This window comes from Pituophis catenifer, unplaced genomic scaffold, assembly GCF_029215685.1.
Source record: "Pituophis catenifer annectens isolate HBS135680 unplaced genomic scaffold, rPitCat1.0.hap2 SCAF_3, whole genome shotgun sequence".
NCBI classification, from domain to species: domain Eukaryota; kingdom Metazoa; phylum Chordata; class Lepidosauria; order Squamata; family Colubridae; genus Pituophis; species Pituophis catenifer.
The window spans coordinates 62,175,141-62,247,229 of record NW_027256883.1 but is presented as its reverse complement, the minus strand read 5'-3'; positions in this window follow the sequence as shown (position 1 = coordinate 62,247,229).

The following is a 72,089-nucleotide window of genomic DNA, read 5'->3' as shown; positions in this document are numbered from 1 at the left end:
ATTTTCACAGCTAGCATGATCACAAAGTGGGAAGTTGGGGAAGCCAAACTATAAGAAAAGGAGTTTATGATCACATTCTGTTCTGATTTAATCTGCTGTAGGTTTTTCATCTGTGTTATATTTCATTAAGTGTGGAAGCAGTAAAAGCATAAACAAGAAGGGGCTATATATATGAGTTTAAAACATAGCTTTGCATGTAGAAATATCAATGTTCATTTAAAAAGGATCAGATGCAAACATGTAATGTAACATGGTAAATAAATTTGTAGCATCATAGCATGTAATGGGGAAATGTTTTTCTTTTTCTTTTTATTCAAGGCACTGAATTGAGTTATTCAAATCCAATCTTCAATATTACAATTAGTAAGAATACTGGAACATTTTCTGTGTTTGGGGCCCTTGCACAGGGCCCCACAAAGAAACATCCAATTTGACAAATTGTCTGTTATTCTCACTGGAATAAAATAATGCAATGGCTTGAATAAAGAATAAACAGCTGATATCACCTAAAGTGGAAAGGGCAAAAAAGTGAGGAGATAGACAGAAACAATGAATTTCAGTGCCCAGACTACAAGAAGTTAGTCTAATATCTTTCCCTGAAACTCCTCACCTGGATTTACCCCAAATTTGGTGACTCATCTATACATATATAGATATAATAAGAATCTGGTCACTAACCTATTAATTTTAATGCTGAAGTATCTTAATATGGACAGCATATTCATGCAAGAACAGTTATTTTAATTGTGCTGAGGCGATGAACAAAGTTTATATCCTCCTCCTCCTCCTTCTCCTCCTCCTCCTCCTCTGTTCCTTGCCTGTAGAAAAACAGTACCTCATGGTTAACACTAAATTGATTCGTCTCCTTAATATATCCATTTTTAAAGTGCTTCTTTTATAGAGGAATATTTCCCAATGTAATCTATCTTCCCCTTAGGGAAAGCTATTATTTTTCCTGTCTGCACATAAAATGGCCTTAGACCTTGTTTGAGAGATATAAAGGAGCTAAAGAAAACTTGATTATCCCTGGGTTTCTTCATGTACTGCTGTGCTAATTCACTTAGACCTGATTTACATATGTATGTAAATAACTCAATAGCTGATCACTCAATGTTTTATCACACAATGGCTTTCAGCAGTACATATGAACCATCAAAAAGCATTGATTGAGAAGGTATGATATATTATGATGGCTTTGGTTATTTACAGAAGTTGTTTTAATCATGCAAACTCACCTTTAGATCAATTAATTTTTTTTTAAAGACATGGATCTTATTACACCGTTAGAAAGCCTCTAAAGTGGTTATCCCTCATTGTACATTTATTGTATGGAACCGAATGAAACAGAAATACCTGTAAACCAGGGTAATGTCTCAGCTCTGAACATATTTACTCAGAAATAAATCTCTCTTAATTTCAATAGGATTTCCTTTCATAATTCATAATTATGTTTGGAATCACAGTCTGCTTAATCTTAGCAAAATGTTCAGCTTTTATTCAAGTGATACCCCGCTGTCATGTATTTCATTTGATATAGTTAGGTCTCCTTAGGAAGCAATGCATTTTCAATAAATTTGTTCTCATATTCCTCTGCCCCTCATCTCTCCCCACCACCACACACGAATCCCTAAAGTAGCTCAGGAATTCATTTCTGGCATGCCACAGTGTGCTCCTCTGTTTGAAATGCATAGGTTTAGCAACATCATGTCAGATCATTTTTCATAACCCTTGTTTCCTTGTCAGCATGTCATAGTCAGTAAAGAGCTGCTGGATTAGTACAAATGAATAAATCTTTTTTCCCTGGCTTCTATTTTTGTTCTGTTTCATGCTATTTTACCATGCTTTGTAGCTGTGTATCTTCTTTTGGGATGATGGTAATAATGATGATGGTGATGACTGCAAGATTATTCTTATTATAGCTGGACAGTTTGCGTACAGTCTGTCATTTGTACAAAAGATTTGTCAAACTCAGAATCTGTTCATATATATGCAGATTGTATGATTATTATTATTTTTTTTGAGAGAAACAAAATTAACTTGGTGGTTTTCAGTATCTTGGATTTATTTATATATTCCCTCAAATCTCTCCCCCCCCCCATTTCTTTAAATTTGGCTGTGGAAGATACTTAATGTACCAAAAACAATTTGTACAAGCATTATTTTACCAATTGAAAGTGTGTACGCCTTGCTGGGGTCTTCTTTATCTAACTGTTGCTAATACATTTTCATGCTGAGCTCTTATGGCTTCATTTTACAGTTGAGGAGATCACCCACTCCATGCTGTGTTAGAAATGGGACCCTCGTCACTCAAGTCTACAGAGTGCATTTAACATGTGAACAACAAACAACAAAAAGTTACTGCTTTGAAACCTCTGTTGATCCCTTTATATTCTTTGTCAAAAACTTAGTCTCAGTTTCATGGGCCTCTTCATAATATGGCTATAGCTTTGCCAATTGTTATTCTCTCCATAGCATTTTTAATTTAATATGCTAATCTTAATTTTAAATACTGTCTGTCTGTCTGTCTGTCTGTCTGTCTGTCTATCTATCTATCTATCTATCTATCTATCTATCTATCTATCTATCATCTCTTTAAATCTTTTACATAAATTCCTGTCATTTAACAACCAATAAATTCACAGAAATCATGTGAAAAGTCAGGTTTTCAAAATAAAAATGATTTTAAAAAGACCAAGTGAGAATGTACATGCTTACTCACTAGCAAGGGCACCATTGACCAATTAAACTCTGCATCAAAACCAGTGTTATGAAATATGAAAAATATGAGAAAACACAAAGAGTGGGTAAAGTTTCTTGATCGTGATTTAATAAAGTTCGACCCACAGATTAACAAGTATATAGATCTATTATTTCATATGCTTTGCATTTAAGGTATTAGGAAATAAATTTTCAAAATCAGTGAAATCAAAGTATTTGGATTTTGGTAGACTTCATGTCACAATGATATGCATATTTACCTAGAAGGAAGCACTACTGAACTAAGTTGGATTTGTTTCTCTTGAGTTAACTTACATAGGAACTGAATGTTGATTAAATTTGCTTCAAAAGATAAATATTTATTTTAGCTTTTTCTGAATCTGAATTCTCTAAGTCGATGGTCCACATTGGTCTGGTTGCGGTATAATTGATTTACACCTGCAAACACAATTTTTATATCCACAGTATTTCTACTACTTTGATTTCTTGTAGTGTTCTTTGTGACAAGATCAGGCAAGTCTGCAACTTGCAGTTAGTAGAACCAGCTGGAGCAATAATTGCTTTGAAATTATGTTCTGAGCAGCTGAAACGGAAGGCTCAGCATCAGAGACTCTTGTTTTCCACCCTGTCAGTTTTTTGCCCAGCTATGGATTTGTTGTCCTCAGCTCTTGATGATTTCACTGACAGTCCTGTCAGAAAATGAATTTTTTTTACTCCCCACTTGATTGAGTCCATTCATAGGGTCTAACGCTGTTGAAATATGTCACTCTCAAGCTCGCTCATTCAAAGGGATATTTTCCTTTGCATTTTATATATCGGTTCTTCCTGTCTGGTCAGTAATAATTTACCTATCTCTATATATTATTTGTTGATAATGCTTTTCCATAAGGTTCAACGGGAAAGTAAGGAAAACAAGAAAAATCTTACTGTTTTTAATGTGACCTCCTAATTAATTTCAACTTTCTCTTCCATTTCAATATTGGATTTTATGCATTACAATTATGAATTTCAATCTGTATTTAAGACTCACATTCTCTCCCTCTCCCCCCACCCTACGATATTTAAAAACAAGTCTTCCAGGCTGCATGCAAAGGCATGTAGCATTTCATGCTATCTGCAGCTTCATATTCAATTATTTTTATATTTATAGCCCACTTTTTCCTCAAGTAGATCAAACTTCTCTGTATGTTCCTTTGAATTTATCCTCCCAGAACCCTTTGAGGCAGGATAACCTAAGAGACAGTAACTGGCCAACAATCAACAACTGAAATTTTTTTATCCAAACAGGAATTTGAATATGGATCTCTCAAACCTACTTCCTCTAGCCCACAGTTCTCCTTACACTAGCATTCAGCCACTAAAATATCATAGTGGTTTTCAACATCCTATTTTCAGGAAATTTACTGCATGTAAATCAAGAAAGTCCTGTGTATTATTTTTTCCCTGGAACATCCTGGTATCTTCTTATTTCCTCACAGCTGGGAATCTTTTAAGAGTGTTAGTTTTGTCTCTGAGGAAACTTAAATAAATTTGAGCGTAATATTTTAGTGGTGCTTTAAAAAAAAAAATCTGACAGCATTTGGTCAATGATATAGAATCATAAATAGTACTGGTAGCATGTGAATTCATGAGGCAGCTTTTCAGATTTTATGTTTGAAGTCTGCCAAGAAATCACCCCAGTACAGACTACTGAAGTCTTAATCATTCATTCTTTAAAATGTGGATGAACGTTTAATTTGTTAAATGCAAATTTAAAGCAAACTTCTGAAATCTTTGTGTTAAATTTGTGTTGATTGAAAGTCCAAAGATACACAGGGACAATCTTACTCAATTCATAGTTTTTTAAAGTGCATATGAATATTAATTTTTTAAAAAAATCTCAATGTTTTAAATTTGAATTCAGAACCTCTATGATTGAGTGATCGATGACAGGATTTTTGCCTTAACATCATGACTCTGTATTAAGCAAAATAGCTTTATGAGGACTTATGTGAAGTAGGAATCTGAACTGGGGAGAGTAGAACAAGAGAAACCATGAGTGACTGCTCCTTTGAGGATGATATGTTTGATGTAAAAAGCTTTTCGTTTTTTGGCATTGTTAAAACCACAAATGAATATTTGGACTTCAATAAAACCACCCCATCTGAATTACTGATTAATCAAGAAATGTCATCATAGAACATAATTTACCTAGTAAATTATAAACCTGGTATTGTTAACTTAGATTAAAAAAAATCTGCTGCTGTGGAATTTCATTGTATGTTCAGATATATAGGGATATATATGACTAAGTGTGTATTCTCTTTCTGCCATGCCACCATATGTCACATCTTTCTGTCATTGGCTAATGTCACATGTGCTTTATTTTATAGTTTGTATAGATCAAACTGGAGCCACCACAGGGAGGCAGTGAATGCAAACTTTTAAATTGATTGGTTCCTATACAAAAAAAGTATAAAAGTGTGTGTGTGTGTGTATAAAATTGGAACTAAATCCCTTTATTTTATTTTGGGGAATAAATATGGACTTTATTCCAAATGAACAGGTTTAGGAATGCAGTCTAGAAATGTCACTTCTTAATTATTTTAGGAAACAAAAAAGTAACAGCAAAAAAGCATGAACAAAGATGGCAGAGTCTGACTAGGTGCTATCTAGCAAGGCTGTACAGTCACAGAAAATATAAATTAACTTGCAAACAACCCCATCTAAATTATGAAAAATTGCAGGCAATTAGATTGAAATCAAGGCTTGTTATACATTCAAGAATCACATATATGCTAGATTTAGCTTTCAAAATGAAATTTAAATTTCAATACTGTCATTAATGAGAATACAAGTGTCATTCTACTGCATTGCGTAGACTGAAATCAATAACCATTATATACATGACATAAATATTAAATGCTGCTATTGTAATTTCAGTTGTTGTTTTTTTTTTTAAAAAACTTGCATAATATGCTTTTACTAGTGATGTCTTTTATATCTGATGCCTTCCAGATGTAACAAGATTACAATTTACCTGACTTCTGGCTAATATGACCTATATAAGTTACCATGCAATGTTTCTGGAGGAAAAGTCAGAGTATTTTTTTTTTACCAGAGTTGCTTAATGAATGCTAACTTTTTAATTTTTATTCATTTGATATCTATATTTTATTTTCTTATTTTACTACCTGATTTAGATTCTGAAAATGATAATGTGGTGACAGATTCATTAGATCTTGAGTGGCGGAATCTATCTAATAACAATATGTAGGTATGAGTTAAGTGATTGCCTTTAGAGCCAGCATATTCTGAGAGATTTATGTAATAATTTGTACCACTAAAGTGTGTATTGTGTTATGGAAACAGTTCTGCTATCTTTATAATAAAGACTAGAAGTTTGTTTTTCATACAATGTCGAGTTGGCCTTCATTCAGACATAGCTGATTGCTGGTGGAATGAAGTTCATTATATATATCAAACATTTGTCAGCTACTGGACAGAAGAAGAAGCTAAGTAAGTAACATAAATATTTTCTCTTTTGGAGTACACTGAAAGCAAATTAGTAGCCTGTTACATAACAACATTCAATAATTTGCTATTAGATATGTTTATTAACTGTGTTGAACTTGATATACTGAAATAATAATTATACACTCATAGAGACCCAAAAGCTGTAAATAACTTTGGTCTAACCACTTTTCCCAAAACATTTAAAAAATTCATTAACAAGAATAATCATAACACAACTAGCACATAATATCCTGGTCCAAAAGAGGAATACAAAAATACATTTAAGAGAACTATCTTTTCTTTAAAAACGATTAAATGGGAATAAGTTCCATTTCTCACATAATTTTTTTTAAAATCGGAGACACTAATTAATATATTTATGATATATCCTTTTCTTTACATATTCAGTTAATTTACATGAGGGTAATTTATTCTCACAATCATATCAGATGAGATAGGCTGGACTGAGAGATTGTGATTCATCTGAATTCAAACAGTAAACTGCCTGGCTAAATAGGGATTTCAACGTGAACCTCCTTGATTCCATTGAATTACCTCCACTAGACTCGGAATACAGAAAGCCCATTATATACATTTAACAGAGCTTGATAGAAAAAGCTAGTAAATAGGTATATGTGGTTTACCCTAAATATAGAATTTTTTTTAAAATAGTTACATATATTGATTCAAGGTTGTCTTATATTCTGCAAATGTTCCGATATCTACTTCAAAACAAAAGCCTGTTAAAATTTTAGTGGCATTAAATAAGTCAATATGATAACAGCATTGCTCTGTTTTACCTTTATTTTTCCTGCTTCCTCGATCAACATTTGTCATTTTGGTTCTTCTTGATTAATATGCACCTATCCTGAAATTAAAATATTTTCTGACCATATTTAAAATGCAGAAATCTCTCTTTTTAAAGACAGTGTCACTTAGGTGAGAATTCTTTTTCTATGAACACGCTTCAGGTGTGATAAATTCTGTTCTATCATGTATGTATCGTGCCTTCCTCCTTATAATCTTAAAACAGTAAAATTACATACATGGATGTGTGTTGTTTTGCTAAAAGGTGACATGATCTTTCAGAGAATTCCCAAACAATGCTTTGGTTAAGAGAAAGATGGAGACAGAATGAGAGAGATGGCAGAAATGCAGAGAAATATATCAACACAAAGCAATAGGAGAGGTGCTGATTATATTGAATCGTAAAAGAAAGCAAAACACTTCTAACAAATCATTGCATTTTACCTTCACTTTTCTTATGGAAAAAGGCTCTGCTGCCAAAGGCTTCATATAACGCTTTGCTACAGTCTTAATTAGAAAAAATGAAATGGTTGCAAATCATTCTACTTCAGCAGCTAACCAAAGGAACTTTATAGTGAAGCAGCACAATGAAGAAACTGTAGTTAAATTCTTAACTGCATAGGAACAACACCATGACAAGGGAATAAGATGATGGGAAAGAATTTCTCAAAGCCTGGCAGCATCTTGACTCATTTGGCTAAATTTAAGTATCTAAGTTAAAAGATATTCCATGGTTCTGCCTTCCAATGGGGGAAAAAATTATTGCAGTTAAATGAACTCCAAAGGCCATTTTTCCTGGTCAGAAACCATCACCCTGAGATAATATTGCAAATTGCCAATGAATGCTCTTACTATGTATGTCCTGTCTGGAAATATGTGATTGTGAATATTACTTCAATAATATTTTACATTGCAAAAGACTCATTTTCTATATCTGTCTGAAACAGATGTGATGTTATTGCCTAAAAGCGTCTCCTGGAGTTCAGAAAGAAGGTTATCAATAAATAGTTCTTAGTTATTTCTTGTTCTGTATATGTTCAACTCACATTTGTAATCCAGGATTTCTTGATTTCTCTGGTCAATTGATATCATCATGTACAGCAATGGTAGGTTTCAAATTTTTTTTACTACCGGTTCTATGGGTGTGGCTTGGTGGGCATGGCTTGGTGGGCATGGCAGAGGAAGGATACTGTAAAATCTCCATTCCCACCCCACTCCAGGGGAAGGTTACTGCAAAATCCCCATTTCCTCCCGATCATCTGGGACTTGGGAGGCAGAGAATAGATGGGGGTGGGGCCAGTCAGAATTTTTACTACCAGTTCTCCAAACTACTCAGAATTTCCGCTACCGGTTCTCCAGAACTGGACAGAACCTGTTGAAACCCACCTCTGATATACAGAGATAAAGAGTGAGCTCTTTTCTGACCTATTAAACTCTATGACATAAAATCTGCTTAAGTCCATAAGAATTAATTGGTCATGGATGTTATTGGTATCCAGCATATTGTTTATATCTCCAGTTTTATATATACATATATTTTCATGAGCCCAAAGTGGAGAGCAGTTCACCATATATACAAACTAAGTAGTCACTTAGGGAATCAGGTTAAATATTGCAACAGTAATAGCACTTAGACTTACATACCGCTTTACAGTGCTTTACAGCCCTCTCTAAGTGGTTTACAGAGCCAGCATATTGCCTCCAACAACTGGGTCCTCATTTTACCCACCTTGGAAGGATGGAAAGCTGAGTCAACCTTGAGCCTAGTGATATTTTAACTGCCAAATTGCAGGCAGCCAGCAGGCAGCAGAAGTAGACTGCATTACTGCACTCTAACCGCTGTGCCACCACGGCTCATATAGTACCACATTTTCTTTTTTTAAAAAAAAAGTAAGGGGAGGTGTAAAAAATCTGCATTCCCCTTTGTTTAGATACCAGTTCCTCACAGAGGAGGACAGTGGTTTTCAAACTTGGCAATTTTAAGATGTGTGGAGTTCATCTCCCAGAATTCCTCATTTAGTAAATGTTCTCTATAGTATATACCAGGGGTGTCAAACATGCGGCCCGTGGGCCAGATCTGACCTGCGATAGGCCTACAGTTGTCCCACAGGGCCGTCTTGAAGATGGTGAGGGACTAGCCTGTGCTGTCCTGCCCCACCATGGCCCCACCCACTCAGTTGGCTGTGATGACCAAGCCATGTCCACCCTGGTCCCCCAAGCACAAACAAAATCCTGATATGGCCCACGATGGGATCGAGTTTGACATCCATGATATATACAGTTCCTGATGTATTTTGGACCAATTACAAAATGTAGCATGCACTGCAAACTCTGAAGCAAATAAGGTTATGGTCCTGATGGTTTGGGAATGAATATTGATGATATCTATGATAAAAGGCAGTTTTGTGCAGTGATTAAGATGCTGATTTAGAAACCAGGAGACAGTGAATTCTAACATCACCTTAGGCATAAAAGCTGGTTGGGTGACCTTTGGCTACTCTCAGTCCAACCCATATCAAAGGGTTATTGTGGGGAAAAATAGAAGAAGGAAGAAGTATTAGGTATATTGGTCACCTTGAGTTATTTATAAAAGTTATAAACAAACAAACAAACAAACAAATAATAGGTTTCTCATAGCAAGATAATGCTACAGTATATATTAAAAATAAGGTAGCTTAATATTGTGATTCAAATATCAGAGTATTGCCAGAGAGAACAGAGATTCAGATCCATTCTTAGCTATGGGAACTGTCAGTCCTCCAAGATAGACCAGATTAGGAAACCAAAGTCATGAATGCTAATACTACCTTTATTATAGGGTTAGAGTAACAGAATCTTGCAGAACTGAATGTGCTTCTCTTTTATCTCCCTTCATCTTCATGGGAAAATCTTGTCTGAGACTTCTCCTCATTACCGTGCCTGTAATGAGCTCAGATTTTTTTTATTAGACTATTAGTAGTGATTCGTCCTCCTAGTCCTCAAGTTTATTCCTTTAGCCATTACAGGGGGGACTTTGGGCCAGTCACATATGCAGCCAGTCCAGCTTACCTCACATGGGTTCAAAGTGATAAAAGCCACATGCCTTTTGCTTTTGAAGGAAAGTGAGATATAAATTAGTAAATTAGATTACACTTCTACATGGAGAGTTGGACTTTAGGAAGAAGAATGGGAGTGTGAGGTATATTCCTGAATAAGTGCTCTTTCAAGGCAACAGCTTCCTTTCACTGACAAAATAAGATGGCTCTCCTGCTTTCATTGCTGCTACTGCTTTGGTAGGAGGTCCCTCCACTCAAATAAGCAAATACTTCAGGGGGAGGGGGGAGAGACTCAAACCTTGGAGGAAGAGTCTGGAAAGTGAAGAAGAACCAAATCCGAAGTTGGTCTTTCTGAAATGGAAAGTACTTTTGTCAGTCAGCACAAGCAATATATGGACCACTTGATGAGTATATGGGGATGGGAAGGTGTCCAAATGATTGGTCCTTGTCAAAATCTTTTTGCTTTTTTGGATTTTGGTCTTTATGTAAAGCTCTGTATTTAAATTCAGATGTGTGTATTTTGGGACACAGCTTTTTTCATGCATAAGCTTAGATTAATATTTGAACAAGGATTTTTTTTCCCCCAGCACAACTACAAAAGGCTATGTGGGAATTGATGCCCACGCAGAGGGGAACTGGGGCTTGTGTGATTCTACAAATCACTGTGTCCACCAACTGTTTCATATGGAAAGAAGAAAATGATTCTAGTAATGCATGACCCTGAGTCTAGAGGAATTGTTGCTATTTACATCAGTAGTCAGCAACCTGCTGCTTGTTTGCAGTGCTGCTGCATGGATATAGATAACCTCTTTGAAACATTAGCTGAGACAAAGCAAGTAATTCTTTGTTGACACATTGTCAGATTCTAATTTGTTCTCAAACTGTGAGGTAAATTCTCCATCTCTGGTGGAAAAAAAAAGTGGGACTGCTCTATCTGGCATCGGGCTTGCTGCCCTTTTCATTTTCTAGCCTGAACTGGAAATGAAGCCAAAAAGTAGCTTCTTGCACAGTGACAATAACAAAAAATCATCTGGTGAATTTAACCCAGTTACACAACATAAGAACAGAGAGCGCAAATACATGAAAGGGATTGACCAGACTCTTTAATAGAGTCAACGGTCCGGGTTAAAAGAGGTCGGAACCAACTGGTTGCTGAGCTACCTAAACTTGGCATTAGTTTTAAACTGTGCATTGGGAAAAAAAAAAAGACTTAAAAACATAATCAAATGGATTATCCTTCCAGAAACACTGGATGCTGATAAGAAAATAGCACATGCTGGACAGCATCCTCAGTTTCCCTGTATGGTCTCTAGGTTACATCAAGGAACCGGTGGTGTTAAAAATTACAGGAAAATGTGACATGTTAGAAATTTTCCCACACTGCTGAGATTGACCTGATTACATTTCACGAGGTTGTAGGAACCCATTCTTCTTTTTGACTGCAGCTCAGATAGAAGACTGACAGTTGGACTCCATCACATGGATTAATGGGTTAAAACCTGACATCTTTTTAGTATTTGGGACTTTATTTTCTTTTATCAGCTTGACTTTTCATGCTCAGAGTGTTCTTGCCACAATATTCTTTCAAAAGTACACTTGTCAGTGTCCATTTGCTACTAGCTACCTTGATGGTGACATCAGCGATGCCTGTGGTTTACCTTTTGACCTTAAGAGAGGCAGCAGATGGGCCCAGTAATAAATCCCGATTATTAGTGAAGAAGCCAATTGCTTGGAAAGACAGAAATAAAAGTCAGGCAGTTTTACACTACAATTCTTGTTATCTCCTTTGATATGGAATTGTGGGGCATGTCAGGGTGCAGGGTTTCTTTTGGGGGTGGGTGGGTAGGAAGAGATGATGAGCAACTTCTCCCTGTCTGTGAATTTCATCCTGTAGGTTTCTTTTCTCTTTATTTATTTATTTGCTTTCATGTCTATTTATGGGAGTGGAAGTGATCACAAATAACCCAGGTCTCCTGAAGCATTTTTTTTTTAAATCCTATTTTCAAATGGCAATTTCACAAAGGAAACCTAAGATGTCTAAGCCTGGAAAAGCAGAGTGGAGCACAGTAACCAATGGATTGTATGACAGGTTCTCATTTAGTGACCCATAGCCATTTGGAAATGCGAAGGATCTGCAAGTTCTGGTAAATGAAAGTCATAGAATGGGACTAAGATTAAATGTAAAGAAGACCAAGCTAAAAGAAATAGGAATAGCAACCATCCTTGGAAGCAACAAAAGAAAAATGATATTGAAGTAGTAGATAGCTTCTGCCTTTTAGAATCAATTATCAATATTAAAGAATCCACATTAAGATATATGCCACAGAACAGCACATGAAGAAAGCAAGAAAGCAAGCTTTGGAAAAGATATTCAGATGCCACATTTACAAACATCAGAAATGCACAGGCAATGGTTCTCCTTGTGATACTCCATGGAAGAAAAAAGGAAGCAGGAAAGAAACAGTAATGATACTTTTGCTGGAGAAGACACTTGCGAAATCCAGGTAGCAAATGGATCATCAAATATATCAACCCAGATCTCTAAGACATAAGTAACCATGCTTTAGACATCTTATGGAAGATGTCTAGCTAGATGTCTCCATTAGCTCAATGGAGAAATCAGCTATTCTGGGAAAGATGAATGATAGAGAAGAAAACAATGACCAAATAGGAAGATGGATGGGACTTAATTGCGGTGGTGATGTGTGAACTCTTGGCGGATCTGAAGGAGCAGGTTGGGAATAGCTATCCTGAAGAAAATACATCTGTAGGGTTGGCAAGAGTCAACAGCAACTTCATGGTACATAATTAATCCATAAACTCAACCAGGGTGAAATGCTACCGGTTTGGGCCAATTTGCCTGAACCAGTAATAAAAATGCTACTGGTTCACCTGAACCGGTAGTAAAAAAAAATGCTTTAAAAAGTAAAAAAAAAGTTCCAAGGATTGCGCGGCACAGCTGATCATTGGAACTTTTTAAAAAACTTTTTAAAGAATTTTTTTACTACCAGTTCGGGTGAATAGGTAGTAAAAAAATGCTAAAAAAAAAGTTTAAAAAAAGGTTCCGACAATCAGCTGTGACAATCAGCTCTGCTGCAGGATCCTCAGAACATTTTTTTTTTTTACTTTTTAAAGCATTTTTTTACTACCTATTGCCGGAACCGGTATTTTTGTGTAAAGTGTGATAGTTTGTTTTTGAGCTCTCTGCAACTCTGTGAGGTTCCTGCTTGTTGCAGGGGCCATTTTGTGTGAAATCCAGCTGCTTTTGCATTGTGTGTGAGTCAGTTGTGTAGCTTTTGTGTTATTTTTGTGTAAAGTGTGATAGTTGGTTTTCCTGGTCACATGACCACCAAGCCATGCCCACCCAGTCACATGACCACCAAACCATGCCCACCCAGTCACATTCCCATCAAGCCATGCCCACCAAACCATGCCCACAGAACCGGTAGGGAATTTTTTTGAATTTCACTACTGAACTCAACCCATAACAATTTCAATCTCTTCAAGAGTTCCACTTATAGATCTTTATCTATGGCTCACATCAGGGCTTACAGAACATAGCTGTATAGAATATGGTATAATGTCATTTAGATTTACTCCCAAATAGAATTATAGGTATGCATGCATCCATATTAGCCAAGTGAAATAAAGTTGATATATTATTCTTCATGAATATATAAATGTAGCTTTACAATACATATATGTATTGTAGGATTGTAGTCTTATGAAACAATTCTGCTCAGCTTCATCCCTGAGCAAGGAGTCCTACGTTAAAGAGATCCATCTTGGATTTCTTTCTTGCAAATTTCTAGTAGATACTGCAGAAGGATTTGATTATTTTTGAACAAATAAAAAATCAAGAGGGGGAAAACAGAATGCATGCTACAGCATTAGCATGGATCAGATGCCCATTGATTTGCATGTACCTACTTTCTAATGATGGTTGTGGACAACTATTATATTGTCTACTTTACAAATGGTATGTACCAAAGTATGGAGATGAGCTTTCAGAAAGAAAGAAAGCGTTTGTTTTATTATTTATTTATTTATTTATTTGTCATATTTCTATGCCGCCCACTCTCTGAGATAGCATATATTGCCCCCAACAATCTGGGTCCTCATTTTACCCACCTCGGAAGGATGGAAGGCTGAGTCAACCTTGAGCCGGTGAGATTTGATCTGCTGATCTGCTGATCTAGCAGTCAGCTGAAGTAGCTGCAGTACTGCACTCTAACCACTGTGCCACCTCGGCTCTTTATTTTATTTTATTTTATTTTATTTTATTTTATTTTATTTTATTTTATTTTATTTTATTTTATTTTATTTTATTTTATTTTATTTTATTTTATTTTATTTTATTTTATTTTATTTTATTTTATTTTATTTTATTTTATTTTATTTATTTTTATCCCACCTTTATTTTTTTTGGTCAACTCAAGGTAATTTACAAAACTAATGCTTTTAATTAACAAAACATGAGTTAAGCCCAGAAAAGGAAGAAACTACTAGAAATAAACTCCACCTCAACTGCCTTTCGTATTAGAGGAAGGGAAGAGAAAACACTATCTGTCTTTCAAGATTTTGTTACTAAAGCCAATATCAATAAACGAGAGGGCCAGTACTTCATGGCAAGCCCATTTTTTCTGACCTAGCCTTCATTGGAGGGCTGATCCTGGACTACTGTACCTATTTCATTTTATCCACAGTTTTGATTTTGCCAAATCACATCTAAGGCAATATAAAGATAAATCCCATTAGGACTGTCTGTAGAATTCAGTCTTCAATAAATTCCAGTACAAAATAGACACATCCACACTTCCTGGAGCATGTATTGGAGTATGTTGTAAAATGCACACTTATGCTGAAATTATTACTTTGAAATATTAAAAAGTAATTGATGAGTTGATGAGCGATAAGTAGTTTATATACTTCTCCCATGAATCATGTGTATACTAGGCAGAGTAAACTAAACACTGGCCTGGAAAATGAATCTGTGTGTGAGATGTTCATGTTCTACATAAATTATACAGGTGTTTTAGTGAAACAGGTGGTTTCGTCCCCTTTGGAGAAGCTGAAAAGGAAATAAGGCAGGGGATAATGTGCTAATTATCAGTGGCTGAGCAGTCCTCCGGAAAGGATATATTCCATAATCTCTGGAAAAATTCTGACATGTTATAAAGTCTCTGAATTAGCTTAAATCAGTAAACAACTAATGGGTGCCAGCACAACTGCATAATAGTGTGATGCATCCTAAGTGGCTTATTTGTCTAATTCCAAAATAAGTTTTAACACACAAATAACAGATATAATTTTATTCTGTGTGGTACTTACAGACACAGAGGTCAAAAGCAACCATCTGACAAACAAAGCCATTCCTTCTCCAAATAACAGTGCCACCATGTTTGGAATTAACATGGGAAGAAAATGATTGTGAAGATTAAAAGTACTCGCGTTTTTCAAGTAAGCCTTACTAGCCTGCTCAAATTTGGATTGTAAATTGTAAATGTCTAACAATACCCAAATTTCCAGCAGAATTCACCATTGCAACATTGAAGGCAAATGAGGTCCAGGCAGAAGAAGAACATCATGGCTTCAAAACCTAAGGGACTGGTTTGGACAAAACTCAGCAGCACTTTTTCATACGGCTGTTGACAAAAATAGGATTGCCAACATGATCGCCAACATCCAATGACGGATATGGCACAAGAAGAAGAAGAACATCTTCCTCTTAGCTGGTGAGATACAGATTGGGCTATTTCAGTGATGGGTTTCTACCAGTTCGCCTCAGTTCAGGCAAACTGGCAGTGGCAGTGGCGGGAGGCTCTGCCCACCCACCCGGACGTCATCACAGAAGCTCTGTGCATGCACAGAAGCCCCGCCACTTGCTTCAGTAGTGCACGCACGCGCGCACTCCCGATTCCAAACCAGTAGTGAAGGTAAGTGGAACCCACTACTGGGCTATTTGGCTTTCAAGGTAGGCCTTAATGAGAAATGCTAACTTACATAGTGTATTGTAAGCATACTTGAGATAAATCAAGGAGATTAACTGACCAAAACAGGTTCATATAGTTCTTACCATTAGCCAGGAATGTGACTGAATGGGGCATGGGTATGACTATAGTTAATATCTTCTGCATCCCTTTTCTGTCTTACTAAAACATTACCTCAAAAGCTTTCAATTAAATGGTAAACAGCATGAATGAACATGTGAAATTAAATAACGAAAACTAGATATATCTCTGTGAAACGAAGACAAAGGTAGAGGGCTAAAAGAGCTGAGTGAGGATTGTCTGTTCTTGTGGTTTAATTATGAACAAAAGTGCTATGTTATAAAGCATAAATCAGTATCACTTAGATTGCTGTGGGTGCAAATGAAGATGGTACAGTAGCTAAAAACTACTTTTTTCACCAAAGATTCAAAATTAGATATTGTCATGGAGTTGGAGTAAATAAACATGTTATATGATAAAGTGAACCTGTACATTCACTGCAGAAGTCTAACCAAATTCAACAGAAGGTATTCAACCATAGGCACAACCATAGGCCTTCATTAAAGAAGGCATGTTGAGAAACTTAGAATATGCTTTTAGAAGAACAAGAGAAACTATTTAAAAAACAATAATTAACTGAAGATAGTGTAAAAATATTTAAGAAGCAATAGCAGTTTAAAAAAGGGGATGGAGAAAGAGCGGGAGACTATTAGAATGACTTTCTCTGTGTATCTTTTTGATTTGCCATTTCATTTTTTAAATAATATTTAATAATAGTTTCATTTTAAACCTGTAAGTTTTATTTTACGTATGTGTATTTTCCTGTCCTTTTTCTTCATCTTTGCTTTTCTTGTTTATTTTACCTAACTGATAAAAAATAAAACAAGGGAACAAACAATGGAAAGAGTTATGAGATAATTAAAAACAACAGATAGCAAACTTCAAAAGATACTAGCAATATTCTTGTCTTACAACCAGTTATTGAATAACCGTTCAAAATTACAATGGGCCCAGAGCAGATGCTTTCCGGATGTCATGGATATCATGCCCCCACCCCCCACCCCCACACACACAATCACAGGACCATATTTTGGATGCTTAACCCTACCACTACCCCTACCCTTACCCCTAACCCAGTGGTTCTCAACCTTCCTAATGCCGCGACCCTTTAATACAGTTCCTCATGTTGTGGTGACCTCCAATGATAAAATTATTCCTAAAACCATTGAAAATATGTTTTCCAATGGTCTTATGTGACCCCTATAAAAGGGTCATTCGACCCCCCCAAAGGGGTCATGACCCACAGGTTGAGAACCATTGCCCTAACCCTAACCCTAACCTGCCCACTCAGAAGAAAAAGTTTGCACTTCTGACTGCAATGCTCACATAATAACTCCAGTGATTCACTTAATAACCAGTGCAAAAAAAGTCATAAACTTAGGTCTGGTCAACATGGATGCCTTGGCATACAACCATAATAACTTACAACCAGAAATCTGGTCTCAACTGCAGTCATAAGTTGTGATGTACAATTGTTAGTGTTCAATGTCCAATGTGAAGTACGAATATTTATGGTGTGATTAGAGATTGGAAATACAAATGGAAGGGAAGTGAAGAATGCCTCCCTAAGAAAGTTTTTTTCATAATCCTTTTTACTCATCCTTTCTACTTAACTGCTTTGTTTAGCAATGTAGTGACTGTTCTTAGTAATGATGGTGATGAAAAAATAACTTTTATAATCAATCCTTGCATTTATGATCTTTGTGGGTCTATAAAGCCAAGGAAAGCTGAACTAAGATCATAAGTACAGTTGTAATTTCATTTAGCAACCACTTTGCTTAACACAGTGTTTCTCAACCTTGGAAGCTTGAAGATGGGTGGACTTCAACTCCCAGAATCCCCCAGCCAGCACTGCTGGCTGGGGGATTCTGGGAGTTGAAGTCCACCCATCTTCAAGCTACCAAGGTTGAGAAACACTGGCTTAACAATTGAATTGCCAATCCATTGTGATTGTTAAACAAGAATTTCTTCTAGTTGTTTTTTTTTAATTTATTTTATTTTTGCATCTTTATTTTGGTATAACTTTCTTTAAAATGTGTTAAAAGCTTAAGTAAAAAGATAGTTACATATCTCCCAGTGAATAGGGAAAATGAAAGAACTAGATATACTGTAGGTCTTCGAAGAAATTCTGCAATATTCTAAATGAATGTGATCCATGGGGAAAAATTATTCTACCAGGTGACAAAAATAGATACAAGGCAACAGAATACATAAAACATAACTGGGCAATTTGGAGACTCAGAAATGAATGAGGATTGTGACTGGTGACCATTTGCTTAGGAACATGTCTAAGGAAAATTGAAGCTTAAAGCTATTCAAATGTACACATCACAAACAAATTATAACTCTGAAAGCATGATTGGTTTAACTGATTATGAAGAAGAGTTCACTTCTACTTTTTCTGTCTGCAATCATTCTATTTCTCCCGACTTCCACTCTTGACACTACTAAAATTGTCTGTTTAAATTGTCTATTTAAAAGTGTACTGTCCAGTACTTCTCATTATCCTTGCAACCTTCACTAATTTCCTCAATATGTAAAATAAATATTTGATTTGCAGCAGGTCTTTGAATGCATGGAAGTAGAGATATTTAGTGTACATTTAATGTACAATGTATGATAAAGTGAATAAATGTGAGTTATGGAATGTTTTACAGACAGTCCCTATCTTATAACCATATTGAATCCAGTGGTGGGTTTCAAAATTTTTTACTACCAGTTCTGTGGGCGTGGCTTGGTGGATGTGGCATAGCTTGCTGGGCGTGGCTTGGTGGGCATGGAAGGGGAAGGATACTGTAAAATCTCCATTCCCACCCCACTCCAGGGGAACGATACTGTAAAATCTCCATTCCCTCCCCAATCCAGGGGAAGGTTACTGCAAAATCCCCATTTTTTCCTGATCAGCTGGGACTCAGGAGGCAGAGAATAGATGGGAGCGGGACCAATCAGAGGTGATATTTACCGGTTCTCTGAACTACTCAAAATTTCCGCTACTGGTTCTCCAGAACTAGTCAGAACCTGCTGAAACCCACCTCTGATTGAATGTAACCAGCATTTGAAGTCTCCAGTTCATGGGTCCAAAGAAGCGGAATATTTTGGTTGTGATACTTTGCAGGCAACACCATACATTAATGTTTTTTGATATCTGTAAATACACCAATCAATTGTATGTATGTTGAAATTTCAAATATGGTCATCAAACAGTTTTCAAAATTTATGGAATCAGATACCAAATCCATATACCATAAACAGCATATACAGAGAAAAAGAAAAGGCAATAACCTTAGTTTTATTTGCCAAGAAACTTAATATTTAGTTAAACCACTCTAGAGAAAGAAAAGCTTCATTTAGAAGGCTTTGATAAATATTAATATATGTAGTTATGTTGTGATTCATTTGTACTCTGGAATCTAAGAGTTCAGTACATCTGTAAGGACTTATAGTACTTAAGAGATGATTGTAGAAGACATATGGTTTAATCATGATGTTTTTAAGCCTTTTTTATCTTCTTACAAATTTAATTTTTTTCTTTTTCTAATTTAAGAAATAGTGCATTATTGATTGCAGCAATGGACCATTATTAATACAACAAATATAATTTATAGTGCAAATATAAACAGGAAAAAAAATCAGAATAGTACATATGTAATATATCTATTAAAATCTAACCATAATGGTTTAATAATGCAAGTGTTAATCCCTGGATTCTTTTATTATTGTTAAATATCTTATCTATGTGTGGATTTTCTATAGAAACTCATTTTATAGCAGAGTAAATCCTCAGCATAAGATAATGAAAATTGCAGAAGGGCCCCACAATTTATACTGCAGCATTAATATGTTGATGTGGCTAAATCTATCTTCTCACAGCAATTTATTTCACTAAAACTATGTTGCTAATTTATTTCATTGAAATGAGCAGAACTGTTGTTTAATTTTTGAAATGGCTTTTTTTGAATTTTGTGAAATCTGATCAAAAAGCCTTTATTTTCTATTTAGTTTTGAATGTTTTTTCACCACTTCCTTCTGTTGGCCAGCATATTGTCCAAACCTGCAAAATTACTATAACTCTTACTATTACAAAGTCATATTCCAAAATATGCTCTCTCTATTTTCCTGACTTTCTACTTGGTTGTCCTATTGGTGTAGAACACATATATAGTATCAGTGAGTTTTGTGCAAATTCCCTCCCATTGATGTGAAGAATTCTAGACATAAAAGACTTGCTGTGTTCATTGGAAAAACATGTTTGCTGAATATGAATTTCATCAAATTCAAATTATGTCAATTGAGGCAAAATTACTGAATGTGCTTGTATATGCAGAAACAGAACAAGTCTTGGAATCATTGTGGCTATTTCCATCTTTTGTTGCATTCATAGTCCATTCATCATCTTCAAGTGCTTTTCATCACCCTACAGTCCAATGATTTTATAAGTAAGGTTCTTGTTAATACTGTTTCCAATGAGTGTTAAGTGTTAACCATAGTGGTAAATGCATAATGAATTGCAAAGATTACTATTTGCAGAGACTATTGCTCAAAGAAAATATCTTTATATACTTACAAAGAGAGAGAGAGAAAGAAAGAAAGAGAGAGAGAGGTCGAACGAGAAAGGAAGCAAAATTAGGTAATATATAGTGGTGTGTGTGTATAAATAGTGTAACTGTTGCAGACAAAACAGCAGGTGCATAATAACCTGATAGTCCCAGAACCCTCCAGAAATGGCACACTGGGGCGGGGGGGGGGGGGGGGCATTGATTTCTCTCTTCTGACAAAAAGCTGACTTTGCTGCCAAAGCTGGCTCTTTGACAATATGCTACCCAATTTTGAACTGGAGTAACTTGGAATAGTCCATGATGATCCTTAAATAACTGTGTTTCCCTGAAAATAAGACCCAGTCTTATTTTCCTTTGGCCCCAAAATAAGCACTTGGGCTTATTTTCGAGAAGGTCTTATTTTTTTTTCATGACAAGGCCCGGTGACTGAGCTTGCTATTGTAGAAAAGGGAGGCTTGAGACCTTTCCGATAAAATAATACTCAACTCAAATGATAGCTGCGCACTTTAAATCCCATCGTTCCCATAATATCATTTTTTGGAGTTCCTTCTTGTGAATTCTTGATCAACTCATTCTGTCACGATGTTGCATATTGAAATACCAATGCAGCAGAGTGCTTTCTGTGTCTTTAATGAAACATGCATAATGCATTTTATCTTCCCCTTAATTTCTGGTGGGCTAAAGATAGAAAATGAGATGTGGGCTGCATCATGGAACCCTTCTCTAAATCTATTTTTTTGTGGCCTGCCCACAGGCATATTTATTATTATTATTATCAACCTGGATCTATTTGTTGACAGTTTGAAGATTTACAGGACGTAAATCTGTTTTCTGTTATTAATGTGGAGATGAGAAGCATTATGCATTATAATACAAAATTACTTCTAGAATAATGGAGCTTCATGCATTAGCAATGGCTAATTAAGTTCTGAAGCTCCTTTCAAAGACTTCAAAGTAGCCTTTGACAAAAATAAGTGATGTAGTTTTCTGGTAGCTTTATACACAGCTTTATATAATAAATACAGACTTTGTTTGCCACCTTGAATTATTTTTTAAAAAATAATAAAGGTGGGAAATAAATAAGTAAAATATAATAGATTTAACAATGCTACAATATCCAGAGTGTAGCATCTGTAGTTACTCATGAACTTAAAGCCACGTTACTACTTTGTACTATTATTACCTCTATCTTGGCAGTTATCCAGATTATTCTTCCTTCTTTCACAATAATGTCTCCGCATATTCAAATGCATAAAAGCGTTTGACTATTGAACTGATCTCAAGCTCCAAGGTAGTCAAGTTGATCCGAATAGATATATGGCTGAGACAAAACAAATTTGACATTTTGATTTAAAGAGAACTCTCTATGATGTGCTGATAGCTTTATCTAAATCATGTTTTATCATGCTTACATTTTCTTAAGTGGTTTCAGTATTGACCAACTGCATTGAAACACGTTTTATTGGAATCTTGCTTTTTAATTAGATTGCATGCTGGTTCCAATGAGTTATGCCTTTCATTAATAACAAATGATGTCATGGTCATAGGACAACCTTTTTTGCCCTTTAATCTACAAAGAAATACTCATTTTATGTACATTCCACCAGCTACCAAATGCTGTTTACTTTCTGTGACTGCTGAATGTTTATGTATGTCCACCTCATCAATTAGGAGCAAATAGCTCAGAAAGGATGTGTTCTTAGCATCTGAGTAAATAATGGAGATTGATAAATGAAATTTACTAAATCAAGATGAAATACATTTCTAAGGCTGCATTAGCTCTGCTTTCAGTCAGAGAGAGAAAATAAAATTGATTATCTGATCACAATTCAAGGTCAAAGGTCTTTAACAGAGGTGGCTGACACTTAGGTTAATGACAAGCCTCAAAAATGACAGGATGAGAGAAATTTTCATCTAAAAATCATGAAGGCCTTTCACATCTATGTGTGTCAGAGTATCCTGTCAGTAAAATCACCTATTTTCCTTGGTTCAAATCTACTCCAAGAAACTAAACATGGATATATATTTTCTTGCATGTAAAAAAACTACTTCCACTTTCCTAGCAGCCATACTAAAAAGGCTTCTTTGAATTAGATGAACATTTCTGAAGAAAAGAAAATGCCTCACTGTTCTTTCTGTCTACTTCAGTTGATCTTCCTGATCAAAATTTACAGTTTACCCAGGCCACAAGAAAGGGATAATAGAAGAAACCTGGATATTGCTGTTGTAATGGATGCTATGGGCTCAAAGTAATTTTTCAAGTGCTAAGGCTGATTATTTCCTTTGGATAATGTTTTATCTGAAGATGTTCAGACTACCTTCTCAGTTATATCCCTGCCATTATAATTAGCATGCCAGAGGCCAGACACTTTTCCATTTTTTTTCCTTTTTCTGCAGAGACAAATTGCTGAAAGTTTCAGCTGCCAAATGAGAAATGTGGACAGCCATAGGCATCTGTTACAAAGCAAGATGATGGAAAAAATGATGGCACGTGCACTGCAGAGTCATACCACAAAGCCTTGTCTTTTGTATTTGTACCCCAATATTGGTCATAACTACATAAGTAGCAGGGTTTGTTTCTTGACACTTGTTCCATTTGCCTCTTTCCAGTGCCTTTTCTTAGCAGCAAAAGAAGAATCATAAAAGACCCAGAGTATTCAAATGATGAGATATTTGAAAACTGATTCATTTCATTAACTGTTATAGTGAAATCTCTGCTGTGAACTGTTCTCCAGTGCCTCAAAAGTGTTTTTGGTCACCACACTATTAAAAAAGATGCCGAGACTCTAGAAAGAGTGCAGAGAAGAGCAACTAAGATGATTTGGGGACTGGAGGCTAAAACATACGATGAACGGTTACAGGAACTGGGCATGACTAGTCTAATGAAGAGAAGGACCACGGGATACATGATAGCAGTCTTCCAATATTTGAGGGCTGCCACAGAGAGAAGGGGGTCAAGTTATTTTCCAAAGCACCTGAAGACCAGACAAGGAATAATGGATGGAAACTGATCAAGGAGAGATACAACCTGGAAATAAGGAGAAATTTTCTGACAGTGAGAACAATCAATCAATGGAACAGCTTGCCTTCGGAGGTTGTGGGAGCTTTATCACTGGAAGCTTTCAAGAAGAGACTGGACTGCCATCTGTCAGAAATGGTGTAAGGTCCCCTGCTTGGGCAGGGGGTTGGACTAGATGACCTACAAGATCCCTTCTGCTCTGTTAATCTGTTAATCTGTTTTTCCCTATGTAAAGAAAGGATGAATTTCTACCTCAGTGTGGCTTTTGAGCCTACCTTATTGTTAGCAGCGGCCTTGACGCTGTTATTCTACTGAAATCTTCATGACTGACAACCCCTCTCAATGTGAAATTTGAATAACAACAGCAACATTATCAAAAACTTCCCATATAATGTGGATCCTTTGAATTACATTTGTGATAAGCCACTGGAGAGACAATTAAGCAACTTAAAGGAGGACATTCATATACTCCTCATTCACTTCATCAGTAAACACAAGACCACCTCATAAGTATTTCACCAATTGGTTTTTATTTCGATAGCAAATCTTTCATCAAATGGAAGGAGAATTGGTTGAAAGAAAGAGGAGAAACTTGATTGCACAACTGTGACGACGGTGATAAGGGATTCTTACACTCTGGTCATGATATTTGGGAAAAGTGGAACAGCAAATATGCAGTGAACTACTGAACAACAAGTGAAAATGAAAGGAAAGGAGAGAGGAATTGAAAAATAACAGTTGCTTTTCTAAGAATCCCTCATAATTTATGGATGCTTCCCACTAGATGGAACATTCAGTAAAGAACAGAACTCTAGTTGAAATTATGAGCTGCTCAACAGATAGATTATTTTTAAAATCAAAGAAGCAATCTTGTATCCAAGGAATAACTGCATTTTTGTGGTGGTGGTCGTGATTGTTCTACAAGCTACTTCATCCTTCACGAGCTTTGATTACAGTACATTCCTTCAATAGTGCAAGTTTAGGGTGAAAAGGTTGATGGAAGTAGGTCTGACAACAGTTTTGTAGTGGTGATTGATCCTTCTCACTCTCTTGATGTATATAACTAAAATGCTACTTTATTTTATTTGCCTTCCTTCAAGTACATCATCTTAACAGCAGCGGTGGCGGTTGCTTCATTTTAAGTTGCAGAGTTCCAAAATGCCTCTCCACCATGTGCTGTACTATCAATCACTTCTCTGGCATAACATAGATTCATTACCAATAGAATAGATTCATTAGACAAGCTGAATCAAAATCGTGACTAATTCTGGGTATCAGTCTGCCTTATGAGGCAAACCTCATCACCAGGTTGCCCTAATATTTATTAAATATTTTCACTGGAAAGACCCATTAAAGGGCCCTACAGACTAGGAGTGCAATTGAAACCCCCCTAGAATGGAAATATCTTATTAATTCATTAAGTCAAACTGCTTGTATCTACACTTGTATGACTAGAATTATGGTTCATTAACTTCATTTCTTTATATGAGTTAATTAGCTCAGAGGAGGCCAGAAATTAATTACCAGCATATATAGTTTGTGCAGAATGGCATTCTATTTATTTAGTTTCTCCTATTAACTTTTAATCTCTTCAAACAATAAAAGAGGTAATTAGTATTTTATAAACAAAAAAAAATTAAATGCAACAAAGGCAAATAATCGGCCAAATAGGGAAACTCCTGTGTGAAACCTGGTGCTTGTATAGTTCAAATAGCAGACCTTTTCATAGTTAACTATGAGCAAAGGGGGGCTCCAAGAGGTAAGGCAGTTGACAAAAATCTATCACTAAAGAAAAACTAGTGAGTAGAATCTTACATGGGAAGAGCTTGGAAGTTTCCAGCTGCTTGAAAATAATTGCCCATATACTCAACTACAGTAACAATTTGGAAAAATAAAATCCCTGGAAACTAAAATATATACATACGGAGGCACACAGTCACAGAATTTAGGGTACAGTAATAATAACAATGAGTGTGTCTGTGTCTGTGTGCGTGTTTGTGTATATATCTATATATTCACACAGACTTGTGCACGCATACGCATATACAGATGAATGCATATATATATATAAAATGCCATTTATGTAACAGTGGAATTTATTCAAGGGGTACTTTCAAATTTGAAGAGAAAACAGTTTATAGTTGCTTTACTTTATTGTTTCAAGGAATGAACAAATGAAGCTTTACATTATGTGATACATATCCTATGTATTTATAATATATGATTACTTGCTGTGACCAACTGCATAGACTTCTCTTGTTTGGGTTGATTATTTTAAAAATACATCTTGCTATGTAAAGTTTTGCTAAGGAGATTTTTACATGTCCCATTCATGCTCATATCCAATGTAGGACATCAAGCCCAAGACTATCTTATACAATTTAGACAACTTAGAACTACACCGACTAAACGTAGTACATAAAATTATCTGCCACAATGTCCTATCTGTCAATGACTACTTCAGCTTCAACCACAACAATACACAAGCAAACAATAGATACAAACTCAAGGTAAACCGCTCCAAACTCGATTGCAGAAAATACGACTTCAGCAACAGAGTGGTCAATGCCTGGAATGCACTACCTGACTCTGTGGTTTCTTCCCCAAACCCCCAAAACTTTAACCTTAGACTGTCTACTGTTGACCTCAACCCATTCCTAAGAGATTTTTAAGGGGTTTGCTTAAGCGCACAGGCGTGCCTACTGTCCCTGTCCTAATGTTCCCTTTTATATGTATCCGTTTCATGTATTCATAATTATGTCTATACTTATATCTGTTATCTTATATATGCTTGACAAATAAAATAAATAAAATAAAATCTTATCTTATATAGCCTGCTCCACGTCCATAGATCATTAAGCTGCTCAGAGTTACTTGATAGTGAGATGGGCATCATATGAATGAATGAATGAATGAATGAATGAATGAATGAATGAATGAACAAACAAACAAACAAATAAATAAACAAACAAACAAACAAACCAACAAACAAACCAACAAACCAACAAACTGGTATCCAGACACCTTCCCATGAAGGCATTTAACAGCCACACTAATTTCTGATTCTTCAGTGTTGGGGCTCATGTTATGGAAGAAACGTAACAGAACTGAAGGAGGCAAAAAACCTATATATTAGGTCTTTTCATGGCCTATACGATATAATTCCAAAACATAATACAGTGGTGGAATTCAAATTTTTTTACTACCGGTTCTGTGAGCATGGCTTGGTGGGCAAGGCTTAGTTTAGTTTAGTTTAGTTTATTTGATTTGTATACCGCCCTACTCCCAAAGGACTCAGGACTCAAGGCTTGGTGGATGAGGCTTGGTGGGCATGGCAGGGGAAGGATGCTGCAAAAATCTCCATTCCTTCTCTACTCCTGGAGGAAGGATATTGCAAAATCTCCATTCCCACCCCACTCTGGGGCCAGCCACAGGTGGTATTTGCTGGTTCTCTGAACTACTCAAAATTTCCGCTACTGGTTCTCCAGGACCTGCTGAATTTTACCCCTGATATAATAGTATACTACTACGGAAAATAATTTTTAAAAATGAAGTAATATAATGGGATTAAGAAATACTGCATGATTAGCGTAGTTGAGGAAAAGTTAAGAAGAGGTAGTCATCAAAGGTAAACCAGGAGATATTGCCAGATTAATTCTGTTTTTCACCTGCTTTGAACTGAAATGGCTTTTGTCAGTAAGCAGTGGGTGCTTGACAACACAATCCATGTATTGTGTCTTTGTCCGTTTTATAAAAATGCATAGGTACATTTTGTACTCCCCTTATTAACTAAATTTCTAGTTAATTTGTATTCATTTTATGTATAAGTCTCATTGTAAGACCTTTTGAACCCCCACCAAATATTGTCCGTAAAACATATTGCAGCCAATCATGTTGATTATTCAGTTATTATTTTTATTTTTAATCTTCAACCCAGTATGTGAAAGTAATATTCATATGGAATCAGACAAAAACATAATCCAGCCAATAGTGAATATTTTTCAATAGCATGCTTGTAGGAGCATATATTAATTTCTATTCTGGATCACATTTATAGCTTGATATCCTTCAGCATATGGCATTTATTCTAAATACAATGTTTCAAGTTGTTGATCAGGAATACTGTATTTCAGCTTTAATTGGCTTATCAAAAATATCTAAAGAAAAGATCCTCTGACTTTTTGGTGATCTCCTTTGCACTCTTTGGTGACATCTATGATAGATAATTTGAATGTTTTATGTTTGAAGATAGGTTGAAGATAAGCTGATAAACTTCCCTTGGTTCAAAATACTGTTCTGTTCTGTTCTGTTCTGTTCTGTTCTGTTCTGTTCTGTTCTGTTCTGTTTGTTTGTTTATTTGTTTGTTAAATTGAAAGGCTGCCCGATTCCATAAGACTATGTATATAAAAGCAAATTTATTAGACTTATAGTACCTATCTATGATATACTAAGGTTGCTAGTTCCTGATTCAGCTTGATGTCCTAATAATGATCTTTAATCACACTAGTAGGTAACAGTTCTTAGTCTGAATGTATGCCTCTATCTAGGACTTTGTAGCACCATGCATCCCATTTATCAATAAAAAAAATTGTGACTGGATTTGCCAGCAAATTCTGGTGACAAATGACCATGAAGTAGTTTCTCTATAACGTATGAGTTGGTTTTGGTTAAGAAGACATTGTGAATAAAATATTCAAACTGATATAAAGGTAAGATTTCTGGATAAACTTTATATTAAATTAACCTTTCATCATATTTTCATCTGCTCTATCTAACCTAATGATATATTTTTTATATCTAGTTGAAGTTCAAATAAACTTTCCCTTAAAGCATTCAAAATGCATGTGTTATTCATAATATTAATTGCAGCCCATCAGTGGACACTACAATATGTTCAGCATTTTAATGGAACATTTCTACCAAGGACAACTTTATAAATCTGTGTAGTTTAACAACATGATTCTCCATTGGAGCAAGCAACAAAGTACTGTACATTATGTAATTTCATACTGTAGCATTGTGAAAGTAAAGGAATTATATAATTGTTCAAGGCACACTGAATCCTGAAGCAATAATTCACAGTCACTATTGGAAAATTGTATTCAGGGTTTCATTAAAGTCTTCATTACATTTGTTTGCATCATCAGAATTGATTTTAATCTTTGATAAAAGAAAGTATTTTCCTTTTCTAACCTGTCAGCTCCACACTTTATTCTGCCTTTATCTTAAAATCTCTTGATGTGGAACAGCTGCCATCCTTAACCCGATTAACATATAGGCATGGGTTCTTTATTGCCAGCAAGTTTTATGGCACAAATCATAGAAATTCAGAGAGCCAGGGAAGTGATCCAGCTGCCTACTCAGTTACAGTGACTTATGGTTGAAACTGTTCTTTACTTGCAAAAGGATATCTTTTTAATCTACCTTCCATGTAACTTTGTGACTGTACCAGTAGAGTACTTTCATTATTAACTGAGCATTCACCAACACTTGGCACTTTTCAAAAGAGGAGGATGAGGAGAATTTGGAACACTACAAAGCATCTTTTCCAGGATGCTGATTTCTATTTTATGGCCTTGGAAGTCATTTGGATTCAACATCTAGTCAAAAGATAGAAACAGATCCCAGGAATTTAGGAACATATGAGAGAGCTTGTGATACCTCTGACAATGACTAGAGAAAAAACAAAATGGATCATATAGCAAAAGTAACAATGTGACTTTACTTTAATCCTTAAAAAAACCTGGCATTCTGAACATAAATAGAAAAATAGCAATAGCAATAGCACTTAGACTTATATACCACTTTATAGTGTTTACAGCCCTCTCTAAGCAGTTTACAGAGTCAGCATATTGCCCCCAATAATTTGGGTCCTCATTTTGCCGACCTTGGAAGGATGGAAGGCTGAGTTAACCTTGAGCTGATCAAGATTGAACTGCTCACAGTTGGCAGAATTAGCTTGCAATACTGCATCCTAACCACTGTGTCACCATGGCTCAAATCAGATGGATGACTGACTGAACAATTGGAAGTGCTTAATGAAAAATGTTGCTCATATTTTCAGGTTCCCAAATCAATTATACTACCATATCTGGCAGTCCGGGATTTTTTTTTAACTGAATTTCCCTAAAAGAGTATCCCTTGTCATACAAGAAGCTAATATCTTTCAGTCTCTTATTCAAAAAATAAAGCTCAGGCATGATCAAATTTCAGCTTTTAGGCAGATCACTACAGGAGATGGATCATGGGACTAGACAAGGATAACAATTTTTCCCTAGTTCACTTATTATAAGAATTGTATTTGTATATAGGATTTTTTTTTTAAAAAAAGAAATATTTTATTTTGAATGTTTAATTATACATGTAAATGTTAACACGTACAAATAAATGTAATAAAAAGGATCTTTCCCTCCAAACAACTTAAAACACAATATGTTAATCACACACAATCATGAGATTGGTTCATGAAATTGAGGTTTAAAATTTAAAAGTGAATTTCTTCACTTATGACTCTGGAGATGAATTAAGATGAATTCCTATTTTTCTGTCAGGTGGTTTATTTTTACCAGCGACATGGGAGTCAAATGCTCTACCATATATTCTGGGAATAGTTAGCAGCTGAATGAGAAGCTTATTTCATTTTAGACTCTGAAAATAATGTCATGAAATTAGAGATTTTTCCATAAAAATGGGAGACTCTGAAACTATCTATTCAGTTAATCTATCCTTACCAAACTCTACACTTTGCCTGTTGTTTGGAGCTATCCAAGGTGCTGATATCGTCACACTGCAGCCCTGAGCCATTATCATTCATAGATAACACAAAGCTGTTGAAGTTGGTGACTCTTAGACCCCAACCTACTCCTGGCTTAACCTCAACACTGAAATCAAAATTATATGTCTGTGGTGTCCCAGGGTGTACCTATTATAAATAAATAATATGGTCTATGATCTATGAGACTGTTTGTGGCTACTTGTAATTGACCCAGTGGGTTTCAAGCATAAAAGGGAACTTGACCTGAATATTCCTAATCTTATATTAATTTAGTACTATTAGTTTATAGTAGTAATAGTTGTTGTAGTAGTACTATCAGTAGTAGCAGCAGCAGCAGTGATATCAGTACTATTAAGCTTGGGACTCTGATAGCACAAGTCACCCCTTTTCCTGATCATAGTTATACATATCAGAAGGATCTTCAGATGCTGTTTTATGTTATTTATTTTGGTTGTTTTTCTTTTTTTTTAAATCTGATTTTATTCTATTTTAACTGTTAGCCACTTATAGTCAGGTATATGAGATGGGCAGCCAATGAATGAATGATGAATAATGACCATTAGTAAATAATCTAATAGGGAGGAGGTTATTTTTCTGGAAAATCATTAAATCTTTTAGTTTTAAAAAACTAAAAGATATTAACGAAAAAGTTTGGGTGTACGTGAGACAGAGATGAATGGCAAGTGAATATGTTTGTTATCTACAGAATGTTAGATGTATAAAGAGGGATGGTGTGAAAAAAATATGTAGACTAGTGAAAATACTTGTGCCTTTCTCCTTCTCTTTACTTTTTAAGGACTCTAATTTGAAGGATTGGAAAACTTGGTTCAACATCATTGATGAAAAACTGGAAGAATGAAGAAGACTCAGAAGAAAAAGAAAAAGGAAAAGAAAAAAGAACTGAAGTCCCAAGAAAATTCTGAGAATGTCAATCTCATAGATCAGGGGTGTCAAACTGAAGATCTGTGGGCTGGGCCGGCTCATGGGATGCTTAGATTTGGCCTACAGGGCTGCCCTGGAAACAGCAAAGGACTGGTACACGATGCCTCTGCCAGTGAAAACGGAGCTCGAGTGAGCTCCATTTCTGCTGGCAAAGGGCTAGCAAAATAAACTAAAATCAAAACAAAAGGAGAGATGTTTCCCATTTTGCATTTGAGCAAGAAGGGACAGAAAGGAGAAAGAGGAAAGACAAAGAAAAAGAAGGAAAGATGGAAAGAGAGCAAGGAAGGAAAAATAAGGAAAGGGGAAGGAAGAAGAAAGGAGAATGGAGAGGGAAGGAAAAGGAAGGGAGGAAGGAGATTATAATGAGAGTGTGTGAGGGTCTGAGGGAAGTCCTTCCTTATCACTTGGTCACCATAAGTGCCTCCAACATGAGTGATGTGAGCTGGCCACGCCCACCCCAGTTCCCTGAAGTCAAACACAACCCTGATGCAGCCCTCAATGAAATTGAGTTTGACACCCCTGTCATAGATGGTGGAGAATATCCTTGGCAGAGAATTTCTGAATTTCTGAGTAACTGTATTACACCAAAGCCCAAAAGCTGGCAATAGGGCAAAAGCCAGGACTATAGCAAGAAAAGGGGCCAAAGGATACAACTTTTCTTGCCACATTTGTTAAGTGAATCACTGCAGTTGTTAAGTTAGTAGCACGGCTTTTAAGTGAATCTGGCTTCCCCATTGACTTTGCTTGTCAGAAGGTTGCAAAAGGGGATCATGTGATCCCGGGACTCTGCAACCATCATAAATGTGATTCAGTTGTCAAGCATCTAAATGTAAATCAGGTGACCATGGGGATGCTGCAAAGGTCATAAGTGTGAAAAATGGTCATAACTCACTTTTTTCAGTGCCGTTGTAACTTTGAATGGTCACTAAGTGAACTGTTGTAAGTTGGGAACTACCTGTATACACATCCAAGGACCCAGCACACTGATGATTAGCCTAAACAAATAAATATTAAAAATTAAACCATCCTTCATAGCAGCAGAAGGTGAATTGACAATTTTTAAATGTGCCATTCTGTTCCAGTCCCATGGCAAATGTTTCAACACAATACTACCCTGTTTCCCCTAAAATAAGACATCCCCTGATAATAAGCCCAATCGGGCTTTTGAGCACATGTGATAAAATAAGCCCCCCCCCATGAAAATAAGCTCCCCTGAAAATAAGCCCTCCCCAAAAATATTTAAACACATGCGCAGCCGGTTCCCAGCATTTCCTCTGGTTAGGGTTAGGGAGATATAGCAGGAAATTAGGTAAGATGGCAAGAGGAGACCCGTCTTGCTCCACATGCCCCAAAATAATAAGACATCCCTGAAAATAAGGCCAAGCACTTATTTCGGGGTTCAAAAAATATAAGACAGTGTCTTATTTTAGGGAAAACACAGTAGCTGTACATGCAAGTGACTTTGGGCCAGGGCTAGCTGTAGAGGGTAGAAGTAGCATTGAAGTTGTGAAAATATAAGAGAAAATAGAACTCAGATAAAGTAGAATATTGTATAAAAAAATGTAGTTTAGGTGTAGGACAAAGGATAAATGTTAAGATACAGTATAAGGTAAAGCTACAAGAGAGAAAGTGAAATGATAGACAAAACAAGGCAAAATATTATAGGCATAATGTGATAAAAGACAAGCAAAGTAAAACCTATTTCTGAACCAAGAGTCCAGCATGTCAAATGTCTGTTAACCACCATATTTATTTGGGCCGTTTGCAATAAAACCCCAAACAGAACTTGTCTTACTTCCTGCCTGAATTTGCTAGCATTCCTAAATACAACCTACAGCAAGGGGAATGGTATGTTGAATGTAATAAACAAATAAATATCTTCCAATAAATTATATGCCGAAGCCCACCACTATGAGAGCCAAAAAAAAAGTGATGAGGGTGTTGCATTCTTTAAAATGGTAGGAAGTATTGGTCAATAGTGTCAAAACATTCGGCTAACAACATTTGTTTGGTAATTCTCTACCAGGTAGTACTTGTACTTTAAATAGTATCGGCAATTATTTCTGAATATGAACCATATAAACCCATGATGGCGAAGACCATCACGTGATGGAGCCCTCTCTGTGGGCACCGGCTGTACTTCTGGGTTGCGTTGCGTGCATGCGCACCAGCCAGCTGCTCTCTTCCGGTTTCCGTCTCACGCATGCACACCAGCCAGCTGGCCTTTGCGCAAAGACCACTGGTCGGCATGCATGTGCGCACCAGAACCCAGAAGAGAACAGCTGGCTGGTGCGCATGTGCGTGACGGAACCCAGAAGTGTAGCTGGCTGCCACGTGCATGCCACGTGCATTCTGGGTTCCGATGCTCCAGTGCGCATGCACGCACATGCGCTCCAGTTCGGCACTTGGTGCCAAAAAGGTTAACCATCACTGATATAAACCATATATGGTATTGAACATGTGTAGCCTAGCAGCAAACTGTTACTATAATGTTGCAGTAAAATAGAGATTCCAAAACCTCTCTCTGTATTTTGAGCATATCTGAACATCCATTCTATGGCCCGGATAATTTAGGAAACTTGGATAGGAATAATGTGTTAGGGTCCTTCACAGACTTGCTCCTATGACTAGAGAAAATGATCGCTCCCCCTCCCACTTCCACTATTGACCAAGGTTATTCTCTTTATCATGCAGAGATTTTATTGAGTGATGCCAAGAGAGATGAATAGAAGCAAATAATGACAGCGCTGTAGTGATGAAAAGGGAGACCGGGGTCGTCTGGGTTTTTATACTGAACAAATTGAGTCACATCCACTTCTCATCCATTATTTAGGGGTGATTGGGCAGGCTTGGCTTCTATAGATTTGATAATCATTCAGATGTCCATATTAAATATGTAACGTAAATTTCTCATTTGGACGTCAATGGCCTGTCACGACAGAAAAACAACGCATAAAAAAGAGCGGTTAATGTATGGATTCTCAGAAATATTTCACATCAATAAATATGTAAAAGGCAGATAATAAAACCTGTTTCTGTCTGCCTGCCAGCCAGCCTTCATGTCAGACTGGACAGTCCCATCTAATACTGAGATTTTATGCAGCTGTATACTATGAATATTGGCCTGCACACTAGAGATTAAAGCACAGCAGATGTTTCTCTGCAGGCTAACAAATATATCACCCCTGATAACGAATGACAAATGTTGTTCCATATTGTGTCAGACAAAACCAGGGCTCTTGTAAAACAAGTGTTACAGCTGGAATAGGATATTTTAACACAGTTACCTTAGGAGGAGACAGACAGCTGCCTACTCCAGAGGTAGCTGAATTCCAATCTGTAGCCATGTAGGTATATTTAGATACCAGAGAAGCTCTGGGGCTCTGTGCCATTAAAAACAAAATAAGGAACTCTTTCAAAAGAACATAAAGGACTCTTCAAGGACGTCTTCGTCTTCTCCTTTCACCACCTTTTTGAAGAGTTGGCTTATATTTTATTAGCGGTTTTGTCACTGATGCATTTATTGATGTATTCGTTTATTAGATTTATTATTATTTCCTGCTCTAGTTTTTCTCCTAAACATCACCTAGTGACGTAAGATGGTTTGGATCTTTTGTATTAAAGGTTACCTGCAAATCCTTCTGGAGAGAAGCATGAAAACTTACACACAGTATTAGTCCCCCCCCCATATCATATCTAATTGAATTCCCTATTCATATATATTTCTCTCAGCCAGGTTTTTATACACATAAAGGCCTACAAAAAGAGAATATATATTATATATATATCACTATTCTCTCTCTCTCTCTCTCTCACACACACACACACACATATACATATACACACAAAAATATACATACACACACATTTATATACACACACATATACACAGTACACACACACACTATTCCCTATTCTCTCTCTCACACACATGTACATACATATATATATATATGTATATATACATATACATATTCCTATACATACACACACACACACACACACAGATATATACACACACACACACTATTCCCTATTCTGTCACACACATACACACACACACAAAGATATAAAACACACAAACACACACACACACACAAACAAACAAACAAACAAACAAACATCTCACTCCAGAAGGCCAGCCTGTATTAGAAGCATCTATCCAGAGTGGCTATAATATGGGCAGCTATATACATGTTTTAAATAAATATTATAATGAGTTGAAAATAATGTTGTGGAGCCATGAACAACAAAGCAAGGATAAATATAAATAACTTAACATCTTTTTTTAAAAAAAAATCTTCCTGTCCTAGGCTTACATTGGGATGGCTTATAAATCTAATTAAAGAAACATGCGAGTGTCAAAAGTGTACGCAGAAAGCAAAAGTCCTGCTTATATCTTTATCTATTTAGAATTAAAATTTATATCTCCATGTGACTTTCTATTGGAAGCAAATGCAGAGACAACAGCAAAGCGGCATCAATATGATCAGTGAGACCAGTCTCAAAATTAAGTGCCTTACGATAATTCCAACATTTGTATAATAAAAAGTATTTAATAGCTCAACATTGGAGCTACAAATGCATGTTATTACACTGAAATTACAGGCCATTATGAGCTTTGGTATAGTTCACTGACTACAATAGAAAACTAAACATGCTTATACTGCTAACAGAGATGCTTAGGGGAATAAAGGCAATATAGCCACATGGCAAGTTTCAATCTCTTCCTGGCTCGTTAACAAACTTTTCCCTCCCGCCTTTCCTAACAGACACCAGCTACGGTGTTTTCCCCAAGCAATTTTATAGAATGAGACGGTAACAGTTGTTTGTCTGATAAAGCACGTACTATTTAGAACACAGATGTTTGATTATTATTTATTTGCCTCTAAAGCTCACTGACTTGCTCCCCAATGATCCTTTTTCCTCTTTTCTTAAATTTAATTTGGAAAGTATGTTGTTGGTTAGTGACAGATAGTTTAATTATTAATAGAATCCTGCTATGTGATGCTCCACTATTTTTCAGGTCATTTGGGTCCAAACAGCTTTTGCTGCCTTTATTCCCGATGCTTAGGGGATTCCATGAACAATATATAGGTAATTACTAACTGCGTGGAAAATCTGCATATGTTCTTGATTTGCCCATGCTTTTGCAAAGTATCATCTCACAATGAAACAGTCAATGGATCATGGAAGATCCAGTGGAGAGCAGCCAGGGGAGGGGGCAACCTTGTAGAGCAGGCATCTCCAAACTTGGAAACTTTAAGACTTGTGGACTTCAACTCCCAGAATTCTGACTCCTGTCTGATCTAATCCAGCTGCCCTCACAACCAACCTGGTAGGATGTTATAGAATAATTTCAAAAGAATTGCACCAAAATACTTCAATATAATTTTCTAGTAGGGCATAGAGATAGAGTAAATCTTGCATAGAAACTATCAATGGCATACTATGGTCAACAGTATTTAAAACTACTAAGAGATCTGGGTCTGTCTGTCTATCTATCTATCTATCTATCTATCTTGATGATGATGATGATGATGAAGAAGAAGATGATGGTGATGATATTTTATCCCACCTTTTATAGACAGAATAGCTATTCTACAATGCTATTTTATAGAGCAGCTCTGTTTTGGCATTAATAAATTTGGGTTTACTTAAAAATATATACATGAATTAAACCATTCCATGTGAGCAGGACACCTGATAGTGCCTTTGCAGTACTTACTTTTCTTGGTTGATGACCAGAATAAAGAGACTTGACTTTTGCATGATAGGGGTAGACATTTAGAAGGGAATGGTATCAGTCTAAGATCATGGACAGGATTAAACAATACAATTCCTGTCCACATATGTAAGCAACCTACTTTCATATGAAGGATTAGGGCTAAAGTGAATGTAGCAGAATTTATCCTTCTGATGGGGGAACTATAGTGAAAATATTAGCCCTTCTATCAGGCTTCAAAAGCAAGCATAATCTAGGTTGAAATTTCCCAGAGATTTGAATAGCATGGACAGGAACTAAATATTGATTATAATTCTGGAATATCAGCCATTGTAAAATGGTTAATGGTCACTGAGCAGCACAAAACTGATTCACAACATATCTTCACCTAATTCACACCTAACAATCTTTTTTTAAACATCTCCCCATCTAAACAGTTCTTGCTTCGGTTTTTGACACTCGACCTTAGTGACTTCTACATGTTTTCATTTTCTGCCTTCTCTTGCCACTGATATTTACAACTGAAGCTGTAAAAAGGGAAATGCAATAGGGAGAAGGCATAGGATGAATTTAATAAAATATTATAAAAACAAGATGGATATGTGTGTGAGTGAAGAGCATAGGAAGACTTTTATCAGGTTAGAAAACACATACAGGCTTTTGCAATTCCTTCCTCAAGCAAATTGCTAAAATACAGATCAATGACTATTTTTGCTTTCAAAATAATGACTTCTGTTGATCTTATTTTATCATCACCCTAGAAGAAGTATTGTCATAATAATGATTTTGAAATTCTTCTTACACAAATATGTCAAAAATAGAAAAAGAAACATGTTTAGTTAACAAAAAAAAAATTGAATAAAAAATGGAAACCTCAGGCTCACTTGCTGTTTTGCTGCATCGGGAAAAAAACAGTGTTTATTATTTTTTTTATTATTCCTTCTGAGTTAACTCTGATAATGTTTCCCACTGAATTGCTAGGCAGCATAATGAAAGGTAATTAAAGGAAGGCCCTCCTCCATCTTGGATGGAAAAGAAAGCTTTATTATTACCAAAGTGCAACTTATTGGATATAAATTTAGTGCAGTTTTCTGATTAAAAAGACTATTTGCTATTAGACTATTCAGACTATTAGGAAAGATTCTAAACCATTATCATTGCCTTGCTGGGTCAGATCAAACATCCAAGTTGTTTCATGTTCTGTCTAGTGAAAAAAAAACCCAGTCAGATACTTCTAGGTAGTAAACAGAAAAGCTATAATCAGAAATAATATATGGTAGATTGTGCGCAGCTTGTTACACTCAGTTGTTTGCATTTTTTAATATTAAGATTCCACTGTTGGTCATCTGGATATGAATGGTGAACGCACTCATTCACATTCGTGATGATTTTGTTAGCTGAGAGTAGAGAAAGCAGGTTATGAAAGAAATGGATGTCTGGAAAGATCAGCAAGAAATCCCCAAGCTCTTACACCTTTATCTAAGAAAAGCCGGTGTTAAGCAAAGGTCAAGATGACAAAGACAGAAGGTTGTAACCAGCACTCATCATCCCTAGAGAAGGACTTTTTTTTCTCTTTGCAAGTTTCATTCGCTCCTTTTCACAACGTTCGTGGTGACTCAAATGGCAAATGACAAGGGACTAAAATAAATGCCCAGATTTGACTTCTTCCACCTGGAAAGTAATTTGCTCATTTGTTCTACTGTCAAAATGTAGCAGATGCAAATGTAAACAAAATTAAATTCATGCAAAGGTAAAACAAGTTCAGTGGCACATTTGAAAATGTTTACGTTTATTCTTGCGTGATGCTCAGTAACAAGAATCTGCCTTGCCCTGCCCCCCCCTCAGGTGGATGGTCCTGTTAATCTACCTAGACCCTTCCCTTCTGCTTTCTCCTCCTCCTCTTCTTCCTTCTCCTTTCCTTTTTGGACAAAGATTCTTGGCATTGCTCACCCAAACAAACAAACTTTGCTAACAGCTTTCAACTTGGAAAGCCCGCTTTTTAAATATTTGCCGCTACATAATTGAAACAGCTGTTTTAATGAGATACCTACTGTCATCATTTTACCCTGGCTGAGCTGGGTGACAACAAAGCAGTAATAACGAATTCAATAATAATTAACTCGGGTCATCTGCTCATCTGTCATGGCTCATCAGCTTTAGGGAGAAAAATCCCAGTGAACTTCTCTCTTTTGTGAGCTTTCCAAAAACTCTGCAATAAAATGCTTAGAGAGGACTCTAGGTAGCCCTTCAAAAGTTCTAAGCAAACTGGTAAGTAGGTTAATTAAATTTTATGCATGTTTAAATGCTAATGATTACATTCCTAACATTACAGTGTAATCTGTTATGGAATGATGTCATGCAAGCAGTGGTTTTTAGTGCCTAACACATTTCCATCCTGATGTGGGGAAGCTCTGGATCATTTATTGGAGGGCAGGAGTTGACAGTAGGTTTTCGGAGCCAGGTTTTACAGTCAGATCCTCTTGCTGTGTATTGAATATTAAGTAGAGAAGTTAAGGAAAAGAGCGGCTTGGCATTGCAAGTCCTATGTGCTGCGATCTCAGTTCTCTATAATGTGCTTTTCTCCACATCAGAACGGGAGTCTAGCAGAGATCTCACCCTTTTCAACAATTGGTCATTATGTTATTGTACTACTAAGATATTCTTCCTATCTGGACCAATGGCTAAGTTAAATGGTCTTTAGTAAGTCCTTCCTCATGTATTAATTGATTTTGTAAATAAATAATTGTACTGCAAGTCTGCCGGCAACTCAGAGTGATTGATAGTCGTAAAACCAGAATTAAAATATCTATGTTTGATAGTTATAATAAACAGATGGAATAGTAAGCGAAATTTGGGGGCAATGTTCTAACTACTAAATGTTCTCTGTAGGAGCTCTGTGTTCAGTGGTTCTTGAAAAGTTGTAACAGATGGGGCCAGCCTCTATTCTAAGGGAAGAATATTCCATAAAGCAGTAATTGAAAATATTTTCTGGTCTTGGGTCCCCTTGCTTTATAAAAATTGGATACATCACAGCCTTCTCTATGGATGATCAGATGGACAAGCTGATTTTGGTTGGAGAAGGCAAGTCCAGCAGGTACCAAGACATAAAAGGGTATACTGTTCAAAACCAGCACTTTGAATGGTAGTGCAGAGGCAATAGCATAGGTGTGATATAACAGAGTGAAATTTCAAAAGGGAGGCTGCGTTTGGTGCAAATTACAGTCTTCTAGCGGACTTCAAAGGCAGTCTACTGCAGAGTCCACTGAAAGGACTAGGGAAAGAAAATGTGAAAGTTTCCTCTTTTCATTTTTATTATGGCTTCTGAGCTATTTGCACTCATCACACAGCATTATTTCCAAAAGGTATTACCAGAAAATTCTGTTATCACTGCCACAGTTTAATGCATTGGAGGGCATCCACATATATTCCATTCCACATCTGTAATTTACCTTCTGTCCCTGAAGAATATGCCACTGAAATTCAAAATCAATTTTGTGTGTGTGTATGTATGTGTGTATGTGTGTTTCTCAAATACTTAGAAAATATATAGCCATGCAGTTGCAATAGGGTTGTCCTAATTTAATTTATGCAAATCAAATGAATATTAAAAGCATAAAAGGAGCATCAAATTTAAAAAAAGTAAAAAGAAAAATTTACAACTCAGCCCAGAAACTAGTTAAGATAACCAACTGACAAATGTACTTTTAAGTGAAGGTAATTCTGTACAGATTTTCAAAAAAACAAAAACAAAACAAAACTGCAAGATTTAATGGGTTAGTCATCGATAAATTTCAATTCTATGCCACGTACTATGACAAATTCCTACTAAGTTAGGACTTTTGCTCTATTGAGCATTTATAACTTTGCATCTTTGTTCTATGCTTCTATTGCAATATGGAATTATACTGTATATATTAGGCCAGTAGTTAGTTTCACTACATTAAACAGCGCTTGAGGTTTCAGTCTATAATTAAATTACTGTAAATCAGTAATTCCAATCATGCAAACTTAAATATTTTTATTTAAATTTTCAAAAAGGAAGGCACTCAAATTCTCTTTAACCTTTTGAAGAAGTGATTTTTCTTTTAAGGAGTAATAAAAAAAGATGAACTGGTTCAAAAATCATGTTATGGGAGCGGGGAATGGTTCATACTATTATGCACCCTATTTTAATGAGTCTCATAAAGAGTCTGTCATTCTAATTTTGAAGGCGAAACAGGAGAAAAGATAACACTGTATCCATCATTCTTTATCCAGGTTATTACTTGAAATGAATCAACATTATGAAATTTGTTAACTGTTTTGCTATAAATATAAAGATGGATAAGCTTTGTTTTCAAATTCCACACAGGTATAATTAAAAGGAAGCCAAATAGAATGTTCAATTGACATTTGACAAAAACAAACTTTGTCACAGAGGTTTGGATGAAATCTCCAAGCCCAACAGTGGTCTATATTTGATATTTCAGGTTTAGAGTTGATTGTATTTTTAAAGATAAGATTTAGAAGATCTTCACATGGGATTATTCTGACACAAGTGAACAAATGTGTGTCTACAAATATTTTGGAGGTTGACTCCTGCAGCCTCTTGCTAGGTTTCTAGGCATAGAAATTTAATACATACATAAATAAATTATTAACCTAGAGCCTGAAGTCCAAAGCATATATAGCTTGCTCATTACTCTATAGGCATGCAAAGGACAAAATGCAAGACATCAACAAGAGGGGAAAAGTAAGTAGATGCATAGTTGGATCTCTTATAAGAACAACAATCATCATATTCTTCTATTATCAGACTCGAAACTCAGTGGCCTTCTTATAGTGATAGTGAAAACAATGGACTTCCTTTCAATTATGAGTGAAGATGGGATATTTATATTCAGGATGCTTCAGAATTGGGAGTTGGTTGGTGATCACCCAGAAAAATTGCATGAGGAATTTTGCCTCTCGGTAATTGAAACAAAAATTGTTCATTTTCCCTTTATTAAAGTCTATCCTGAGAACACCATCCCATTATTGCAAGTAAATATAATTTAAGTCCATGACCTTGATCCAAGGAACTGTGTAAAACTACTGCCATAGTTCAATCCTTTGCACTTTAAATTTAACTAGATATACATCCAAGTACGTATACATAAAATGGCAGGATCTTACCTTTGACTTGAAATTTAGTGAAGGCAAAGTCTTTCCATTTGGGGGATAGCCTCAACTGAATTTAAATTTATGTTTGTATGTTTTATTTCTTATTGACTACCTTAAACTGTTGAGATGGAACAAAGTATAACATTTAACACCTTAACTATTTGGTAACTGAGTAGTTTATTGTGTTCCCAGGTTACCTAATAAAGTAGGAAAATAAAAAAATGCATAAACACACATGTCCACACACAGATACACATATGTTCACATGTGGCACACGCACATACATACATGGCATGTTTCCCATTCGTAGTAAATCTTGCCTGAACTTCTGTTATGAACCATAATAATACAGTAATAAAAAGGTGGGGAAAAAGATAATATAGTAACTTAAGCTATATTTCTAACAATTAACAGGCACATTAGTGTGTTTAGTTAGAAGATGATGAAATTCTGTCTGGTAATAGCATAAATTAAAAATGAATTAAGTGTTTATACCGATTTATAAAAATATACAAATTTAGCCGCACACACGACATCAGAAAGACAGCAGTTTTTCAAATATATTAGCAGTGTACCTGACCTTGTAACTCTGAATCCTTCAAAAAGACTAATGACTACGTTTCTCACTCCTGGAAAGTTCTGTGTTGTCAGTGTACAAGATCATTAGTGGTTTCATATTCTAATAATTCTACTGAACTGAACCTGTATTACAAAAAAAATTCACACACACACACACACATTCAATTATATCAGTCTGACATCACTCTTGCTCAGGTGTAGTAAGATTCTTTGGAAAACTAAGAAATCATAAATGATTTGATGGTCTCACTATCTTTCAGTCTATATCTGTATGCCTTTTGCCCATAAAACAGAAGACAGATAAATATCAATGATTCACCCCAAAACAGTTTGGTGTAGTGCTGAAGTTGTCAGCCTAAAAAAATGGAAGACTTTGTGTTTCACTCCCACCTTAGGCCCAAAGCCAGATGGGTGACTTTGGGCAGTTTAACCTCTTTTAACCCTAGGAAGATGACAATGGTAGGTAATCATTGCTGAAAATGTTGTCAAAAACATCAGGGACCTGTCTAGGCAGTCACCGGGCATCAAGACTGATCTGAAGTAAATAAATAAATAAAAAAAAAGAATAAGAGGTCTTTTGAGAACTATAAAGCATTATGGAATTTGAGCATTTTTCATCTAGGATTCAGGAAAATCCCCGGCAAATGTTTACTAGAGATGAAAGGATGAAATTGAAACACTGAAAAATATGGACTTCCAAATGTATTGTTTTCACTTTGGAAACAAGACCAGAGTCCTCTTCTGGCATGCTATAATTTAGTTGAAATAACATATGAGGAAAGAAGATAAATAACATTTTACTAATTCTACCTTTCTCTTCTTAACTTTTATCATCGTTTTCTTTCTAGGATAGCTTTCTATATTCTGAGGGGGATCCCCATGGCAATCAGACATTCTTCCAGAACATGAGAAAAATGATTGGCCTATTTTTACTCAGGTTCCTAGCTTATTTTAACTAGGTTGTAAAATACCCAGGGAGAGTTTGGTAATCTGAATTTCAGAACCTGGAAACTCAGCTTGTTTCTATATTTATACTTTCTCAACTTCAGATAAAGGCATTCTTATTCTTCTAATTTTTAAAAAACGTTTTAAACCTTAATGTTTGTAACATTTTAGTTCAGTTGATAGTACTGAAAATAATATTTTTATTATTTTCAGATTGGATTCTGCAATATTTTATATATGTATCATTTATATAAAATGATATCATTTTATACCATTTATTTTAGCAATATATTACTACTCTTAGATTTGTTTATTTTGGATATTTGATACCATAGTTGCTGTTTGTGCTACCTTCTAGGCGTTAATTTTAATATCTAATATTATGCTATGTTGTAATATTTTATTTATTTCTTCTCATTCAGAGAATAATTTTTCATGATTCTTAATAATAATACTCAAGTTTCCAATCCATTTCCTTTATTTTATTGCAGCATGGTTCATTAAGGGATGGGGAATACATCATAATTTTAATTAGAAACCATGTCTTTTGATGCTATTATTTCATATTAAGAAAATGTCCATAGTCATATTACATAATATAGTTTTATACTGAAAATAAAATACTGGAAATAATGCCCAAGAATTGGAAGCCATATTTCTGATGATCATACTCCATTGACAGATTTTAACTTTCTAACAGAACGTTTAAAAATTTATTAGATATTATTAGATGTTATCAATAATTTTCCACTCCATGAGATGAGACTAGATCAAACTTTAGTTTTCTAAAATATCTTGGAAGCAACCAATTTTTTTTCTAGTTTGTACATTTGAATTCTGGAAAAAGAAATATTGGTTACTGCCCCAAAATGTTTCACAAGCAAGGTGTCCATTAAGGAAAATCTAGGTGAATATGAAAGGGAAAGGTGTATTTTCTGCTCTGATAGGGCATCACATAAGCCCTTTAATGTTGTCTCCATCTATTTCATGTTATCAATTTCTCCAATTTAACAGGAACCGCAAACCAAATTCACATGTACTATCAATGCAAAAAATCACATTTTTGCAAGAATTTTGATACTTTTAATATCAAACGCCAACATTATTTTTAAGAGAATTATGCAAGATTTTTTTATTTTTTTCTTAAACATAAAATAAGCCTTAAAAAGGACACTGCTATATGTCAAGGAACCAGTGGATTAGATTGGGTAATCTTTCTTTAGTTTAAACATTTGTAAATTATTTTTCATTTCTCAGAAAAATTAAACCTGCTTAGTATGTATGTATGTATGTATGTATGTATGTATGTATGTATGTATATATGTATATATACACCGTGTTTTCCCAAAAATAAGGCCCTGTCTTATATTTTTTTTGAACCCTGAAATAAGCGCTTGGCCTTATTGCCATGCGCTCAAAAGCCTGATTGGGCTTATTATCAGGGGATGTCTTATTTTGGGGGTAAGTGTGTGTGTGTGTGTGTGTGTGTGTGTGTGTATCTCACACAATATTGGAATACAATAAAATGATGCAACACTTTCAAAATATGAAAGAATGCAATTTTTATAATTTATTATTTATGGAATATGTTCCTTTTTTGTTTCAAAATATTTTTAATATATACTAGCATTTCTGCTCTTCATCACTGATATGACCATAGTGAGTGAAGATATAGTGAGAGATGTAGGCACTTTTTGTTTGAAATTCTCACACAGCCCTCCTAAATGTATATATAGTTTGAAACCTTGCTATTTGGGGTTGTAGTCGTGCTAAAATACTCATTGTTAATGTATACACTAAACTGATGGTTGGGCAGGTTTGTTGCTGCTGTACAAATTCCTCGGCACTCTAATTTACTATAATTTGATTGGATATCTCCACAGGAAGCTGGACTGACTCTTCTGTTTAATTTTTTGGCCACTGTTCATATTTTTCTTTTACCCACAGAAATTTGGATTGTTTGCTCTATTTATGGAATTGTACTTTAACTGACCTGTTCTTATTTGCTCTATTTTATTGCTTTCATTATGTATGCATTTCCTCTATTTTATTGTTTTCATTATGTATGCATTGATGATGTGAGCTGCCTTGGGAAATTCATTGGAGGCCAAAAAGAGAATAATTTCTTAAAAAATAACACACACACACACACACACACACACACACACACACACACACACACACAAATACAGAAAATTCATAAGAGAAGACCAAATTCAGGTGTTCAAATCTGTTTATCTGTTTATATTTTAGGCAATAGGGACAAGCTGTCAGGCCCTCTAGATAGAATACACTAAGAAATCAACACTACAGGAAAGCTAAAACTTAGAATCATATATTATAACAGAATCTCACAAGTCTGATTATGCTATTCCTTCTCTTCCTTCTCTTCCTCTTTCTCCTTCTCCTTCTCCTCCCTCTTGTCTTCCCTGAATTAAGGAACTGTCTACCTAAGGTACTCCCAAATGTCATCTCACTGTGGATTTTATAAAATGTTTCAGCCTCTTTTGATTAGTCAATGGTTCCTGAATAACTCTAAAAGGTAATCTGCCTTACTCTCACTACACAATCAACTATTCCCTCAAGAATTCCTTTGGAACTAATATGTCACACCATAGATCCTTCCTACGGGAATTTCTTCTTAAAACTGAAGAGATATTGTTAGGCTGGTGGGTTAAAGTAAATATTTTCATTAAAGAAAAGCATAGAAAAAGAAAAACAATATAGCAAGGCTTTCCTTTTTATTAAACCACAAAAATCCACTTTATTTTCATAGTGAATTAATATTTGGTATTGCTTAAACCTATTTATATTACGTACTCTTTCTCTAACTAATAATTGCCTTAATTTAAAAATTGTTAATAACTTAGAATATAATTTTGATTCCTTCCTTCCTTCCTTCCTTCCTTCCTTCCTTCCTTCCTTCCTTCCTTCCTTCCTTCCTTCCTTCCTTCCTGTTTTATTCCCCTAAAACAATTCTGGAGTGAGATTATTTCTGTTTAGGAGAGGGTGAGATGGTATTCACAACTTGATTTAACAGAGACACAAACAATTCCTTTCATCAGTGCTGACTTTTGATGACTAACCCACAAACCTAACTTCACCTGGTTTAATTAAAATATGAGGACCAAAAATAGGGCAGTAAATGCATCTTGCTGGAAGTATACACATAGATTTTTTTGATATTAGCTTTTTCCATTTTCATGACATTCTAAAAATAAGTAGCTTTAAGCTCAAATGCATTGCAAGGTTTAAAACTTAAATGTTTTCCGCTTGTGATTATTCAGTTATTATTCAGTAATTTAGCAGACTATTGCTTACAAACACAGAAACAGAAAAACATCTATGTCCAATACTTGCTTTTTGGATTGTCTGTACCTTTAAATTCAGTGGGCCATATGTTTAATAGAAACCTAGGATTGCATTTTAATAGGGGATAAATATCACTCAACAAAATGATTTTTTTTCTTGTCATTATTGGTAACCATGAATATAAGTAATATAACTAAACTTTAATAGTATAAATGTGTGTGTGCTATGCATAGTACATTACCCTATAGTGATAATATAAATGATAAGATACAAAGGTTGATTTAAAAGAAAGTGCAGAATAATGCACTTTTTAATATTCCATATATTTTATTAATTATATCAAAAAATAAACATGTATTGATAATTATATATAATTAATTGCATTGTTTAATTATTTGTACAATTTAGAATTAGAATTAGAATTTTTTATTGGCCAAGTGTGATTGGACACACAAGGTATTTGTCTGGGTGCATATGCTCTCAGTATACATAAAAGAAAAGATATGTTCATCAAGAATCATAAGGTACAACACTTAATGATAGTCATAGGGTACAAATAAGCAATCCGGAAACAATATCAATATAAATCGTAAAGATACAAGCAACAAAATTACAGTCATACAGTCATAAGTGGAATTAATTATAAATGTACAAATAATTATCTTAATATGCACATAACTTGGTCCATTATCATCAAAATAATGTTATGGTTGAATCTAGAATTGGGGAACAAATTAATAAACACTGACTTGACCTGTTGCACCTTGATGGGATCCTGAAGCTATACTGTTGATATCAAAAGGATAAACTAAATGAAACATATGTAATTTGTTTCATAAAAAAAGAAAGCCGATGTGATCACTCCTTCTGTCTCTCTGTCTCCTCCTCCCTCCCATATCAATTTCTTATTGGATCAAAATGTATACATAACATTTTTCTGGTATACCAGCAATTATTCAAAATTCAAAACAACCTGCTGAAAAATAAAAAATCCTGCCAACCTAGCAGTTCGAAAGCATGTAAAAGATACAAGTAGAAAAACAGGGACCACCTTTGATGGGAAGGTAACAGCGGTCCATGTGCCTTTGGCATTTAGTCATGCCAGCCACATGACCATGGAGATGTCTTCGGACAGCGCTGGCCCTTCAGCTTTGAAACGGAGATGATCACTGCCCCCTAGAGTCAGTAACGACTAGCACATATGTGCGAGGGGAACCTTTACCTTATAAATTATGCAATACAATGCTTATCATTCCCCTAATATTTAGCTTTCTTTAGTTCTTTAGTTCTTTATGCCTATAAGGAAATAAGAAAAGACAATATGAACCTCATGTACACTTGCCTAGAAACATCACACACATATAGGGTGAGATTGGAAAAGTATGGTGCTCTTGGAAATGGATTAAACGCACATATATTTTGTAATGAGTGACTGCAATGAAACTTGTACAAATGAATTATAATAAAATACAAAGTTAAAAAAAAATAAAGGGAAAAAACAGACATTATACCCACAGCATTATGTTATTGGGAAAACATTTAACAGCTTTTTCATTGCATACTCTTGTCAAAGTAAATAACTCCCTAAAACAAACTTCCAGAATGGCTTTCATTCTAATGTGACACAAAAAGTCGGTCATTTAATTTGGTAATTAGTATTATGCCAGAAACTATCTATTCAGTATGAAACAAATATGTTTACAATCTTATTTGCCATCTGTTTAATAGAGAGAAGAATATATAGTTCTGGGTTCCCAGCTTTTTAAAGAGTAGGGAGATAAGATATATTTAGTATTTAGGTAGAAAGATTTTTTTTCCTTTATAAACATAGATACATTTTAAGAAGATGGTATATCCTGGTTATTGTTGAAAATCAGAGATTATATAACAGCTGATTATAGATTCTTTTAAATTTTAGGGGTTAAATTTATATGGGCAGACGGGAACCCTATAAAAATAGGGGGGAAAGCCTGAATTTCTGGTTAATATTTTTTTCTGTCTGTTTCTATCCCATTTATAATTGAAATTTTAAAAAATATTGTTACTAGCAAATCCTGCACTTATGCCATACATTTATTATTAAAATGATTTTAAAGAATATTTTTATAATTATAATTGTGATAATAACATTATAATTTATATAATGTAGATAAAAGATATGTGTGTCATCTCAGCATTGTTGCTTTAGGTTCTCATTTATTCACCAAACTACTTGGGAAAGCTGTTACTTATATTGAGTTGGATTTTGCAGACAAGAAATGAAACATTAAACAAGTACCTATGCAGATAGGATTTTGGCTTGAGGTAGGGGGAAATCTCGGTAAAATGGTGGAAAGAAGTGCCATTATTATAGATTCATCATATTCCTTACATATATATTTATGCAATGCATGCAGCAAGCATATACATGTATGTGTGAATTAGAATATTATATTTTAGTGGGCAATTCTAAAAGTCAAGTATCCCAATTTGAGGAGTCTGCATCTTTGCAAACTAATAAGCTTGGACTTATTAGCTGTTAGCTGTTATTCTAATATTAGTCAAATGGACCATACATAAGCACCTTACATTTGTGTTACTTGAGCAAAAATATTGTTCATTAGTGATGGACTTCCATTCTCCTTTACTTTTTGTGAGAAGGCAAAGCTTTCACAAGAACAGGTGGGATCATGCAGGAAGGACTGAAAAATCATAGGGTTGTCTCTCCATTTTTCAGAAGCCTAGAGTTTAAGATTGATGGGAACAGCTTTTTGTATCTGTATTTGTTTTTTGTATCTGTATTTAAATGCTCACCTATGCAAGGCCCTTTTGCAAGAATACAGAAGAGCAAAATGCGTAGTTAGAAAATATTCTTCTGTGTCATTGCAAAGGATGGTTCAATTAGCCCAAAGTATGCATGTTTGGCTGATATCACTGAGAGAGAGAGAGATTTCATGGGGGCGAATTAGGTTGTTGTGTCAGTGCACTTTGTTTGAAGATGGTTTTCAGTTTTTAATTTCATTTGCTTTGCCGTGTGGATTTGACCTCATGAGCTTTCATATCCTTAGGGGAAAGCACTTTGAAGCTAGCCACATCTGTGTGTAAACAATGTGTCTTTGTGACATGAATGCTTCTCCCAAGTTCTCTCTCTCTCTCTCTCTCTCTCTCTCTCTCTCTCTCTCTCTCTCCTTCCCTCCCTCCCTCCCTCTCTCCCCCCCCTCTCCAAACTGAGAATTTGCTCCTGAGTTTGATATAATGGGATTCCAACTGCTTTCTAATGTTCACAATAATGGTTGAGGCTTAACCCCTTAAAATATTTACCAAGTTTGTAAAAGAAAAAAAAAATCCACAATTGCTAAGGTCAAGAACTCAACATCTGTGCTCTGGCTGCACTGGGGATTTGTATGTTCAAACCTATAAAAGAAGAGGGAAATTATATTTGTAAGATAACAAGGGTTGCTTTCAGAGGCACCTGTTTCTTTCAAACTTTCTGTGCACAATATAATTGTCCTAGAGATCTTACAGAATTAAATCTATTGTAATATTATCAAAATCAGTTCGTCTATCCCTAGTGATGTTTTAGTAGTAGCCTAGTAACCTTTTTTGAGGAGAAGAAGGAGAAGGAGGAAGAAGGAGGAAGGAGGAGGAGAAGGAGAAGAAGAAGAAGAAGAAGAAGAAGAAGAAGAAGAAGAAGAAGAAGAAGAAGAAGAAGAAGAAGAAGAAGAAGAAGAAGAAGAAGAAGAAGAAGAAGAAGAAGAAAGTTCTGCTCAGTCCCTTCCCAGAGATTGAACTGCTGGAAGAGGAGCAGGCTCCAGTGTGGGCAAGTGTATTTGCCAACATGCCATATGGGACCCATGGTTGGGACTTTTTTTTTTCCTAGAATAATTAAATGTTGATGGCAGAGTTCAAATGGATCATTAAAATTCAAAAGTGTAAGAAACAGATTTTTTCTTATGTTGCTGAACGCTCCAGAGGGCTGAATAGCTAGCAGAAGTGAGGCAGGCTGCAGCAGTGATCAGCGTGTGCTGTGATAGTACTAATTTGATCATAATATAGTCATCTCTGAAGATTACAGCTATTCAATTAAATATTCTAATTAACCTGAAGTATTAGGCAAATGATACTAATTACAAATATTCTCCTGAGATTCACAGCAATGAAAATCCCACTTGCAACTGATACTTCTAGCCAATGTTTCGTAACACAATGTCCTATATCATAGGCTTTCAGAATATTAAAATGCAGTTAATTTGCCTAAACCTCATTTGTTTAATGGCATTAGCATTTTGTTTGAAATTGTAATAAACGTACATCCCGCTTTCAAGTAAAATTTAAAATGAGTGTACTCTTGGGGTAACTTAAGATTCCTGTTTACAGACCTAGCACTTTAACCAGTCAGCGGAACAGTTTGAGCTTAACTTTCAGCCATTAAACATATTGAAATTGTTTAAAAATGCTAATAATTTGTCTTTTCAAATAAGAAAAAAAGGGATATTTTGCAGTAAAATTTCATTATGTTACCCATGTGACCAGTTTCCTACTGTGAGGGCCCTAATGCTTGAACTTTCCCTGTAGATATTCTTTTTTTTTTCTTTTTCTTTCTCTGCACAATGCATTTTTCTTTGCACTCTTTTGTTGATGAGTATGCATGTATATATGTATATATAACTCCAATTTTGGTATTGCACAATGAGGTTGTCTTGACCCTTTAGGTACTTCCTACTTATTTTTTTTCTTTTTAATGCATCAACCTAAACACTTAAAAAAAGAAAAATTAAATATTTGAATATTATTATTATTTATATGTGGAATCTTAAATCATTAATCAGTCTGGATTGATTCCCACTCACCCTCTTCCATTTTATGAAATGTCTTGAGGATATAACTTATAAAATCAATGAATCAAATGACACGCAACTGCTCTGATGAACATGGTAAAGATGGCCAGTTTTAACAACTCAAATGATTTATGGCTTTTCCACACAAAAATGACTTACTTATAGGCAACCATTATTTTAAGGAAAGTGTTAGACTAGTATCTGATTTCCAGCCTCATGCTCACATTGGAAGGTCTTTTGATAGAAGGAACAGGCAAACATTCATGCTTCCATTTATTATTTGAAGTGAAATATTCAAGGCCAAGCTGAGTGGGAATTTAGCTTTAATGGCTGCACAAATGAAATAAAATAAAATTTTGGTTATACCCCTCCCCTTAAAAAAAAGTAAGTTGTTGTTGTTATTATTATTATTACCTCTATTATTCATTAAATATGAAACTCAGTCAACTGAACATTCAAAAGTGCATCACAAATACCATTGACTGGTGCTAATGGCTGATACGGGTTGCTGCCAGTGTCCTAGGTATCAACCAAGTACCTTTTAAAGATGTACGATGTTCCGAATAGCGCAGTTTTTTGCAGTTCCGCTGGTGTTATTACAGGAAGCTGCAATTTCTTGATGTGCTGTGTAAAATTCTTGGACATGGTGCCCAGTGCCCCGATGACAATGGGTATCACTGTCACATGTTTCATTCATAATCAGGTAGTTTTGATGCCCAGATCGCGATATTTCATGATTTTTTTCTAGTTCTTTTTCTTCAACTCTGGCGTCTCCTGGTTCAGTGATATCAATAAATTGTATGCTTTGGTTTTTGATGACTGTGATATCTGGCGTGTTGTGTTCTAAATGACGATCCGTCTGTATTCAAAAGTCCCACAAGATCTTCACCTTCTCATTTTCAACAATTTTTTCCACTTTGTGTTCCCATGACTTTTTGGATACAGGTAAGTTGTATTTTTTACGTAATGACCAGTGGATTATTATTATTATTATTATTATTATTATTATTATTATTATTATTCACACAATCAGCCAGATGTTCAGACTGGTTTTGTCTATCTATCGAGTTCTTACTAAGGACCTGGGATAGGCAGATGTGGATGTTTGATGGTGTTACAGATATCGTCACAGGATGAAAGCTGTTCCCAGTAAAGCCGCTTTTTGCAATTGAATTATTATTATTGTTGTTATTGTTATTATTATTGATTTAATCTTCAGTTCGATTCACAATCTGTGACTGGTAAAAACTTAACAGTCCTAACAAAGAACCTAACAGCGGTTAAGGTAACGTTTGAGTATATAGGCAGTTCCAATTAAGGTGTTTTTTTTGCAAAGTCAGAATATTCAGGTCTGGAAATTTAAAATTTCTATGTATCTAGGCAACCCTTTGGGTAGTGCTCCAAGGATTCCTATTGCTATTGGTACAACCATTGATTTCTTCCTCCATAATCACTCAACTTCAATTTGCAGATTGTGGTATTTCATTATTTTTTTCTAGTTATTTCTCTTCAATTTGTGCATCACCTGGCATCATCATCATCATCATCATCACCATCATCATCTCTTTTATTCATTAAACATGAAACTCAGTCAACTGATCATTTTAAAATGTATCATAAACACCATTGACTGGTGCCAATGGTTGATACAGGTTGCTGCCAGCATAATATTATTATTATTATTATTATTATTATTATTATTATTATTATTATTATTATTATTATTGTTGTTGTTGTTGTTGTTGTTGTTGTTGGTGGTGGTGGTGGTGTTGTTGTTGTTCCTCAGGTACAGGAATTTTAAATTTTCCATTTGTAAAATTAATCACTTTTAAAAAACTACCTGCCCTTCGGTATAGGTTTAAGCATATGTTAGAGAGGGGTTTAAAAACATATCTTTTTGAGGTACAGTATATTTATAGTTCTATTCAGTTATGCAAGATCTGAATGATCATATGGTAGGAGACAGGCCTCAACAATATTGCAACCAACATCTGCTTGTTGAGAAGAAGTGGTAGGTATGTAAATAGCTGCTCATGTGCAGTCCCTATGCATAATTTGATCTTTTATGGTACTAAATTCCTGATCATCTTGTGCACCTAGGGATCTGCAGCTGTTCGCACAGATGCTTTTCCATTTGCACATACATGCTCAAAATGCATTTCTGCAGGTGAACGCAATAATACAGAGACTGTATATTGCAACCTGGCATTGGCTTGTTATGATTGCTCTACCCATAATAAATACACAAGTAAGGCTCTTGTTTATAATGAAAAGGAAGCAATGAAGTCTATAAACAAAAGATGCAGATACAGCCAATACTACAAATAAATCCCTACCGTGAGGGGTTCTTGGTGCTCTCTGAGCTTGCTTGTTTTCTTGCAGATGTTTTAGTGCCCAAACTAGGTAACATCATCAGTGTTAGTAAGGAGTGCGGTTTGCTGTCAGTTTATATTCTAGTGGCTTGCCTGTCAGTGTTGGTGGGGAAGGTCTTAGAGAGTCTTCGATTGGTCTGTTTCAGGGGTGGGATTCTACCAGTTCAGACTAGTTTGGGAGAGCTGGTAGGTCTGACAATCAGCTGGGAGCGAACCGGTTCGCCCTGACATTCAGGTGGGTCCACCCTCCCACCCGCGCTATTTTCTGAGTTTTATCTTCTCAGCTGATTTATGCGGTAGAGCAGATTGCCACGCGAATCAGCTGTGTTACTCCTCCAAAGACATCAGGAAGTGAAGACATTTTGAAATTGTCCATGCGCGCGCAGTGCGCACAAATTGCGCGATCACCGAACCGGTTGTTAAACCGGGAGGATCGCACCACTGCTCTGTTTGCTGTTGGCTTTTTTGGCAGTTTCTTGATTGGGCTATTGTTTACTTGATTGTTGGTCTGAAGTTAACCTTGGGGTTAATCTATGCGAATCTGGGTACTGATTGTTGGTGGAGAGGTGCTTGGATCTTTGTCCCTTTTGGGGCTGGGTGATAGTCCCTTTTGCATGGTCTATAGGTGTTAATGTTTATGTGTCTATTGATGGCTTATTAGTCAGAGTGCCAGGTTTCTAGAAATTCCCTGGCATTTTTGGACTTGGCTTGGTCTAGGATGGTCACATTTTCCCAATTGAAACTAAGGTTAAATGTGAAATTTTATTTCTATATGTTGTGAAATTAAAGAATTTTCATCATGTCTTCTGACTGCTGGTTGGTGTTCGTGGATGTGTTCTGCCAGTCTTCTACCTGTTTATCCTACATTGTTGTTGCAGTCCTTACATTGTGTGTTGTAGATGACTCCTGTTTTTTCTTCTGGGGTTTTTGGGTCTTTAGGTCTGCATAGGATGTTTTAAGGGCTTTAGGTGGCTTGTGTGCTATGCTGATTCCATGTGGTTGTAGTAGTTTGTTGGTGGTTTCTGTGATATTCTTGACATATGACAGTGTAATTCTTTTTAGAGTTTGTGTTAGTTGTGCTCTATTGAGTTGAATGGTCAGGGACCATTGATAAAGTAGACCACCCCCAACAACACTGACAGGCAAGCCAGTTTAAACTGACAGCAAACAGCACTCCTTACTAGCACTGATGATGTTACCTAATTTGGGTAATGAAATCTCTGCAAGAAAACAAGCAGAGTTCAGAGAGCACCAAGGACTCCTCATGTCAGCCCTGAGTTACAAATATTCTCCTTTATGAAATCCCTACCATCTTCACTGAGAACAAAAACTGAGCTTTCATTCTGACCATAAGTGATGATGAACACACAAGGTTTTTCACACATATTTATATGTACAGAGGCTAGAAAGACACAAAACTGCATTGGAGAACTTTTGACAAAGAATGCTTTACCATGCCGGCTGTTGGATTTTTGTTGTTTTGTTTTGTTTTGTTTTTGGATTCAGACATTTTGATTTGGCAATGTGGAATTATACTTGAAGATACTTGAAAGTTGGACCAAGGTAATGGGGCAATTATTTTTAAAGTCAACCTCAGAACACCTGCTTCCTGAGGTGAGGGAAATTTTTGTCTATAAAGGGCACAACAGGGGAACCAGGTGGCAGCAGTGGGTAATCTACTAAATTTCTGGACATTTCTTTGAAATCTATGAACCAATCTTTCCGTAAAGGGGCTTATCTTGTGGCAAGGTACTGTTCATTACATTTTTATATACTAATCAAAGGACATGTCAGAACGCATATAGAAATTCTCAATTTTTTAAAGACCAAATGCAATTTCATTCATTTATACAGACAGCTTCATAAGTAAGTTCTTTATTTTCTTCCTTTTGGCAGAGTCTATCTTGGATTATTTTGTTTCTTGTTAAGCAAATGCCTTGGTACTTGTGGTTATCTGTTCACACATTATTAAAGGCTGTGTTAGGCCATTCATATTTAATGTGTTTTTCCATGCTGTGCAGAACTATCTTTTATTGAGAAAGGCATGAGGATTTAATGTCTGGAAATCAAGTGAATATTTCCAGGGAAAAAAACCTCTAGCTAACAAAAGCATTTCTTGCACTTTGTGGACACTTAATAGTGTAGAAATGTTTTATGATTTTCTTTTGGCCTCTTGAATGGGTTGATAGATATGGAAAAGGTCCTTGCTTTCTCTCTCCTGATGAACTTGTTTTTCATCATCTCTCTCTCTCTCTCTCTCTCTCTCTCTCTCTCTCTCTCTCTCTCTCTCTCTCTCTCTCTCTCTCTCTCTCTCTCTGTTTAGCAACTCAGTATCCATAGACCTTGTTCTTAAGTGTGGATTGAAATATTAAGAACTTTAAAATGGAGACCCTACCTCATTTTCTGCAAGATGGTATGATGGTATTACAAAAATAAGTGACAAAATACTTGTGGACTGCTGCCAAGACCACTGAACGGACATAGTCATGGAATCAGGAGTTGATTTCAACTTGAGGCAGTCTTTAGTTTTGAAAACCCTACTGCAGGTGCATCTCAATAAACAAGAAATGACATCTTAAAATGTTTCTGCAAAACAGCTAGATTGGAGAATGAAATTATGGAAAGCATAGACTTACAAGGTTGAAAAGGACTTTGGCAGTTCCTTAGTCCAACCTCTTGCAGGAATCTTTATACTATCCCAGACAAGCAGCTACCAATTTTGCTTGAAAACTTCAGTGAAAATTCCTTGATAAATAGAATATAATTTGAGCACTCTGAAATTGTTTAAAAGTTCAAGCAAGTAACCTTGTTGAAGCTGTGGGAATGCACCTGCTCTGAAAGGCTGTGGACAACCATAATGTTTTCGTTTATTGCCCCCCAATGTCTGCAAGTTAGATAGATATATTTAGGGACAGAACATTTATTTCCTCTTTATTCCTAGAAATATAAAAAGCAAAGAGGTGGTGATCATTTTCCGTTGTGCAAACCAGTAGTGGGTTCCACTTATCTTCGCTACCGGTTCGGAATCGGGAGCGCTCGCACATATGCGCAGAGCATCCATGATGACATCCGGCCAGGTGGGCAGAGCCTCCCGGCGCTGGCACTACCGGTTCGCCCTAACTGGGGCGAACAGGTAGAAATCCACTACTGATGCAAACTGAGCATGAAAGATTGTTTCAAGCTAAGGGGATCATTCCCCCCCCCCATGATCTTTTAAACAGATCAGGATGATTCTCTGAAGCCAGTGATTCTGCTTTGGATAACTCTGATTCCCCCATTCATTTAGAAAGGAGCTAGTTTCCAAACTTTCTAAGGATTGACAGCTATTGTAGAAAGTAAGGAAGATGATCTTAGTGGAGATATGCAAGATCTGTTAACCAAGTAAATGCTGAAGCATTTTTAAAGTTCCAGAATGAACATTCAGGACCAACTCAGGGAGACACCTTCTTAATTCACTGAACCGTAAGAAGAACTATAAGAGGTACAGAACAATCAGATTTGCAAGATTCTGATATTATAGCCAATCTCAACAACAGTAGATTTAATCTTACTATGGGGTTGATTTTCTAATCTGGTCTATCAAGTGGGGCTGACAGATATAGGGTCAAACATTCAGGCCTTTTAATTTTTGTTCTTTCTTTTCCTGTTTTTAGCCCATGAATGCTTTTGCCCTAGCAATAGTCTACATGCATTCTCTCTGTAGAGAATGAGCCCTGATCCATGTTGTAACAAAATGGTGGAGAGCAATTGCAATTGCTGACTCATGAAGAAGAAAATCCAGGATGTTGATTCAGCCATGAGTGGAGAAAGATATAGATCATCATGAGATTGATACAGGAGTTTCTTGCCCTATAAATAACTTGAAATTTTTTAAAAACAGTATTTTAATAGAGGAGAAATGGTGTTTTGATTTTTTGGGAGGAGGATAGTGATAAGGCTGTCCATCTGCTGACCACTGATTGGCTTAGCATTCTCCATATTTTTCTATCATCCTGGAAGATTGGCTGTTGGTACTTTGCCAAGTAGACTCACAAGAACTAAACGTATTAATAGAAGTTATGCCTGATGACCATAAGAGATCTGAAATCTTGCCTCCTTTTCATTATGAGATCAAAAGTAGACTGACAGGAAAATGCTTGTCTGAACTCCCCATGATCAGGTCTATCTAAATTGGTAGAACTCTTGCCCAGGGTTCAATTATCGGAATTACCAAAATTATTTCAAGATTTTTAAAAAACTTAATATGGAGACAGACTTAAAACATGTAATTCTAGGAGTAAATGTACAATCCTAACAACATATGTGTAAAGACCAAGTTTCTATTATGGGTTATTATATGCAACAAAGCACCCATACACAAAAAATAGATGTGTTGTTTGCATAGACCATTCAAGCAAAATTACAATCATTTCCAAAATTATATCTTTGCCTTTCACTCCTCAAAGTGATCCAGTGACCTTCTTAGTCTGAGTAACTGAATATTTTTCCCATATTCATTATTATTTCAATATTCTAATCACTAATTAGTAACATTACCCTATGGACTGAAAAATAAATTCACGCTAGAGCTTTATCTGTATTTAACTGAAAGTGGAATAATAACAGATGCTGCTTCATGTGAAAGTTAACTGGGGAAAATGTATTATGGTTATAATTTCTTTTTCTTTTTTAAAAAAATACAACCACATAAGATCTAGATAACAAGATGATGCCATTCTTTTTCTTTTTCCTCTGGGATTTTTTTTTTTTAGTAGAAACTAAAATACCATTTTTAAAAATCACATCAACATTATTTTATTGTGTTTCCAGTTAGGAAACTACAGTAGGAGATATATTAGTTTTAAAGGATCATGCAATGTCAAGATGGAGACTTCAAAGGTGTGAATGAAGGTCCACTTCTTTTAGCACATGTGAAAACAAACATAACTTTAATTGCAATATTGCAGCCCCCATCTTAATGGTTTTGACCATACCAGTAGATACAAACTTGCATGTAAGTTTGCATCTATCTATCTATCTATCTATCTATCTATCTATCTATCTATCATCTATCTTCCATGCCCCCCCCCGGGTAAAATGTAAAATTTGTTACTACTGGTTCTGTGGGCATGGCTTGGTGGTGGGGGTAATGTGACTGGATGGGCATGGCCAACTTTTTTTCTAATGCTTTGAAAAGCCTCTGCCGATCAGGAAACTCAGCTGGGATCGTCAGAGACTTTTCAAAGCATTTTTTTACCACCTCTTCGGCCAAGTGGTTGCAGAAAAAAATGCTTTGAAAAGCCGAGCCGCGCGATCATAAGAGGCTTTTTTTTTTTTTTACTTTTAAAAGCATTTTTTCGTTGGAAGAGGTTGCATTTCAGATCCAAAGAGGAGTCAGGCAGGGATGTCCCCTATCCCCCTTACTTTACATCCTAGCATTAGAGGTCTTACTTAGAAGGATTAGAGCAAATGAAGATATCAAAGGCTTGAAGATTAGGAAGGAAATATTTAAAATACAGGCTTTTGCGGACGACGTTGCCTTCATAATAGAAGACCCATTAGACACCGGCTCAAAATTAATGCAGGAAGTACAGAATTATGGAGAAGCTGCGGGCCTTAAACTTAATAAGAACAAAACCAAAATAATTGTGAAAAATATGACAAATGAAAGAATTAGAAGATTTATTAGGCCTCCAGGCAGTTAAGAAGATAAAATATCTGGGAATATGGATTACGGCGAGACTCTCTTCATTAAAAGATGATAACTATATCCCTCTATTGCAGAAAATTAATCAAGACCTCGATAGGTGGAGGAGGCTTAAATTGTCCCTGACTGGTAAAATTGCGGCAATCAAAATGAATATCTTACCGAAATTTCTATTTCTATTTCAAAATATACCGATATCACTAGATAAAAAATTTTTTTTGGATTTGAATAAACATATCAGGAAATTTTTGTGGGAGGGCAAGAAATCGAGGATCTCTCTCAAGACACTTCAAGGGAAAAGAAATTTGGGAGGGTTCGGGCTCCCTGATTGGGAATTATATCAAAAGGCGGCAAAAATAATTTGGATAAAGGAGTGGATCAAATTACAAGAAGGTAGAATTTTGACTCTAGAAGGACACGATCTCCTTGAAGGATGGCACGCTTACCTCTGGGATACAAAGGATAGGAGGAAAACTCATTTTTATAAACATAAAATTAGAGAGACATTGATTCGTACATGGCTAGAAATTAGACAGAAGATATATACCAAGGTTCCTAGCTGGTTGTCGATTATGGATGCTCTAGTGCCCCCAAATAGAAGAGGGAATCTTAAATTGGGCACATATAAGGATATCTTGGATGAAGAAAGGAAGCTCAAACCCTTGGAATTATTGAGGGATCAGGGGTTTAATCTGGACTGGTGGAAATATCTCCAGATTAAGTCTAGATTTCAAGAAGATAGAGATAAATGGGGTATTGAAACGAAATATGGATACTTTGATAAAATTATTTGGGGACCAGATAAGAAAATGTTATCGAAAATCTATAACTTTATATTAGATGAGGATAGAGCCGAGACGATAGCTAAAAATCAGCTAAGCATTTGGGAGAAAAATTTAGGATATGGCCTTAACTTCAATGACTGGGAGATAGCTTGGAACAGGAATTTCAAAATAACGAAATCGGCAACATTCAGGGAAAATCACTACAAAATGTTGCATAGGTGGTACCTAGCCCCGGACAGGCTGGCCAAAATATTTCCAAACTCCTCTGCTTTATGTTGGAAATGTGGAAAGATGGTCGGCACCTTTTATCATCTGTGGTGGACTTGCCCTGAGACTAAAAAGTTTTGGTTAAAGATTCGACTCTGGCTCTCTGAAATAACGGGACAGGAGATAGCCCTGGCCCCGGAATCTTTCCTCTTAGGTATGACTGAAGACGGTCTCGACAACAATAAAACCCAACTGGCAATTCAAATTACTACTGCGGCTAGAATAGCCTTTGCGAAACTTTGGAAATCTAACTCTACCCCCTCTGAGGAAACATTAATAAATAAAATTTTAGAGTCCGCAGAGATGGCTAAACTGACGAGTGAGCTAAAAAATGAAGAGAACTCTAAGTACTACGAAGTATGGGGAATTTGGTATAACTGGTTAAAGAATAGGATTAAAATATGATAATAGGCTATGATTTGTTAGACACTCGAAATAGACTTAATTGTATAGAAATGTATAGAATTGTATAGAATTGTATATCGTATAGTTATGGATGGAATGCACCTAATGTTTGATCTATGAAGTGTGTAAATACTGCACCTCGGATCAAGATTGTGATTGTACATTGTCTTTTTAAAACTGGAAAATTCAATAAAGTATTAAAAAAAAAAAGCCTCTGATGATTCTGCAGCTCAGCTGGGCATGTGGTGGGTGGGCGCAGGGATTTTTGCTACCAGTTCTCCTAACCACCTGCCGCCATCGCTACCAGATCGGGTGATCTGGTCCGAACCGGGAGCATTTCAGCCCTGCCCCCCCCCACATCTTGCCAAAGCAACTCTAGACAGCTTACAGTCATTCCGTAGAAATGCTATATAAAACATTAAAACAATAAATAAAGATCATACGTTTAAAATTCAGTTAAAATTGGCCACAATGGAAAGGAAGGGAACAAAGTGTGCACAGGAGGGAGGGAGGGCTGGCTAATCCATTAACCACTTCCAGGATGACACTCCCCCTTTGGAGCCCCAGGCCTGTTGGCAGGACCAGGTCATCAAGCCCTCTGGGGCAAAAGAGTGGGTGCAGATCTCATCTTGGGAGGGGGCACAAATGTTCCAGGAGGAGGGTGCCATGGCAGAAAAGGCTTTTCTCCTGAACCACTTCAGCTGAAATTCCTTGACTGTGGGTGTCAACAATATGCCTTTCCACCCATTATGGGTGAGATGGGCTAATCCCATCAGGATAAGACAGTTCCTCAGATAAATAAGACCCATGTTATGAAGGGCTTTAAAGGTAATAACCAACATCTTGAATTGAACCCAGAAGCAAACTGGCAACCAGCACAGCTTGTGGAACAGTGGTACAACATGGGCTGTCCTAGGGGCCCCAAGAACTATCCTCCATAATTGTGTTCTATAACAGCTAAAGTTTGCAGATACTTTTCAAGGGTAGCCCCATGTTGAGCACATTGCAATAGTCCAACCATGTCATGACCAGATCTTGAGAGACTGAGATCCAGTAACGGTCACATTTGGTGCATGACACAAAGTTGCACCATGGCAGTTGCCTTGCCATGACTGCCCCCTGCTCATTGAGAAGGAGCTGTGAGTCCAAAAGAACTCCCAAGTTGCACAGCTGGTTTCTCTAGGGTAGTACAATCCCATCCAGAACTAAATATGTTAAAGTCCAGGAACCTAGAGGTCCAATAAAAGAGAATATTTGAACTCAGGATTGAAATGAAGAGTCCTTGGAGCTCTCTGAGCTTGCTTGTTTTCCTGCAAATGTTTCATTACCCTAACTAGTCATTAAGTCTTACCAACATTCAGCTGAAGTCTGTTGTCCTCCATTCAGACCTCTCCAGGCACCACAAGAGCACAGCAACACCACCACATGGATGACCCAGGATGTAGATATAAACTTGAGTGTCATCAGAGTACTGATGGTATCTCAACCATGAAGGCAGATGATCTCATCCAACAACTTCATGTGGATATTAAAAACAAATGGAGAAAGTACTGAGCCACAAAAGACCAGCCACTATGGATGCACTACCCACGATGCCACTCCCACCAGAGATCCACCAGCATGACAATGCAGTTTCTGTCCCATAACTGAGCCTAAAACCTGACTTGAAGGAGCCCAGAAAATCCACTTCATCCAGGAATCTGTTGAGCTGCCATTCTACCATCTTTCCTAAAAAGGGAAGGTGGGAGACTGGACAGAAATTGTCCTGACAGGTGGGATCAAATGATGGCTTCTTAAGGAGGGGGAAAACCAAGGCTTGCTTTAAAGGTCACAAAAGTGAAGCCTCCTGCAGTGAGGAATTTATCACTGCCTGAACCCACTTCCCTGTCACCATCCTGGATGCTTTTACCAGCCAGGAGGCACAGTGATCTAATTGACAGGTGCCTATGGAGATTCTCAGTCATCTAGGTCATGGCCATTCCAAAGGTGCTTTAGTCCAGCTGCCTTTTGAAAAAGTACCTTTGGGATAATTGACAGGTTAGCATCAAGCACATTGTTCATTTCATCGAGGACACTGTTCACTTCATAAGGTTCAACAGGCTCAAACTATTCCCAGATAACCAGGTAAGACTTTTCCCCAGGCATCTCTAGTGGACCTGCACCATGCATAGGTTCCACCAGGGAATGAATCCAAGTGACTTTGTCTATCAGGCATTCCACAAATTCCTCTGCACCAGCCCTGAAGATGATCACCCAAACCCTCCTGTCCCAGGAGTGGTATTCAGCAGGTTCTGACCAGTTCTGGAGAACCGGTAGTAGAAATGTTGAGTTCAGAGAACCAGTAAATACCACCTCTGACTGGCCCCTCCCCCATCCATTCTCTGCCTCCTGAGTCCCAGCTGATCGGGAGGAAATGGGGATTTTGTAGTAACCTTCCCCTGGAGTGGGGAGGGAATGAAGATTTTACAGTATCCTTTCCCTGGAATGGGGTGGGAATGGAGATTTTACAGTATCCTTCCCCTGCCATGCCCAAGCCATGCCCACCAAGCCATGCCATGCCACACCCACAAAGCCACGTCCACAGAACCGGTAGTAAAAAATGTAAAAAATGTAAATGTAAAAAAAGTAAAAAATTAATCCCACCACTGGACCAGGTGATCCTGAGCAGGGCCACTGGGTGACACTGCATACATAATAAAGGCAGAGAGTGTTTCACCACTCTTCCCATCACAAGGTAGGCCTTAATTGTAGCTCTAAGTCATGTCCAGTCAAATTCATCCCTCATTTTCCTCCAGTGGCAGTCTAGTAGTCTCTTAACCCTTTTCAAAACACAACTCTTTTGTGAATCACAGGGAATTCCTCAGCCAGCAGAGTTGAGGTTTGTATGTCTTAAAGGTGCCAGATTTGAGAAACACTGATTTTAGCAATAGCTATCTCTTCCCCCCTCTCTCTCTCCCTCCCTCTTTCTCTCTTTCTCATCTATCTATTTATTTACGTACCCAACCTACATCCCTCCTTTGAAAACCATTTAAAAAAAAATAGAAGAGCTGTATGTTAACTGATTTTCTAAAGAAATAAAGAAATGCTGCCTGAATGCAAATACTAATGGGAGGGGCATTCCATATCTGGGTTGGAGAGGAATTATGCTCAAAAGTGATAGAAAGTAGGAAAGCACTAAACTACACTATTTTAAGCAAAGAGGTTTCCTGTCACTTCCTCCTCCCCCTCTTCCTCCTCCTCCTCCCCCTCCTCCTCCTCAGCATTAACTATTTCCTGGTATATTGGAAGAAAATCAAATAAGCAGAATGGGAAAAAAAAATAAAGGCATGGGAGGATATGGTTTCATAGAAACTTGAAGAACATGCTTTTTACAAGGCTGCAGCATACTTGAAAATGAATATAGTACAGTGGAAATCATGTTGTATTTGGTACTGCTGCCTAGAACACATATACAAAGACCTGAGCAAACATTTATACCGAGCCAACAAAGATGTGTCATCGTATACCTTACAGAAGAAGTAACATGATACAAACTGTATTTATGTAATGCAATGATCTATGGGTATGTTGTCTCACAGGGGAGTGACTGTTCTGGAGTGATTTACTTTTGTGAAGGAAATGAATACTCTGATGTAATAAAATTGTCATGTACCACATTGATCTCTTTGCTTCAGAGGAAGTAGGGAGGAACTTAAATTTATATAAAATGGATATAATGGAATAATAAACACGGAGGAAGAAGAGATTGCAAAATGATGTACCCATTTACAAGGGAAATAAACAGAATGAAGTGATCCACATTTATAGGGGAAGGACGTTTAGTGGAATAATATTCACCTTAAGGGAGGAGAAAGCATAGTCAACTCAGTTTTTTAGTGAAACAAACCATGGTGAAACCTGATTTAACTCCTTATGGATGCCGGATGCAAACACTTGCATCAAAAATAAGGTGGAGATATTGACGAAAGAGTGAGGGGTAATGATGGAGTGAAAATGTTTTTCAATTATATATTTCTAAAATGAATTGCAGTTTCAAAAATCGTAACATTGAAAATTTAAGGTCTGCTATTTTTTTGGAGGGAGGAGTGAATGGGAGGAGAAACAACATGCAAGGTTGGGAATAAACAATCTTAGTCTGGATTTTCAGATAATTCTTATGCATAGGAATTTTTGTATATAATATGGAAATACCTACCCATACCATTTACCATTACAATATATTCTCATATGGTTAAGAAATTCTTAATAGCCCTATTTCTTAGTACCATCAGCTACCAGGTCATGCCCTTCCAGCTAGCTTAGCGTTGGTCTGAGAAACAGGTAACAAGTGCCTGCATATTTTACTTCTTCCTTGGTCAAGGTCATCTTTGGTTCAATGATTTCTGGTTGGGTAATTTTTTTCTATTTTTATTATGACAAACAGTAATAGTTTATATTGAAAGTGCGGGAAAGAGTTGCAAGAGGTATGCTAGAATTATTTTGGCAAATTATAGTTATGATTGCTAGCTCATTAGATGGATAGACAGACATACTTTTTTTCACAAAATTAGGCACAAAAATACATAATAGGGAAGAAGTGCACTTAAAATACATAAAATAGGATTAAGATGCAAATAATGAACATAGCACACATATATGGCAACATTTAGTAAAATGTACGTATCAGACGAAAGCAGGAAAAAATAATATCGAAAATGTTCAGAAAATGGGAAAAACTGATGGCTAGAAAAGGGAGGAATTGAAAGAAATCGAAATCAGCAAATTTGCCCATTCCTAAAGTTGCTTGACCGTTTTCTTTGGCACAAGACAATTAAATGGTTGGTTTGAATTGCATTTTCGCCTGCACTTGGAAACAGCAAGGGTTTCTTTTCAATCTATTTTCTTCCTAATTCCCTTTTCCATAATTACAGCTCTTTCTTTAACTCTCTCTGATGCCACTCCAGTGGCCAGCAGGGGTTACAGTCATAACTTTGCATTCTAAACAGGCAATGTTATGCCAACTGGGGCAGCCAAATTGTTGCCTGTGATGATAATCTGGCAGGGAGCTACCATTCTGAATGGTCACGGAATCAGCCCAAGTGTAACTATTTTTGTTGAAGTGAAAATAGAGAATCCAGACAGCAGTTAAAGCCCAGCTACTATATACATTATTATTACACTGACCCTTTACATTGCACTTGATAGCACCTTTTACAGTAAAAAATCCAAGGACTTCCTTCTAGGCTAGTGAATACCCCTACAGTGCATGTTCCAACACATTCAACGCTAACCCATGCAATTCTAATTAAAATTCCCTTTCTAACACAGAGACCACATAATGCTATGTAGTTAGGCATGGTTAAATCCACTGATTTTGAAAGGATTCCAGACATGGATGGCTGCTGTTGACACAGAGCCTTCTTTAGTACTTAAAATATGTATGCTTACATTCTATTTCCCAGGAAGCCAGACAGCAACTAGATAAAATAGGTCAGAATTTGTAGGATATATAAGCAAGAAGCATGTATAGATCCAGGCATCCCAGGGAGCTGGTAAGCTACAAAGCCACACACATAACAGGTTTCAAGTGAGAAGGAGTAACAGGATAAAGTCAGTATAACAAATTCCAAGAGGAATGAATGATTCTACCCACTGTATTTCCCCCTTAAAACCCATAAATACTGTGAAGCTTTGTTTTAGAAGACATACAGGATATTTTCACTTTAATATTACCCTGCATTTACGGGATACGTATAAAGACTGCAATAGAAATGTTCAGCATGAAAAATTGCTCTTTTTGTTACTTTTTTTTGGTCAAAAAAAGGGGACTATAACTCTTGCACAGGGAGTTATATGTCATCTTGAGATTACTAAAGTTCTGCCACAACTTCCATTTTTTTAAAGCAAGTGTGGCCTTCTTTGTAAGCAGTAGCGCTATGACTACAAGAGGTTCATCTGTCTTCTTGCCTATTTTTAATATGGGATTCTTATTCTTTTTTGTTTTTTCTTATTTCATTTTGTATGCGGAGGGACTACAGTTTTGTCTGAAATAATATTTAAAAAGGAGGTCAAAAGAGAAACGATGCAGGGAAATTCATAATTCATGTTCTATGCACGTAGGATAAGCCAAATTACTGGGCTGTTTGGGCATTTGTAAAATTTCAAGAATAAGTTACAGTAGGTGTGTTTTCACCCAATGGTGTCCGTGAGAATTTATATATCCATAAAATGGTCCTACCTATCATAGCATAAATATTCATTTACTAGAAGGTTGCTTGTGATCATTTCATTGAGATCATAGAATCCCACCACTCCAGACTCAACTATTTCTTGATTCAATCCAGGGAAGCTCACTGGCAGATGAAGTCCTGGGTAGTGGTCCATGGGGTCATATCCCATTTTAATTCCAAAGAATACTGATAGGTCAGAGTGGGTTCTACTTACCTTTACTACTGGTTCGCATCTTGCCCGCACGCGCGTGCTCGCTTTGCTCGTGAGTGCAAACAATCTTCTGCGCATGTGCAGATCACTTATGATGACATCCGGGTCAGTGAGCAGAGCCTCCTGCCTGTTTTATTACCGGTTCTTGTGAACCAGTCCAAACCGGGGACAACCCACCACTGTGATAGGTGCCAAGGGGGAGACCAGAAATTAAGATGGCACTGAGAAAAGGTGTTTCTCTTTGCAATGTGCCACTTTCTCATTTAATTATTTGGACTTTATAAACCATCTGAACAACATGTGTAAGGCGGTTCAGAGGTTGGCAGACACACAGGGTAAATATGTGCGCAACTAAATAAAATAAGCAGCCTGCTATCCATGGGCACCACATTTCTAACTCCTGACACAAAGTGAACAAAGTAATGTGAGCATTTATTTTTATGACAAAATGACTACGTGAGCAAGAAGGATCACTAGATGCCATCTTACGCTTGTTACAGAGATTGTTAGCACCATAACACCTCCAATGTAGAGCCGCCTATTAGTTAAAAGAAACAATTCTGCTCGGAATGAAATCAGTATGAAATCAGGCAAGTGTGAAAAGCTGCAAAGTAACTATTTTGTTACATGTTTTTATGACATAATTATATTGATCTGAAAGACATTCATCCAGAACCGCAACTTATTATAACCCACAAAATAAGAAAGCCAGTATAATCTTTTCAATCACTTGATATTCATGGTCTTATTCAAAGGTCTCTGAATATGTCATGTGTGTAATACCAATGCAAAATTTGGCACCATCGTCACTCCTAGCAATATGTTTCAATAAGGTAATTTTCTTGCTGCCTAGGAAGATCAGCGGGGTGCAATCCTGAACAAAAACAGAGTATGACATCTTATTCAAGCATACATCTGGAAGACAAAACTATACTTTATTAAAGGAAAATGGGATTTCAGGATTGTTTTGACAAGCGGTAAAAATGTTCACCTCACTTTACATACAGTATGGAGTTTAGATTTAAAGCCATGGTAAGTAAAGCTCAGAAGATTAATGGGATGCTGTTTTTTCCCCCAATTATGCAAATACACCAAAAGGGAGCCAGAAGGTTTTCTATGACATTTACTGAAATATAAAAACAAACATTTTACATAGGTGCACATTGGTTTGTTTGTTTGTTTTAATAGAAATTGCTCTATCTTTTTGGACACTCAGATCCATGCTTTCCATTTGCTTATAAATGAGACTTTTCTGACACTATTAGGCTTAAATAGCTGTTTGTTAGTATCCCATTCAATTATATTCCCTTTCATATACTGGATAACACATGAACATCCTGCATTATGTTAGTCTGAATCATAATTAGAGGCTGGATTTAAATTAGCTGATTTGTTGATATGAAAAGAGTTATGCTTGGGGAATTTTGTTTGCAACTCCTGAGGAAAACAACCCAGTTTGGATGAGCAGTTGGGGAAAGCTTCAAAACAAATTATGAAAATGATGGCTCACTGCACAATCATTTCTGGATTTTTACAGTTCTCATCTGAAACTCCTCTTCCTCCCAATGTTGTCAACAAGAGAAAAGTAAAGTAAATAAAGTTGCCTTCAGAGGCATTATCATACACCCAGCTTTGGCTAAGTTTGACTGTTTCTTGGCAGACTAGAACATATTGTTTAAAATGGCAATAAAATGGAAGTTGATTAGCCCTGTGAAAGCTTGAGTGTCCTCTTGGTAGACAAGATACTACCAACTTGTGGGAGTCACTGTAGAATGCACGGATAGAGTATTATAGCATGTGGCATAAAGTTTCAGAGCCCTCCATCTAAAGTTATGTATAATTGACTAGATTTCAAAAGCCCTTTGTGAACACTCAGCGCATACCTCTAGAAAATAGTTATCAATCTCTTCCCTACCAGCCACTCCAGAGTATCAAAATTATAATGTAGACAAAAAATGGAACAACATCTACAAAGGATGAAAAAGCAGCTTAAAAAGGGGGGACTTTTTCTCCATCCTCATTCCCATTTTTGCTATGTAACACCAAGCACATTACTCACGAGAAGTGTGTTCATCAATTGAAAAGGATAGTAATTTTCCAAGAAGTCGCCATACCAACATATTGTAACTTTCAATGTGGCAAAAAGGGATAAGAACATTTCATTTCATTTCATTTTATTAGATTTCTATACCGCCCTACTCCCGAAGGACTCAGGGCGGTGCACAGCCAAACAATAAAAACACATACAATACAAAATTTAAAAATAGAATAAAATCAAATTAAATAATTTTGGCCCCAACAAATTTAAAACCCCAAACTTTTAAAACCAATTTAAAATTGAATATATAAATACTAAAAGATATTTAAAATTTTAAAAATCTTTTATAAAAGAGGGGGAAATTTAGGCCAGGCCGGCCTGGTGAAATAGTAAGGTCTTTAAGGCGCGGCGGAAGGTGCGCAGATCCGGGATCCTCCGTATCTCTGGGGGGAGCTCGTTCCAGATAGTAGGTGCCCCCACAGAGAAGGCTCTCCCCCTGGGGGCCGCCAGTCGGCATTGTTTGGCTGACGGCACCCGGAGGAGCCCCTCTCTATGGGAGCGTACCGGCCGGTGGGAGGCTATTGGTGGTAGTAGGCGGTCCCGCAAGTACCCAGGTCCTAAGCCATGGAGCGCTTTAAAGGTGGTAACCAAAACCTTGAAGCGCACCCGGAAGACCACCGGGAGCCAGTGCAGCTCGCGCAGGAGAGGTGTTACATGGGAACGCCATGTCGCTCCCATAACCACCCGCGCGACCGCACTCTGCGCCAGTTGGAGCCTCCGGGTGCTCCTCAAGGGGAGCCCCATGTAGAGAGCGTTGCAATAGTCCAGGCGGGAGGTGACAAGGGCATGAGTGACCGTGCGTAACGAGTCCCGATCCAGAAAGGGACGCAACTGGCGAATCAGGCGAACCTGATGAAAAATCCTGATGAAAAACATGTTTGCAAAAAATACATGTCTGCCTAATAACGTGCATTTAGTTAATTTAAAATTATCTGAATAAAATCTAATTAAGTGTCATTTTCGTTTTACTTCTCCTCTTTTATGTACTTGGTTTGACCTACTGTTTTGTGGGTATCCTTAAGTGGTTAATCACAGACCCAGCTATACTGGATTACTATCCTTTATGTTTTATGGAAGATTGTTGGTGTTAGGAAATGGTTATTGTCTAACTAGTTGGTCAGTGTAACACTGTATTGCATTATCCTGTATCCTGATTGGCTAAGCTCTGTAGCCAATGTACTTAAGGGAAAACCTGAATCATGGCTTGTGGAATACTACATCATTTTATCTGCTTATTTGCTGTTACTCTCTACCTGTTCTCTCTGCATGATCACTGTTTGATCATTGCTACTTGTTGCTTTCTACTATTTATTGAATGTTCTAATACTGAACTTGTTCCTGTTTGAAACTCAAGAAGAACTGTTTTATTGTGTAATGACAACAACTGGTAAGAAGACTTTGTACTTGGAATATCCCTGAATTGATATTTTAACTATCACTTTATCTGTGTATGACTTGGATTGTAATTGGACTTTGCTTTACTTTTTTCTAAAAAGTAAAAGACTACCACAACTCAGTGTGTCAGTATATTAACTGTGGTTATTCACTCAGCTGCTTTCATGTGCATACTCAAGGGGTACTCTGCTCAATAACCCATAACATTGGTTATGAGCCAAGAATATCCTTAACAGTTGGGATGGTGGTAGAATGGTTGTTAAAAGGACTTTGAAAGAAGTAGATAATCTGAATCATTTTAAAGGACTGGTCATGAGATGAAAATGGCATTGGTCATTCTTATTGATGACTTACAATAGAGACTTGATGGAGATAATGTTGTCTTATTTCTCTGATGGAATATTTGATGGTCATCAGATGCTCAGTAGCACCTACCACAGTATTGTTGTAGGCCATTTATAAGGTTCTGACTTGGGGCACAATTTTCCAAGGCTTTTCTTCTTTTCTGTGTGGGCAGTTCCAATTACTGTCTTCGGTGAAGAAGAGCTCAACCCTATGGCCATATTTTTTCCTATTTTATTTAAAATATACATGAAGCTAGTAGGAAAAGTAATTCAGTTGTTTAAGATACACTATCAAATGTATATTAATAATGTCCCCTAATCCAGACTAGTTTAGTCCTGATTTGGTGTCTGGATGCAGGAAGGATCTCGAAGAGGAGAAATAATTTAAGAGTCAACTCTA